The sequence below is a fragment of the Schistocerca piceifrons genome, chromosome 7, assembly GCF_021461385.2.
Source record: "Schistocerca piceifrons isolate TAMUIC-IGC-003096 chromosome 7, iqSchPice1.1, whole genome shotgun sequence".
Classification (NCBI taxonomy): Eukaryota; Metazoa; Arthropoda; class Insecta; order Orthoptera; family Acrididae; genus Schistocerca; species Schistocerca piceifrons.
This window is the reverse complement of record NC_060144.1, coordinates 510047927-510120015: the sequence shown is the minus strand read 5'-3', so window position 1 is coordinate 510120015 and position 72089 is coordinate 510047927. Positions and strand designations below refer to the sequence as shown.

Here is a 72089-nt window from a genome sequence, read left to right as displayed (position 1 = left end):
TGGGGAGATTTTTAGCCATTATTTCATATATAATGGATGAAATGAAATTCTCACATTAATTAGTTTTAAATGTCTGTCTGAGAAGTTCTCCGCAACCATTTTAAACTGACCTGTCGTAATATACCGTCTTTTATTGTAATTCCATTCATTCTCATTTGATTCAGGAGGAATTATGGGTCTTGTTTTGAGGGAGTATTGTGTAACAGTGGATCAGGTACCATCATTAATGCATCAATTTTCAATAATGACACGTTCAAATTAGACATTTTACCACTCTCAGATGACGATACTTCTAGTTTATATGCGTCAGAATACGTTATTTTCGGTTCGAAATTTTCTGGAAGTACGCAACGAAAGGAAGTGATACGGTGGTTACATATTTGTGATACGTCTGAAGGTTTTGTTTTCTTGTACAATAAAGCGCCAAAGATTCTGGTATAGGCATGTGTCTTCAAACACAGAGAGATGTAAACAGGCAGAATATGTCGCTGCGGCCGGCATCGCCTATATAAGACAAGTGTAATTTGGAAATTTGTGGTAGGATCATATGGGACCAAACTCCTGGGGTCATGAGTCCCTAAGTTTACACACTACTTAATTTAATTTAAACTAACTTACGCTAAGGACAACACACACACCCACGCTCGAGGGAGGACTCGAACCTCCGACAGAGGGAGCCGCACCGACCGTGACAAGGAGCCACAGACCACGCGCCTACAACAAGTGTGTGGCGCAGTTGTCAAATCGGTTACAGCTGCTACAATGGCAGGTTATCAAGATTTAAGTGAGTTTGAACGTGTTGTTATTGTCGGCGCACGAGCGATGGGACGCAGCAGGTAGCGATGAAGTGGAGACTTTCCCGTACGACCATTTCACGAGTGTACCGTGAATATTAGGAATCCGGTAAAACATCACATCTTCGATATCGCTGCGGCCGGAAAAAGATCCTGTAAGAACAGGACCAACGACGACTGAAGGGAATCGTTCAACGAGACACAAGTACGATCCTTCCTCAAACTGCTGCAGACTTTAGTGCTGGGCCGTAAACAGGTGTCAGCGTGCGAACTGTTCAACAAATCATCGTCGATACGTGCTTTCGATGCCGAAGGCCCAATCGTGCATCCTTGATGACTGCGCGACACAAAGCTTTACGCCCTGCCCGGACCCGTTAGTACCGACATTGGACTGCTGATGACTGGAAACATGTTGCCTGGTCGGACTAGTCTCGTTTAAAATTGTATCGAACGGATGGACGTGTACGGGTGTGGAGACAACCTCTTGAATCCATGGAGCCTATATTGTCAGCAGGGGACTGCTGAAGCTGGTGGACGCTCTGTAATGGTGTGGGGCGTGTGCAGTTGGTGTGATATGGGACCCCTGATACGTCTAAATAGACTCTGGTTAATGACGCGTACGTAGTCATCCTTTCAGATCGCCTGCATTCATTCACGTCCATTGTGCATTCCGACGGACTTGGGAAATTCCAGCAGGACAATGCTATACCACACAAGTCCATAATTGCTGCAGAGTGGCTCCAGGAATACACTTCTGAGTTTAAACACTTCTGCTGGCCGCCAAACTTCCCGGACATGAATATTATTGAGCATATCTGGGATGCCTTGCAGCGTGCTGTAAAGAAGAGATCTGCACCCCCCGAACTCTTACGGATTTATGGACAACCCTGTAGCATTCATGATGTCAGTTCCCTACAGCACTATTTCAGACGTTAGTCGAGTCCATACCACGTCCTGTTTCGGCACTTCTGCGGGGCCTTACATGGTATTAGGCAGGGGTACCAGCTTATTTGGTTCTTCAGTATAAGTACAGTTATGGATCACAAGAAAACTTATTTACCAGATAAGTAATTTCGGTCAGCTATGACCTCTTTCAGACATGGCTAGGTAAGCAATGACATCTACTCTGGCATTTATTGCACCCACTCGGCTCTGAAGATTGTCATAGTTGACCGAAATGAATCATCTAGACATAAAATTATTGGAATCCATGACTGGATTTGTAACTAAACAAGTATTTCCTGGATCGCAGTGTGACCTTATTGCGAATATGTCGCAGCTCGTCCGTCTGTAATTAATCCTAACAAAACAAGTGAAATGTAGAGCAGTATACACTGATGATCCACAAATATGATTAATTTGATTACGAAGCGATTATAAGTTGCTTATGTCATCGTCAAACAACAACAGCGTATCAACCTGGAGCGGTGGAGAGGGGAGGAAAAAGTCTAGGGGTATGCAATTTCTGTCCCCCTAAGGCCATTTGGCGATGAACATGCTTTATTGGCTGAGCCAGCGATAAAAATTATGTTGTATGTACGATTAAAATTAGTTGACAAGAATTTTTGCTTACAACTGAAATGAACTGTCACATCCTTGAAGCTTCTGTGTATCAGACAACAATAAACGTCTTGTAATTCCAGTCACGTTTTCTCCTCTCCTGTCGTGCATTTCCTCAAAGGAATGGAAGGCTTTGAAAACTGGAACAGTTTGCTTCTCATCCGTTACTAAATTTAGAAGAAAAGGGAATAGGTGTACGTCGCTGTGGCTGAATTAGGTCTGTCTCGAGTCTCTACAGTATGCAGTAGAAGACTTTCGAAAAAAAACATTTTCTTCAGATTGTTTCTGTAAGTGGTAAACCTACACAAAATTTTCAAAGTACACAAGAAGGGTCTTTTTCATCGAGAGTCTTCCGCAATTATTTAGCAACGTGAAAATGGCACACCTGTGATCGACCAGCTCACACGACATCTGCTACAGATCACAGGAAAGCTAGAACCGCTTTGCTAGTAATTACCAGTTCGCTTAGGTTCCTTGATCGAAGAACGCATTGAGAGGTCATGAAACGATCACAGGAAACAGCGTGACTCCTCGACAACAGGAAGAAAGATCCACCAGAATCGAAAATCTGGCAGAGCGCCACTACAATCGGTTGGTGTCACGAAATGTAGGAAGTTATGGTTCACGTGTGAAATTATGCAACAAAAAATATAATTCTCCATTTTATAGAATTTAATAACGAGCGTGGCTAGCCAGGAAGAGTTCACTCTATGTGTACGTCGCGTTCACTCTGGCAAGGTGGAATAAAACAACTATTTCTGCGTTCATGCTGTCCATCACACTGCAAGGCACAGACGTTGGTAACTACGTTTTAAAGATAACTTTCTAAGACTCTAACTACGAACGGAGTTTATACGCGTTCACTGTTTCGTTGGTGTAGCTTGCACATCTGGGCGAAAATGTGGTGTGAAGGAAATCCTTCTACATGACCAGCGAAAGATCTGTTACGTCCATTGCAGTGCTTATTGCTTGGATCTTGCAATACAAGAAATTTCAAGAAGGAGCGATCCACTGTGTGACGTTGTGGTCAGACGTTTCAAATATAATCCCGGAATCCACAAAAAGGAAAAGTATGTACGCAGAGGTCGTGCTACCATCTGGTGTCGGCAAGGCGAATCCAAATCTGAATGTTCAACTATAGGTGCTTATGTGCTCGATTCTGTGTGTTGAATGGTAAAATCTTTCATGGAAAACTATAATAACGCAGTATTATATCTCCCATTTCATCCTCACCTACGTCCTCTTCCATTTCCATAACATTGCCCGCAAGTACAACGCTCTTGTAGAGACCCTCTATATACTCCTTCCATCTTTCTGCTTTCCCTCCTTTTGTTAGAACTGGTTTTCCATCTGAGCTCTTTATATTCTCCAAAGGTCTCTTTAATTATCCTGTAAGCAGTTTCTATCTGAATCCTAGTGATATATGCCTCTACATCCTTACATTTGTCCTCTAGCCATCCCTGCTTAGCCATTTTGCACTTCCTGTCGATCTCATTTTTGAGACGTTTGTATTCCTTTTTGCCTGCTCCGTTTACTGCATTTCTGTATTTTCTCTTTGCATCAATTAAATTCAATATATCCTCTGTTACCCAAGGATTTCTGTTAGCCCTCATATTTTTACCTACTTGATCCTCTGCTGCCTTCACTATTTCATCTCTCAAAGCTACCCATTCTTCTTCTACTGTATTTCTTGTCTCCGTTCTTGTCAATCGTTCCCTAATGCTGTCTCTGAAACACTCTGCAACCTCTGGTTCTTTCAGTTTTTCAAGGTCCCATCTCCTTAAATTCCCACCTTTTTGTAGTTTCTTCAGTTTTAATCTACAGTTCATAACCAATAGATTGTGGTCAAAGCACACCACTGTCCCTGGAAATGTCTTACAATTTAAAACCTGATTCCTGAATCTCTGTCTTACCATTATATAATCTATCTGAGACCTTCCATATATCTTCCATGTATACAACCTTCTTTCATGATTCTTGAACCAAGTGTTAGCTATGATTAAGTTATGCTCTGTGCAAGATTCTACCAGGCGGCTTCCTCTTTCATTTCTTACTCCCATTCCATATTCACCTACTATGTTTTCTTCACCTCCTTTTCCTACCATAGAGTTCCAGTCACCCATGACTATTAAATTTTCGTCTTCCTTCACTATCTGAATAATTTCTTTTATCTCATCATACATTTCATCAACCTCTTCGTCATCTGCGGAGCTAGTTGTTATATAAACTTGTGCTATTGTGGTGGGTGTGGGCTTCGTAGCTATCTTGGCCACAGTAATGCGTTTACTATGCTGTTTGTAGTAGCTTACCCGCACTCCTATTTTTTTATTCATTATTAAACCTACTCCTGCATTACCCCTATTTGATTTTGTGCTTATAACTCTGTACTCACTTGACCAGAAGTCTTGTTCCTCCTGCCACCGAACTTCACTAATTCTCACTATATCTAACTTTAACCTATCCATTTCCCTTTTTAAATTTTCCAATCTACCTGCCCGATTAAGTGATCTGACATTCCACTCTTCGATCCGTAGAACGCCAGCTGCTTCTCCTGGTAACGACGTTCTGCTGAGTACTCCCCGCCCGGAGATCCGAATGGGGGGGACTATTTTACCTCCGGAATATGTTACCCAAGAGGACGCCATCATAATTTAACTACACAGTAAAGTTGCATGCCCTCGGGAAAAATTGCAGTTGTAGTTTCCCCTTGCTTTCAGCCGTTCCCAGTACCAGCACAGCAAGGCCGTTTTGATTAACGTTACAAGGCCAGATCAGTCAATCATCCAGACTGTTGCCCCTGCAACTAATGGAAAGGCTGCTGCCCCTCTTCAGGAACCACGCGTTTGTCTGGCCTCTCAGCATTACCCCTCCATTGTGGTTGCACCTATGGTACTGCTATGTATATTGCTGAGGCACGCAATCCTCAACACCAACGGCAAGGTCCATGGTTCATGGGGGGGATATACTTATTAGCTCTCCAAAAAAGAACTTTCTACCTCCGCGAAGGTTGGATGAATTGCTTGCGGTAAACACAGAGCACATTTTAACCTGCATGGGCTTCATACACAGCTCGAAATTCTGAGAAACATTTAGACTGGTATACAACCATGTAATGTACCTTTTATTAGAAGACAATTTAAAGCCAACTTCTGGTGAACATGGTAGGATTAAAGAACTGTTTCAGAAAATTATTTGCCTTATCATCGTAATTACTTTAGTTTCAGAGTAGTCAGCTTCCTCTGAGAAATCCTTCATCACGTTCCGTCAGCTTAAAAATTGTCTCAGATCAGCAGTGACACAGTCGAGATTCACCCCTGCGCTACTCCTTGTTCATCAGGGGTGTCAAAATCAACACCGTTTTTTGAAACATTTTCTTTTAACTATGGAAAGGAAATCAACGCAAGTAAAATTTTTAGCTTACAAGGAAACAAAACAAATGCTTCATTATCTCCCAAAGAAAATTATTATTTTCTTTTTTCAACTAATACGGAATGTTCGGTTTTCTAAAATAATAATAATGTAACGTTCGTAAGCAGTCTCAGAGAAACGTAGCACTGATGTCTTCCCGGCTATGTGATCTCCTTCTCAAAATTAAAGGAACGAAACTGTTTCCAAGAATCAGACCTATAAAACCAGGTCCACAGATATTTTATTTACTCCCACCTAATAGAGAAAAATTACCATCATTATAAAATAAGAGAAATCAAAGCTCACACAGAAAGATTCACGTATTCGTTTTTCCAACGTGCTATTCGAGAATGGAACGATCGAGAAATGATCAAAGTGGCTCTGTGAGCCCTCTGCGAAGTACTTAATTACGAACTGCAGAGATCAAGATATACATTTACAACTTCTAATGTCAATAAGTTATTTCTTGTGTACAACAACGCAGCACTGACTTAGCTAACACCTTCTCACACTATCGTTGTATGTACGTGCTTAAGGTCTTCGCTGAAAGATGTATGCCTAATACACATTAGTGGAAATCAGAGAACAGGCATTTTCTCTCGCCCCCGCCAAGCAACTAGTCCTCCAACCACCCACTCACCCACCCACGCACATGAACACACACACACACACACACACACACACACACACACACACACACACAAACTAAAAATAAACAAACAGTTGGTTGCCACTGCCAGGTGACAACAAACGTCTCAACCATATAGCAGAAATAATATCCATGTCGCCAACATCAAGTTAGGATCGTAAAGTGGCGTTTTTATAGCGCTTTTCGTCTGCATTTGCACTAAGAGTGAAGCTTTAATAATGCAGATATTTGCCATATTTTTACCCATGTAGTTATTAGTAACAGCGCTAGTGGATAACTGTTGCTCTAAAGGATGCAAATCGAAATACGTCAAACGAGGAAAGTTAACTGTCATAAGTGACATAACACAAAGGTCTAATTATAGATATCATACTACTGAGAGTCTCTTAAGTGCTGAAAAAATGCGAGATGCGGTGTAATAAAGAGTTTACTGTTGCAGGGCTAATTTTGGTGTCTGTGTGGCCACGTATTTTGGAGAGAAGTGCTTGATAAATTCGGTAGCGCGCTGCCAATCACTCTACTCAATGTCTTCATATTTCGGGCTATTTTCAAGTGGACAGAAAATTTATATGTGACAGTCATAGTCACGATTACACCCATCTCCAAGCCATTATGCTAATGTTAACCTACTGACTATAGCAGACCGTACCACGAACACCTATAATCTAGAATTACAATGTGCCTCTAATATTTTTGTTTCACTAATGATACACAGTGATTAAAAAGATACTACCAGAAAGTAAAAATAGAAGAACAATGTCCTCAAAAATACTTGAAAGTGTGGTACATCGGTAATGTGTTGTATTTCATGCTCGAAATTCGAAGTTTTTCTTAATACTTCCATTTCGACATATGTGGAAGCCATTCCACAATGGAAATGCGCAACAGACACTCGGCAAAGTGATCAAGAGCAGTATGAAATGTATGAAATGGCGGTGGCGAGCCCTCATTTCCTTAAAAAAGCGACAATTCCGCTGTGATACTTGCAAATAAGAAAAATGCACATTTGCTTTCTCTTCAAACATATAATCGCACTTTATTCCAGATAACGAATGTAAATTGTTATGACGCGTATGAATTAAGCATACAAAATCTACGACTTTTGAAAAGAATCTGACGGCACAGGGCGAAATAATGGCATTCAAAGTCTGCAGTACCGTTATTACTGAGCCTAAACCGTACCATGATCACATGACGTTGCAGATGACGTATGCCGGCGACAAAAATTCTTCGATGCACGCCTATTGAAATTACTGTAATACAACAGATAAAATGCCGTACGACTTACGCATATTACAGAAACAGAATACGCATAAAATGAATAGTTACAGAGTGTTTACAAGGAAAGTATCACTTTAAGTTTTTCAAAAATGTATACATTTAACAACTGATGTTACGTAGAGATCGGAAATCCGGAGTAACTGCTTTACACAATCGTTGCTGCTTAACTCTGAATGGAACAGTGTTATGCATGAATAAGTTACTGCTTGAAAGAAAAGATCAAAAGTCGTATTCTGTGATCAGTGAAGAGGTGTTGTAGTGTACAGAAGATCAAATCTAATATGTGTTATACCTATCAAGTATCGGCGGGTATGTCACATATTTGCGACAACATGCATCTTAGAATTATATCACTTAAAACATTTCATTTAGAAAAGGATTTTTATCGTTTTTATGATACAGTGGTAGGATTTACACGATTAAAAATACGTGTTGACATACTTCTTAAATAATTATTTCTGTCCGTGCACGATAGTCCACGTTACCAGTACGTTCCAAAAAGACTACAGCTAAAATATGACTCTTCAGGACCTATAGGAAGAACAGGCGTACTGTAGCTAAGGTTTGTAACAACAACTACTGAACATATAATAAATTTTTTCTTTGGAATTTCGATGCATTAATGTACGTAATGTTTTAATTTCATTTCTTTTTCTTTTCGTGTCATTATGTTAAAGAAAATGTAAGCAACTTTAGATGTGAATATTAATATTTATGTCAGATTTCAAGCAATGCTATAACAAAATTGAGGTGTAATCCCTGTTGAATCTGTTGTAACATGTCTGAAATTGTAATTGTGCGCCTGGTCCATACGTAGTCAATGTATTAGGATATGTGGAATGTAAAACCTTTGGTGAATACCCTATCTGCAGGGGAGCGGTAAAAGGTGGAGGCAGGCGAGCGCGGGAAAATGCACACGGGCGCGGCACGGCATAACGGGCTCAGTAATACAGTCGGAGTTGGGCATCGGTCTGAGGAACACGTTCCGGATCGAGGAGGCTATCCTGGAAAAAGTGGTTTCATTGAGCCTCGGATGTGCCGCTTCCGACGACTATACAGCATGGCTATATTCTAATGGCACTGGATTGAGAATGAGGGCGACGCTAAGAAGAAGCAAAGTGCCGATACAGCAAAAGCCATAGCTGTGATTGTATGTGTGCTGTGCGCCTCGCCATCTCGCCGCCCGCCAACCGCCGCATCGATACGAACAGGTTGAAACTTTAGTACTGTATTCGTGTGGACCAGTGTTAATTTTGTTCCTGACTGTTCAATAATAACTTAACTTTTACCAAATTTGTTCTATCAATGAATTATCCTAATCACTAACCTAGACAGGGTCCTTTCCACATGTTGTGCAATCCGAGTGTCCCGAAATGAAGATTTAACGTTTATGTTAATAAGAATTAACTGCAGACCTATTTATGCTAGAATGAATCTTAATGAGCTTTATTGTTAATGAAAATACGAGTAAAGAGCAAAGGTCTGACAGAGTACTAAGATAATTTTGGAATTGTCTCAGTAAGGAAGCTTAATTAATTTGATACAAAATTAAGGGTAGTTAAATGAGGAAGTGATTGGACAATAAGAATAATAATTCATATTCCGTAAATCTTGAGTAATTTATGTTTCCAATAGTTAATGGTTTCAACATTGTGATCATAACAGTTTCAGGGTCCCCCCCCCCCTTCTTTCACTCTTTTCTTTTCTATTCATTTAAATTCTGAAGTGACTGAACTGATTTGACCAGCAAAGTTAAAGACAATATAAAACCTAAATTTATCAGTGTTTTACCATTATTGAAATTGCCATTGTATGTGTGTGTGTCAAAAGTGCTATTTCTAGGGTGACCTATGTCCGATTTCAGTCGGATCAATAGACAAAACACAGTTCGTAGTAATCATTGTAGTGTAATGTTGTGTATTTATAGCTTGTTCAAATTAGTACAGAAAGGGAAAATCTTAGTTCAGTAGATTTTTCTGGTTCTAAAATTCACCATATAATACAGTATTACTACGTGTGGTTATGCTTGTACGTACATCCACTTGTACAAGGGAAAAACTCACTTAATGCCTAATTAGGCTGGCGACCGTATTATTAACCATTGGTAGCATCTGCGGTGTATGTTTCTTGCCCGTCCTAACGTGTAGTTGCACTTATACTTGTTTGACGTATCATTGTTGTTACTGACTGGGTATAAGTCCGGTTTTGCTTCCATTCAGGTACACGCGGTCAACATATTTACTAAAATCCTTTCCTATAAGGTGAAGCCCGTCAACTTATCATAGTACAGGCTTTAAAGAGTTAACGTACGCTAGAGCGGAGACGTTACAGGTTCAGGGTCAAAATTTAAAAATTACACACTTCCTCCAACGCAAGCAAGCTGAGAAAATCGGTTGGTTCTTTTGGGTTAGGAATTGTCTATTGTGCAACTCAGGCGGCTTATAAAAGAACAACTTGCCCATGGGCGGTTCCTGAGAAAACCCCAGAAAAACTATGATTTTTGGCTACCATTAGTACCAACTGTGGGGATGGCCGCTTCTGTAATTTCTACTCATGGCAGATTGTAGAAAGTCTTACCACATGTTCTTACCACATGTTCTGTAGACAAAAATCTCGGGGAATCTTGAAACTGATATCGATGCCATTGTCTGTTGCTAAGATCCAGGGGTTCAAAGTTCCTGTGCTTATGCACGTAATATCCGGTCTTAGGCGTAAGTGTAGTTTTAACTGACGTTTTGAACACATGGTAAAAGTTCTGGCGTCATCGCAAGGTAAGTCACTATTGATCATCATTTTTCATCAATAAAACTGTATGATGAGCTGTATCTGTATGATAGGCGCTTCACACCAAATGAGGCCGTCTTAGCATTGAAATTATTCGTTGTGGCCACGTGGTGATGTAAGTACCTCACCAGAAATTGTTTTGTTATACGAAATTATTTGTACTCGTACTTTCAAATCAACCCCCACATTTTTAGCACACTGTAGTTGTAGCCTAAAATAAGCATTTTTATGTAAAGTAGTGTAAAGTGAACTTGGATTGGATGGGAGACGATTTTATATTAATTTTATACAATGTGCACTTATCTGTTGTTTACATGTGGCAAAATATATGCTAGACCGTCAGTGAGAGAACACCGCGTGTTTCTGGTGCTATTAAGGCGAGTACACCGTTCGTTTATTACATATTTTTATAGGCTTCGAACAGGAGCGACTTCAGTAATGGAAAGGAACTGTGATCGCCGTGTATAGATGCGAGGTGAGTTGTTGACCCTTCGCCCACAGCTGCAGGCTGTGTTGCCTTCCGTCACACAGCTTGAAGGTGCTGCCGAGGGGAATCACTGTGGGGGGTTGGACTCGGCTATGCGAGGGATGTCGAGCACAATCGGTCCACTGCTGTGGCCGCCATGGGTACTGCCTGCACTGAGGTTGATCCCTCATCCGTGGTCCAGTGGGAGATCATTCCAAAGTCTGGCAGGCAGCGAAAGACTCTTTCCGAGGGGCAGATCGTAGGCCCTCCCCAGTTCGTTTTACAAACAGGTTTCGGGCGTTATCTGTGGCTGACGATGTCTTTGAGTCGGATGCAGTCGTTCCAGGCGACGTTTCTCGGCCCGCACGGTCTGGGCATTCACAGAGGGTGGGCGTACTGGTAATTGGGAGCTCCAACGTTAGGCGCGTAATGGGACCCCTTACGAACATGACTACCAAGGAGGGAAAGGGAGCCAGTATGCACTCCGTGTACATGCCGGAGGGAGTCATTCCGGATGTGGAAAGGGTGCTTCCGGATGCCATATGGTGGCCCATGTCGGTACCAGTGACGTGTATCGCTTCGGATCGGGGGAGATTCTCTCTGGTTTCGGGCGGTTAGAAGAAATAGTAAAGACTGGCAGTCTTGCTTGCGAGATTAAGGAGGAGCTCACCATCTGCAGCATCGTCGACAGCACCGACTGTAGTCTTTTGGTACAGAGCCGAGTGGAGGGTCTGTATCAGAGGCTCAGGCGGTTCAGTGACCGTGTAGGCTGCAGACTTCTTGACTTGCGCCATCGGATGGTGGGTTTCCGCTTAATAATTCACACGGGAAGCGGTTATACGGGTAGAAAGGGCTGTGTGGAAGGGAATGGGCGGTTTTTTAGGTTAGAGAGTCTCAGGAAACAACAAGGTTTCTAAACGGGGGCAGGTAAAACACAGATAGTTGTAGAAAAGATCGGTAGTGTAGGTATAAACTGTCGTAACTGTGTTGGGAAAGAACCAGAGCTCCAAGCACCAATAGAAAGCACTGAAGCTCAAATAGTTATAGGTACACAAAACTGGCTAAAACCGGAAAAAAGTTCAGCCGAAATTTTTTCAAACGTTCTAGTAGTGTTCAGAAAGGACAGATTAAATACAGTTGGCAGTGGAGTATTTATTGCCGTCAGAAGTAGTTTGCCTTGTAATGAATTTGAAGTAGATAGTTCCTGCGAAATAGTCTGGGTAGAGGTTACACCTAACAATCGGATTAAACTATTAATTGGATCATTTTACCGATCTCCCCCCACCTCCCCCCCCCCCTCGCCCCGACTCAGAAGGTATAGTTGCTGAACAGTTCAAAGAAATCTTTAGTCTCATTTCAAATAGGTACCCCACTCATACAACTATAGTTGGTGGTGACTTCAATCTACCCTCGATATGCTGGTAAATTAAACGTTTAAAGCCGGCGGCAGGCATAAAACCTCATCCGACATTGTATTGAGTACTTTCTCAGAATATTATTTTGAACAGTTAGTTCTTAAGCTTACCCAAAGCGTATATGTTTGCGAAAGTATACTTGACCACAGCAACAAACAACTCTGTAGAAATAGGGAGTATCATGACGAATACAGGGATTAACGACCACAAGGCAGTTGCTGCTAGGCTGAATACCGTTACACCTACGAGGTGCATTCAAGTTCTAAGGCCTCAGATTTTTTTTCTCCGGTCTGGAAAGAGATAGAAACATGCGCATTATTTTAAAATGAGGTCGCGTTCATTGTCAATACGTCCCAGAGATGGCGGCACCGTACAGCAGATGGAATTTTACCGCCAGCGGCGAGAATGAGAACTGTTTTAAATACTTAAAATGGCGACGTTTTCCTTACTTGAACAGCGTGCAATCATTCGTTTTCTGAATTTGCGTGGTGTGAAACAAATTGAAATTCATCGACAGTTGAAGGAGACATGTCGTGATGGAGTTATGGATGTGTCGAAAGTGCGTTCGTGGGTGCGACAGTTTAATGAAGGCAGAACATCGTGTGACAACAAACCGAAACAACCTCGGGCTTGCACAACCCGGTCTGACGACATGATCGAGAAAGTGGAGAGAATTGTTTTGGGGGATCGCCGAATGACTGTTGAACAGATCGCCTCCAGAGTTGGCATTTCTGTGGGTTCTGTGCACACAATCCTGCATGACGACCTGAAAATGCGAAAGTGTCATCCAGGTGGGTGCCACAAATGCTGACGGACGACCACATGGCTGCCCGTGTTGCATGTTGCCAAGCAATGTTGACGCGCAACGACAGCATGAATGGGACATTCTTTTCGTCGGTTGTGACAATGGATGAGACGTGGATGCCATTTTTCAATCCAGAAACAAAGCGCCAGTCAGCTCAATGGAAGCACACAGATTCACCACCACCAAAAAAATTTCGGGTAACCGCCAGTGCTGAAAAAATGATGGTGTACATGTTCTGGGACAGCGAGGGCGTAATCCTTACCCATTGCGTTCCAAAAGGCCTTACGGTAACAGGTGCATCCTACGAAAATGTTTTGAAGAACAAATTCCTTCCTGCACTGCAACAAAAACATCCGGGAAGGGCTGCGCGTGTGTTGTTTCACCGAGACAACGCACCCGCACATCGAGCTAACGTTACGCAACAGTTTCATCGTGATAACAACTGATTCCTCATGCTCCCTAAAATGGCTCTGAGCACTATTCGACTTAACTTCCGAGGTCATCAGTCGCCTAGATATTAGAACTAATTAAACCTAACTAACCTAAGGACATCACACACATCCATTCCCGAGGCAGGATTCGAACCTGCGACGTGCTCCCTACTCACCTGACCTGGCTCCTAGTGACACTCTCCGTGGCCGCACATTCACCAGCCGTGCTGCTATTGCCTCAGCGATTTTCCAGTGGTCAAAACAGACTCCTAAAGAAGCCTTCGCTGCTGACATGGCGTCAGCGTTGTGAAAAATGTGTACGTCTGCAGGGCGATTACGTCGAGAAGTAACGCCAGTTTCATCGATTTCGGGTGAGTAGTTAATTAGAAAAAAAATCGGAGGCCTTAGAACTTGAATGCACCTCGTACAACCATCAAACACAAACGCAAAGAACATCTATTTAAAAATGCTCTTAACTCCTTTTTAAGAGAGAGTCTCCACTGCTTCCGATCTGATCACGTAAGCGTAGAAACGATGTGGCAGAATCGACGGCAATTGAAAGTATATACCGCATAAATTAACAAGTGATGGTACTGACACCCCATAGTACACAAAACGGGTCAGATCGCTGTTGCAGAAGACGCGAAAAAAGCATGCCAAATTTAAAAGAACGCAAAATCACCAAGACTGGCAAAGTTTTGCAGAAGTTCGAAATATAACGCGTACTTCAATTCGAGATGCTTTTAATAATTTCCACAACGAATCTCTATCTCGGAACCTGGCAGAACACCCAAAGAGATTCCGATCATACATAAAGCACGCTAGTGGCAAAACGCAATCAATACAATCACTGCGCGACAACAACGGTGAAGTCACTGATGACAGTGCCACTAAAGCAGAAGTTTTCCGAAAGTCCTTCACCGAAGAAGACGAAGTGAATATTCCTGATTTCCAATCAAGAACAACTGCCAAGATGAAAAACATAGAAGTAGATATCCGCAGTGTAGCAAAGCAGCTTAAATCACTCAACAAAAGCAAGGTCTCCGGTTCAGATTGCATACCAGTCAGGTTCCTTTCAGAGTATGCTGATACTATAGCTCTATATTCAGCAGTTATACAAAACTGCTCTTTCACAGGAAGTTCCGTAACTAAAGACTGGAAAATTGTTCAAGTTACACCAATACCCAAAAAGGGAAATGGGAGTAATCCGCTGAATTACAGGCCCACTTCACTAACGTCGATTTGCAGTAGGGTTTTGGAACATCTACTGTGTTCGAACATTATGAATTACCTCGAAGAAAACCATTTATTGGCACATAGTCAGCACGGATTCCGAAAATATCGTTCCTGTGAAACGCAACTAGCTCTTTATACTCATGAAGTAATAAGTGCTATCAACAGGAGATGTCAAAGTGATTCCATATTTTTAGATTTTAGGAAGGCTTTCGACACCGTTCCTCACAATCGCCTTCTAACCAGACTGCGTGCCTACGGAGTATCGCCTCAGTTGTGGGACTGGATTCGTGATACTCTGTCAGAGAGGTCACAGTTCGTAGTAATAGACGGAAAGTCATCGAATAAAACAGAAGTAATATCCAGCGTTCCTCAAGGAAGTGTTATAAGGTCCTCAGTTGTTCCTGATCTATATTAACGACACAGGAGGCAATCTGAGTAGCAGTCTTAGATTGTTTGCAGATGATGCTGTCATTTACCGTCTTGTAAAGTCATCAGATGACCATATCGAATTACAAAATGATTTAGATAAGATATCTGTATGGTGCGAAAAGTGGCAATTGACCCTGAATAAAGAAAAGTGTGAAGTTATTCACATGAGTACTAAAAGAAATTTGCTAAATTCCGATTACGCAGTAAGTCACACAAATCTTAAGGCTGTAAATTCAGCTAAATACTTAGGGATTCACATTTACAAATAACCTAAATTGGAACGATCACATAGATAATGTTGTAGATAGAGCAAACCAAAGACTGCGATTCATTGGCAGAACACTTAGAAGGTGCAACAGGTATACTAAAGAGACTGCTTACACCACGCTTTTCCACCCTATTCTCGAGTATTGCTGTGCAGTGTGGGATCCACATCAGGTGGGACTGACGGATGACATCGAAAAAGTTCAAAGAAAGGTGGGTCTTTTGTACTATCGCGGTATAGGGAAGATAGTGCCACAGACATGATTTGTGAATTGGAGTGGCAATCATTTAAAAAATGCTTTTTTCGTTGCGGCGGGATCTTCTCATGAAATTTCGGACACCACTTTTCTCCTCAGATTGCGAAAACATCTTATTTTCCACCAGCCTGCATAGGAAGAACTGATCATCACGATAAAATAAGAGAAATCAGGGCTCGCACAGGAAAATTTGAGTGCTAGTTTTCCCCGCGCGCCGTTCGGGAGTGGAACAGTAGAGAGAAAGCTTGAAAGTGGTTCATTGAACCATCTGCCAGACATAGCAGAGTGATGATGTAGATGTAGATATGAATGTGCTGAATCATATGAACAAGCAATCAAACTTTTCTGACGCACAGAATTCGTTTTCTACAAGGAGTGCACCCTGCTGTAACAAGGAAAAAGGTAACAGCTGAAAAATTCTGCTGTCAGAACATAGAAAGGTAAGTATGCGCCACTTTGAAAGACTGACAAAAGGTGTGGAACCAGCTCCCATAGTCGTCAATACGCCTTCCTCACCAAAAATTCAGGCATGCAGACATATTTGCGGTGTTTTGTGCTGAAAGAAGTAGCTGTGAGGATGTTGGAAGAGAGAAGAGACAGTGCAGTGGGAGAGAAAGAGAAAGGAGACAGTGATGGTGAGAGAAAGAAAGTGGCACTGAAAGAGAAAAAGTTGCCGATGACGACCATATCAGTGGAAGCCAAAGAAAGAGGAGCTGGTGATTGTCAGTGTGAGAATCGGAAGTAAAAAGAGGTAGGAAGGGATGGAGGGAGAGGGAAATGGAAAAGAGAGATAAGAGAGGAGATGAATGGAGGTAATCAATAGGACTGGGGTGTCTAGATACCAGCCCCAGACCAGCAAACTTTAACAAGAGTAAGTTTGCCTACGCCTCCCTCCCCCCCCCCCCCCTCTCCTAAAACTATGCTTTTAAGTTTCCCGATCTAGACTTCAAAAGCCAGAACAAACCATCCCTGAGGATATGTGTGGAAAGGAGACAGTGGGAAGATAGTACAGAATAAGTGATAAAGAGAGAGACTGTAGCAACTGTAGAGAAAGAAATGGGAAGACAGTGACAGTGGGACAGAGACAGTAAAAGTGGTAGAGAAGCAGACAGCGTTGAGAAACAGAGAGAGAAACGGATGAAGACAGTGGCAGTGACAGTGGGAGGGACGGTCAGGAGAAAGCACCGATGAGAGAAAAAGAAGACAGCTGGAGAAAGACAGACAGACAGACACACACACACACACACACACACACACACACACACACACACACACACACTTACATTGGCAGAGAAAGGGTGACGCTGAGTATGATGACTTCACCACAAACAGAGACTGGGTAAAATGATTTAGAATGTTACGATTGAAGCAGCCGGCTCCCCTCTTTTCTGTTAGAGTCTTATAAAGAGAGAGATATTCGCCATTTTTGTGCTCAGACAGGAGCATTTTTCAGCCGGTATGATACAGTATGGGCTCATTCGTGAAATTCTAGGAAGTAGATGAACGTTACTACATTTGAATACTCTCTGTCTTTTACATTTGGTATTGTACATCTTTGCCCTGTACCTCGAACCTCAGGACAACGACCTACTGCATCAGTTCGTGTAGACTTATCTGGAACCAGTTATAATGGACACCAGTGCTTCTAACGTTGTAGTTCCGCCTCCGCTAGATGGAGGTCTACCACTTTTTTTTTCTCGTGTCATTTCCCTACTATCAGAGAGCCGCTGCTACTCTCGATTTGATTTCTACTATGTCATTTAGTTATTGCGGGGAATTACGAAACTGCCGCAGACCCTCTCCACAGGTGGTACACGAACTCAAAAATGTCCATTTGGATTTGGTGGAGCATAAAACCTGGGGGATTGCTAGTAAAATAAAATTGAAGCCAATTACGTCTTTATTATAATTTCGATGTCGAAATCAAAATCAAAACAGTGCTGAGGTTGGATATTCGTCTGAATTATTGGAAAGTTGTAATAACGTATCTATATGTAAACAATTAACATAATTGGCCATTGAATTACTCTGGTGCTACAAATTAACTGAAATATCTGGCTGTTCTTCATTTGATCCCATCTCGTACATGCGGCCACAACGGTACACAAACGCCTGCTAACGATATATTCGGACTAACTAGTACTTGCAACTAGTTAGAGATACGATAAAACAAACAGTTTCCATGTTTGAACTTACCTCTGCATGTAGTTGTAATTATCCGAACAACGAGGACGATTTCTCGCGTGTGTATCGTGAACAATGACGCGGGAGGAAACCACTCTAGAAGTACCATAAACACTTAGGAAATGGCAGCACGTGTCAGAGGCGTTGGTAGTTTCGTGCAGTATCTACATCTATGTTATCGGCTCTGAAGAACAGTTAAGCTTCGAATTTATCGATGGATTTCAGAGGTGGGTTGCTAGATTTGTTGCGGGTAGGTTCAGTCAACGAGCGAGTGTTAAGGAGATGGTTCGTGAAATCAGTAGGGAATTAATGGGAGGAAGACGATGTTCTTTTCGTGAAAGACTACTGCGAAAATTCAGAGAACCGGAATTTGAAGCTGACGATTCTGCTGCTACCAACGTAATTTCCGCCTAAGGACTACGAAGATGAGAGGAATTAGGATTCGTACGAAGGTGTATATGGAGTCGTTATTTCCCTCTCTCTGACTGGGTGGGACAGGAAAGGAAGCGACTAGTAATGTAATGGTTGAAGGTATCCTCACCTCCCATGGAGTAGGTATGTGGATGTCAATTTATTGGCAACGCTTTGTTGTTGTGCGAATTCTCCACACAAGACATTGGGGGATTAACTGTAGTTTGGTAGCATTTGCTTCCGTTAAACTGATCTAAGTTTTTGCCTCCTGCGACGGAATCACGAAGCCATCAGCGAATCCGAATGTATTTGATCCTCACCCCACAATTTAAAGTCCATTTCCAAACGTGTCCTTGGTTTCCTTCAGTTGACGTTCAATGTACATACTGAGTAACATCGGTAATAGGTTAAAGCCCTGTGTTGCTGTCTTCTCTCTTATTGCTTATCTTTATGTCACTCGTGTTTTATAATTGCAGTCTAGTTACTGATCAAACTGTAGGCAGCTGCTTTACTCCCTGATACTTTCCCAATTTCAGAGTATATGCCAGCAGCGAAGGGTTTCTCTAAGTGTACAAGCGCAGTAAAATTTTAGTTTGTCTTACTTCTGTATGTAGGGACAATATTACGTCGTTTATACCTGCTCTTTTCGGAATCAAACCCGATTTAGCCCACGTCGGCTTCTTCCAGTATTTTTATCCTTCTGAAGTTAATTTGACCTGCGAGAAGGAACCAACTCTCGGAAACGAATGTCTTAGTGTTTAGGCGTCGACATAAATGAAACCTTACACACACAACAAAAAAAGATTTGCATCGCCTCGGTTCCGAGAGTTCCGGAACCTGTACAGAAAATTGGAATAGAGATCAACTTAAATATCATTTCCACCCTCGTTTTTGCTCATGGAAACCACACATTGCAGGTTGTACCACCGTACAGCGGGACCTTCAGATGTGGTGGTCCAGACTGCTGTACACACCGGTACCTCTAATACCTAGTATGATGTCCTCCTGCATTGATGCATGCCTGCATTCGTCGTGGCATACTATCCACAAGTTCATCAAGGCACTGTTGGTCTAGATTATCCCACTCCTCAACGGAGATTCGGCATAAATCCCTCAGAGTGGTTGGTGGGTCACGTCATCCATAAACAGCCCTTTTCAATCTATCCCAGACATGTTCAATAGGGTTCATGTCTGGAGAACATGCTGGCTACTCTAGTCGAGCCATGTCGTCGTCCTGTAGGAAGTCATCCACAAGATGTGCACGATGGGGAGAGCGAATTGTCGTCCATGAAGACGAATGCTTCGCCAATATGCTGCCGATATCGTCGCACTATCGGTGGGAGGATGGCGTTCACGTATAGTAAAGCCGTTACCGCGCCTTCCATGACCACCAGCGGCGTACGTCGGCCGCACATATCGCCACCCCAAAACAGCAGGGAACCTCCACCTTGCTGCACTCGCTGGACAGTATGTCTAAGGCGTTCAGCCTGACCGGGTTGTCTAAGACGATTGTCTGGTTGAAGGCATATGCTACTCTCGTCGGTGAAGAGAATGAGATGCCAATCCTGAGCGGTCTATTCGACATGTTGCTGGGCACATCTGTACCGCGCAGCATGGTGTCGTGGTTCCAAAGATTGACCTCGCCATGGACGTTGGGAGTGAAATTGCGCATTATGCAGCGTACTGCGCTCAGTCGTAACACGACGTCCTGTGGCTGCACGAAAAGCTTTATTCAACATGGTGGCGTTGCTGTCAGGGTTCCTCCGAGCCATAATCCGTAGGTAGCTGTCATCCATTGCAGTAGTAGCCCTTGGGTTGCCTGAGCGAGGCCCGCCATCGACAGTCCTGTCTCTTCGTATCTCCTCCATGTCCGAACAACATCGCTTTGGTTCACTCCGAGACGCCTGGACACTTCCCTTGTTGAGAGCTCTTGCTGGCACAGAGTAACAATGCGGACGCGATCCAACCGCGGTATTGACCGTCTAGGCGTGGTTGAACTATAGACAACACGGGCCGTGTAGCTCCATCCTGGTGGAATAACTGGAACTGATCGGCTGTCGGACACCCTTCGTCTAATAGGCGCTGCTGATGCATGGTTGTTTACACCTTTGGGCCGGTTTAGTGACCTCTCTGAATAGTCAAAGGGTCTGTGTCTGTGATACAATATCCATAGTCAACGTCTGTCTTCAGGAGTTCTGGGAACTGGGGTGATGCAAAACTTTTCTTGATGTGTGTAGTAACAACTTAAGCCCAGAGCAGGTGTTTATAGTGATGTTCGCCAAACTCAGCGCATGCCTTAAGACAGAATCCGCTGACTGGATATTAGTCTCCTTTGCTTGTTCACGTTAGGGCTACAGGAATGTAATTTCTGCTGCAACATTAGTTCTCATATTGTGTTTTGCAAAGTGTGCATTTCAGTCACAATTTGATGAGTGCTTATTAATCCACTTCAGTTCAAATCTGGTAAATGTTTACTAATCAATCTTCCTCGCCACGATCCAACAGTACGCCGTCAAACTCTCGAATGCTAGCAGTTCTTTGTCGAGAACGACCCAGTTTCATTCTACGGCGATAATTACAGCATGTGCGTCATTAATTTTGCACTGCAAATGATGTCAGGTGTTGGGTTTCTAGAGGAAGAATAATATTTACGGTATTTTATTACGGTGATGATTGTGATTGTCATGGTATAAGTACGGGTGGAGTACTGAAAGATGTCGCTGACGGGAGTTTTGCACGCTGTCCGCGGGCACAAACATAGCCAACGGTAGCAACGGGAGTCTCAATCCTAGTAACATAAAACGTAAGACTTAAGTATGTGGCAGAAAAATTAACGAGTCACACAGAAGATATTGGAAGGAAAAGACTCGGAGATGCTGGTTTCGATCACACACGGAGAAAGTGGAATTTGGCCTAGCGTATGATCAGTGTGATGCTGGTGTCTGAGGAATATGCGCAGTGTCGTAGAACTGATGCTGTATTCTTTGTAAAGAATCAGTGCTGTACCTAGTGATAATCACCGATACCGCTAAATCGAACATAGTAGCAATGGATAAGCACATTAAAAGAGGCCTCAACCGAGTTCACGTTTTCTGGTTGACAATAACGTAAGAAAGTAAGGTCTCTTTGAAGTTTTTCGTGTGCATCACAACGAACGAAATGACCTATATCCACTTCATGATGGATATTGTTTTTTTCATTTCAGTTTTAAAGAGTGAATCTGTTGTCAAAGTAACGGTTTTGAAAGTGTTTCTTAAAACAAACTTCAAAATCAAGTTTAATTAATGTGTTCTAACTTTTTTGTGTTAGCCTAATAAAGTTTTATTAAAGAACTTAATGGGTGTGGGCACTATAATAATCAATAAAGAAAAGACTTGACATCCAAAAAGACTGTACAGGAACATTCTGCGAGGTGAAACATCCTTAGAAGCCACTACTAATTTGCAATTCTACCATTTTATTCCAAGAGTACGTACAGGAATTTGTTGCAAGTTTCTTAACAACCGATTTGTAAATATTTTTCGCATATCAGGCGTACCCGTTCCGTTTCTGTAAATTTGGTGTAGAATGCCAGGCGGTCTTATCCACTCGCATGCTTCAAATGACCTGTTGGGAAAATTTTCACTGTTTGTTCACCTTTCCAGACATTACGTCCTGTTGTGCGGTATGGTAGATGCAGCGCTGTTCGAAACTTAAGAAGTAACTGGAGTCTGCCCTGTCACTAGCATGTAACATAACTCAATGAAACTTGGGCCATACATAGAAAGAGACAATGCTACAGAATAGCACAGAATGTAACTGAAAGAAATACGCAACAGAAATGACACTTTCATTCAGAGACAATAATTACAGTGAAGTCACTGCGATTTGTGATGGTCCCCTGGACGTTACAAAAGGCTGGAAATGGTTATTAATTGGGTGTGTTATCGCCACGGAAGGCAGTGAGTGCTCTGCACCGTGCTCCCACGCTGGCCAGAAGTTTGTTAAGCAGTAGCTGTGACAGCGGGGTTGACCACATCTGCATGTTTGCTGGTACATGTGGACGTTTCACATTTCCCCAACGCATCTCACAGGTACTCAATAGGACTAAGTCGGGAGGACAGGCAAGCCACTCCATTCGCCGAATAGTCTTTCGCGTCAAGCGTTCCTCCACCAGCGCTCTGCACTGTGGTCGTGCATTTTCCTACATAAAAATGAAGTCAAGAGCGAATGCATCCCTGTGAAGACACATACGGGAAAGCAGTACAGTGTTACAATAACTATGACCTGTGAGTGTACCGTGGTCAAAGATTTGGAGCTCAGTACGCCCATGAAATATTATGCCTCCCCTAATCATAACATTGGCACCATCAAAACGATCATTTCAGAAATGTTACTGGGTGGACTACGTGCTCCAACCTCTCGCCATATGAGGGTATGTACAGAATCACTACTCACACTGAATCTGGTCTCATCCTATAAGGGCACGCGACCTCACTCCTCACTGGTCCTGTCCTTAGGTTCTTGATACCAACGGAAATGGTATCGCCGACTTGCTGGTGTCAGGGGACTGGTCGTTGGGCAAAAAGACCAAAACCATGCAGTATCCGTGCTTCTGTGGAGAGCGAGACTGTGTGGTTTGAAGTCCTGTTAAACTTGGTTGCAGCTGCACCCGCTGTTTAACATGGGTCTCACCTTGCTTGTTTCACAATGTAGCGGTCATCTGCTGCTATAATTGACCGTGGTCGGTCACCTCCTCTCCTTCGTGCAGCATTATTTGTGGTTCGGAACTCTCCTCATTCACGTGAACTAATGCTGCGAGTAATACCAAACCCCTACACTGGGCACACTTTGTCCTCCTCCTAGTTTCCCAATGATCCTTCCCCGTCTGCAGAGAAGACATTCGATTGTCATCTACATCAGCATGACTACTCTGCAATCCTTACGCAGATGCTGGTGGAGGGTTCATTGAACTACTTTCACGCTATTTCTCTGGCGTTCCACTCTGGAAACACGAACACTTAAATCTCCCCGTCCGAGCTCTACTTTCTCTTCGTCTGTTACGAGTATCTTCTCTTCCCTATGTAGGTGGGCGTCAACAAAAAATTTCTGATTCGGAGGAGAAAATTAGAGACTGAAATTTCCTGAAAACATCTCGTCGCATCGTAAGTCACCTTCGCTTTAACGACTCCCGCTCCAACTCGCTTTTCATATCCGTGGCACTCTCTCTCCTATTTTGCATTAGTGCGAAACGAGGTGCCCTTGTTTGAACTTTTTTGGTGCTGCGTAGTGTGGACAGTGTACGTAGTGGATCTGTTGCATCTTCTAAGTCTTCTGCCAACAAAACGCAGTCTTTCGTTCGCCTTCCCCACAACACTATCTGTGTAATTATTACAACTTGAGTTATTCGTAACTGTAATCTCTAAGAATTTAGTTCAGTTGACACTGTTTAGGTTTGTGTGATTTATCGTGAACTGAAATTTAATGTATTCTTTTTCGTAGTGACGTCCAGGACATCACACTTTTTATTGTTCACGGTCAATTGTCACTTTTCGCACAATGCAGGTATTCTGTCTACGTCATTTTGTAGTTCGTATTGATTTTCTGACGACTTTAATAGACGGCAAATGACACCAAACAATCTAAGAGGGCTGTTGAAATTGTGTCAAAAATCGGTTTGTAGATTAGATACAACAGAAAGATTGCAACACTTCCTTGTGGAACGCCAGATTTCACTTCCGTTTTGATCGACAACTTTCCGTCAATTACGACGAACTGTGACCTTTCTACCAAGAAATCACGACTCCAGTGTCACAAATGAGGCAATACCCCACAGCCACGCAATTTAACTAGAAGCCTCTTATGAAGATCTATGCCAAAAGCCTTCTGGAAATCTAGAAATTTTGAATCAGTTTGAGATCCTCTGTCGATGTCATTCACTACTTAATAAGGATAAAGAGCTATGCTATTTACAGTGTCTGTGTTTAACGGTCTACTAAGCAATGTCTTTCAGGAGTGCATGCCTGTCTGACAGACATTGCGTAGCGCAGTACACTTTTTTTTAACCTTATGGGACTTTACTGCTAAGGTCATCAGTCCCTAAGCTTACACACTACTTAACCTAAATTACCCTAAGGACAAACACACACATCCATGCCCGAGGGAGGACTCGAACCTCCGCCGGCCCAGCCGCACAGTCCACGACTGCAGCGCCCCAGACCGCTCGGCTAATCCCGCGCGGCCAGTACACCTTTAAATGCAGACACTGCAAATAGTATTTACATGCCTAGGCACACGCCGCAACAACCACAGTTAACTATCTTCCTGTTAGTGAATCACTGCGATTGCTGGAGTGCGGGACGTGGGCGCAAGGTGGCAAATGAATGTCAGAAACGTCAAATCGGATCACGCCTTGAGCTATCTATGTTTCAAATTTTATTTTACTTACGCGATTAGTTTCGGCGTTTCACAGTCTCCCTGACCGACGTGTAGGAAGAACCCAACCTCACGTGCATGGATCTCGTTGTTGAAAATGAAGTCTACGGATATCAGGTACTGAATGCTGGCCCCCGTTTGAACTGCCCATGAGGTTGGATACTTTCTACACGTCGTTAAGAGGGCCTGAACATGGCGTCGTGAAACTCCGAAACTGGTCGCATAAATAAAATGAAATACAGACGGCTGAAGGTATTTTTGATTTTACGTTTTATTCTGAACAGCCGAAGTTCCTCGGCCATCCTGTATAAAGATGGATTTATAGCCGTGTCAAAGTTAGAGCCGATCCTGGAAGCGCGCTTGCATAGCCGAAGTGGTTAAGGAGACCGCTTAGGTGAAGTCTGGGTTCGAGTCCCGGTCCGGCATTCAGTTTCGTACGTTTCCAGTAAGTTATGTAGCTGGAGTCTCATCGTATTCGCAACTGCGAATACATTCCTTGTCAGGAAGATCTACTTGTATCGCGGAATAGAGAGGATTTCTGATTCCCGGCCATATCGATAAGGATCAGCATCACAATGTACTCTAACTGCTCACTGACTGATATACGCTTGTCTTTTCCGTTTCTTCGTCTGCCTCGTGTCGCGGGGCTAGCCCCATTAAATGGTGTAGCCACACCTTCCTCCTCCTATTCCATGGACGAGATCTGTTTCAGAACTGGTAAAAAAAAAGTACCGCTAAATGTAGTTGTATGTGCAGAACTAAAAATTTAAGTTATATTAAATTAGCACTGTTCATATGTGTATATATATTTTTTAATCTGACTTGTTCCACACCATATCGATAAAATAATCGTAAAAATAATCTACGGAACATGACATAACTAAATTAAACTAAACGCTGACCTCACGCCACATGACGACCAACTTTCTGCGCACGACTGCGATACTATTGGTAACATGCTGCCCCAGTTTCATTAATTACCGGAGGGTAGCTAATATGTTATGTTACTTTAACTGTCGTTTTTGTTGTGGTCTACAGTCCTGAGACTGGTTTGATGCAGCTCTGCATGCTACTCTATCCAGTGCAAGCATCTTCATCTTCCAGTGCTTACTGCAACCTACATCCTTCTGAATCTGCTTAGTGTATTCATCTCTCGGTCTCCCTCTACGATTTTTACCCTCCACGCAGCCCTCCAATGCTAAACTTCTGATCCCTTGATGCCTCAGAACATGTTCTACCAACCGGTCGCTTCTTCTTGTCAAGCTGTGCCACAAACTCCTCTTCTCCCCAGTTGTATTTAATACCCTCTCATTAGTTATGTGATCTACCTATCTAATCTTCAGCATTCTTCTGTAGCACCACATTTCGAAAGCTTCTATTCTCTTCTTGTCCAAACTATTTGTCATCCATGTTTCACTTCCATACATAGCTACACTCCATACAAATACTTTCAGAAACGACTTCCTGACACTTAAATCTATACTCGATGTTAACAAATTTCTCTTTTTGAGAAACGCTTTCCTTGCCATTGGCAGTCTACATTTTATATCCTCTCGACTTCGACCATCATCAGTTATTTTGCTCCCCAAATAGCAAAACTCCTTTACTACTTGAAGTGTCTCATTTCCTAATCTAATTCCCTCAGCATCACCCGACTTAATTCGACTACATTCCATTATCCTCGTTTTGCTTTTGTTGATGTTCATCTTACATCCTCCTTTCAAGACACTGTCTGACTACTTTAACTAGTACGTCATTAAGTTTTGCAGAGCAATGTAAATTGTGAGAAAAGTCTAGGTCGTAGAGTCAGTTACGCTGATGCACTTTCTTTTTTCCTTTTAGTTGAATGTCGTTCTTGTAGAACAGCAGCAGGAATTCTTGCCATCAGGCGGCGTCCTTCCACGAGGTCTCAGAGCCGTGTGGAGCGAGCGATTCGTGACGCAGCCAGACGAGGCGGTGAGTGGCGGAGGGTGGCACAGTGGTGACGGCCGGCCCGGAGGCCGACACGAGCCGCTGGCGGCCCGCCTATCGCACCAGCTGGACTTCGGCGAGCGCCCATCCGTCACTGCGGGGGCGGGGGTCGGGGGTGGGGGCAGCGGATCTCAGCTGGCGTCGCCTCGGCCGCCGCGGCCCGGATTAGTCCCCACCCACGCCGTCCCGAGAGCCGCCAGGTGGGCTGTCCCGCCCACAGTGCGGCGCGACAAATGCTCCGATACACATACTGTGCCGGCCATCACAACTGCAGTACCACGAAGGCTGCACGCGACGAACTTCAGATTACCGTGAAGTGTACCGTACTCTGTTCACCATAAGAATAAACCTGATGTAAACAAACACATGCGCGATGTTCGGTCAGAAGCCGTAACACACGCACACAGGTGTTGTTATGCTCTTGGAAGTAGCGCCTACTTCTATGTTAGGTATCTTATTTCAAGCTACATTAAATGAAACTTTAAGACATACTCATTTGTTTTTTTTAATCTCGCTTTGGTTACGTAGTTTTTACTCCGAAAATCGTGTACAGTCACAGTCTCTGTACTGTTGTGCTCTGACTGTCGCACTGTTAATACGCAGTATGCAAATAGCTGATGCTGCTTCCCGCTCCGCAGTGAAATACGCGTGTGGAACTCGGTAAAGAAGTGCCGAGAAATGGGTTGTTTGTAATGTTTTTCATAAATTTACAGAAAAAATCGGCTTTGAATTTTTCGGAGGGACTGTTTTTGGTACAGCTAAGAGACAAATACACACTGGATGCATGGTGGAATCGGTAACGTATGGTGCAGTTTATGAATTGCTGGTTCAAATCGCGCCTTGGTCATCCTTTTTTTTCGTTCAATTTGAAACAGCTAAATGTAATAATTGTAAAATTTATCAGATTTTTTTTAAAAAAAATAAGGCAGTCTTCTCGTTTCTACTTACATGTTTCACCCGAAATTCCTGTTTTCATTTGAAATATATATTCTTCATTATCGATATTTTATGAAAGATTGTTTGTAAAGGCTGCTTAAATTAAGAAAATGTAACAATTTTTAGGACAAAAATTAAAAACTAAATACTCTTTGTTTAGGCTATGTCCATTGTTCTATCCCACACATGTCGTTTTACACGAACCAGAGTGGCAATCGTCTTAGAAGCACGAAAAACAATCATTTTCACAGTATGGGGCACACCATACAAATGCTGCAGTTTCGCAGTTCCCACTGTACCATTGCAATATGAACCCAACAGAACTGATCTGGAGCCATGTTATGAGATATGTCGCGAGAAATAATAAGACAGTTAAGCTGCCAGACGTACTGGAACTAACGCACGCAACATTTTCACATGTCATTGCCAAACGCTCGCTGGATACAGTACGGCATATCATAAAAGAAGGTGAGAAAATGCGGATTCCGTTGTTGATCGACTCGTTATGAACGAAGCAGATGACAGTTTCATAACTGAAATATATTTCTTGGATTCGTGTGGGGAAGGAACGCCGGCCGCCGTGGCCGAGCGGTTCTAGGCGCTTCAGTCCGCAGCAACGCTGCTGCTGCGGTCGCAGGTTCGAATCCTGCCTCGGGTATGGATGCATGTGATGTCCTTAGGTTAGTTAGGTTTAAGTAGTTCTAAGTCTAGAGGACTGATGACCTCAGATGTTAAGTCCCATAGTGCTCAGAGCCATTTGAACCAATTTGAGGGAAGGAACTATGGGATTACGAGACGACTGACTGTAATTAATACCTTCAGTGGCGTCAGTTTTCAACAATACGGTGAAATCGCTAAAGTATGGTTTTGCATCACACACAGCTCGCTCAGAAAAATTACCCAGTGCTTAAGTTAGGAATTTTCATCACTCTTGTTTGTAATTAGAATACTATGTTCGGTGAAAACGAGGGCATTTTATGCTTTCCGTCTGGTCACCTAAGAAGCGTGCGGAAGTGCTGGAGTTTTGCCGAATGTTGTTTCATTCTCTTCAAAAATTCAATGTCATCCGAAGCTACTTTATTTCTCTGATCGTCTCTTTTTACGTCTGAAATGCAACTGCTCACACCATTGCAGGTCAGCTGGACGAGCTGGCTGTCTAGTGCTGTCCATGCTAAATGCATTGGTAACATCGTTGTCCCGCATTATCTCTCAGTATAAGCGCGCGTAACACAGCATACAACGTATCATCATGGTCGTACTTGACTGTACTGGACACAGCTTGGCTTCCGCTCCACGTGAAACGAAACACAATGAAGTTCCAGCAAACGCGGAAGAATACGAGGTGCGGCTAGAAAAAACCGGACTGATGCTGGAAAAAACATTTATTTACAATTATTTACAATTTCATCTTATCTCCTTCAATGTACTCTCCTCCTTGGTCTCTACACCGCTCCATACGAATTTTCCACTGTTCATAGCAATGCTGCAGATCATTTTCGGTAAGTCCATACATTACTTCCGTCGCTTTTTCTTTTACTGCTTCAACAGTCTCAAATCTAGTTCCTTTCAAAGCTGACTTGACTTTAGGGAAAAGAAAAAAGTCACAGGGGGCCAAATCAGGTGAGTAGGGTGGATGATCTAAGATGGAAATGTTGTATTTTACCAAAAACGTCTTCACTGACAACGCACTGTGAGCTGGGGCATTGTCTTGGTGAAGGATCCATGACTTTTTTCTCCACAAATCGTTCCGTTTTCTCCGTACTCGCTCACGTAGGGTAGCCAGGACGCTAATGTAGTAATGCTGATTCACTGTTTGTCCCTCTGGTACCCAATCAATGTGCACAATCCCTTTGATGTCAAAAAAAAAAACGATCAACATTGCCTTGAATTTCGATTTTCACATTCGTGCTTTTTTTTGTCGTGGAGAACCAGGAATTTTCCAATGCATCGATTGGCGTTTAGTTTCGGGATCGTAAGTAAAAAACCACGATTCATCGCAAGTAATAACATTTTGTAAGAAGGTGGGATCACTTTCAATGTTTTCCAGGATGTCAGAACAAATCATTCTTCGGCGTTCCTTCTGTTCAATTGTGAGACACTTTGGAACCATTTTTGAACACACTTTGTTCATGTTGAAACTTTCATGAAGAATCTGCCTAACACTTTCCTTGTCAACTCCTGTTAACTCAGACACTGCCCTGATTGTTAAACGGCGATCTTGTCGAACAAGTTTACCGATTTTTTCAATGTTTGCATCAGTTTTTGCTGACAATGGTCTGCCAGTGCGAGTGTCATCACTGGTGTCTTCGCAGCCATCTTTAAATCGATTAAACCACTCAAACACTTGTGTTCGCGATAAACAATCATCGCCGTACACTTGTTGTAACATTACAAACGTTTCACTTGCAGATTTTCCTAGTTTGAAACAAAATTTGATGTTAACACGCTGTTCTTTCTGTACATTCAACATTTTGCGAGGCACAGACAAAACGTCAACTACTTAAAACAGACGCCACGGGCAGACTGAGTGCAGGAGGCAGATGAAACTCGAGCAGTAGGCGGAGCGAGAGTCACGTGACAGGCCACGCGACTTTCAGCCTTATTGCATTCGTTTTATTGTTTCACCAGTACTAGTCCGGTTTTTTTCTAGCCACACCTCGTACATAGTGTAATGCTTACATCAGGTTCATTCTTATGATGAAGCCAGTACACATGCTTGGACATTCATATGATGGAAATGTGTTGCCGCTAGAGTCGGACGCCAACATTTGCAACTTGATACGATTGACAGAACTCCGGGTGATAGTTGAAGCAGTACGGATAATTTATCTACATCTACATACATCTTTCAAAAGCCACTGCATGGTGCATAACGAAGGCTACCTTCTACCCGTACTAATCGATTCTTTTCCTGTACCACTCCTAAATAGAGCGAGGGAAAAACGACGCATTAGTACGAGGCCTAGTTCTCTGTCTTATTTTCGTGGTCCTTTACGGTGGCGGCAGTGGAATTGTTCTGCAGCTAGCTTCAAATTCAAACACCGGTTGTCTAAAAAAAAAAAGTCTCTCCTCCAGAAACTCGTTTGCGTTCACGAAACATCTCCCTAGTAGTTGCCTGATGCTCTAATCTACCGTTAACAAATCTAGCAGCACGTCGCTGAACTACTACTTCCATGTCTTCGTTTAAACCGAGCTGATGCGGATCCCTAACATCCGAGCAGTACTCAAGACTGAGACACAGTAGCGTCCAATATATGACCTCCTTTACAGATGGACCACAATTTAAAATACTCGCAATAAACCCAAGCTGACCATTCCCTTTCCCTACTACAACAGTTTCACGCTCGTTCGATTTCACATCACTTTACAATGTTACGCCTGCATATTTGAAAGTCATGATTTTGTCAGGGACGCACACTTACTAATGCTGTATTCAAACATTGCGGGATTGGTTTTCCCTCTCATATCCATTAACTTACTATTCTCTACATTTAGAACTAGCTGCAATTCATAACGCAAACTATAAATTTTGTCTAAGTCATCTTGTCTACTCCTACAGTCACTCAAAGGCGTCATCTCCCCGTATACCATAGAGTCATCACTGAACAACCGAAGATTGCTGCTGACCCTGCCTGCCAAATCATTTATATATAAAGAGAATAACGACACCCTAATGGCTGCTATTACTTACTAAGTCTTCGAGCCACTGACGTATCTGGGAACCTATTCCGTATCCTCGGACCTTCGTTAACAGTTTTTAATGAACCACTGTGTTAAACGCTTTCCGTAAATCTAGGAATCTTGTATCTCCCTGTTGCCCTTCGTCCATAGTTCGCTTGGTATCATATCAGAGAAGAGCAAGCTGAGTTTCTCACGAACTTTGGTTTCTACACCCGCGTGAGGAATTGTGGACAGAAACTTTCTGTCTCAAGCAAATACATTAAATTCGTACTAGGGGTATGTTCAAGAATTTAAGATGTAAGCGATATTTAAGGATACTGGTCTGTGATTTTAGGGTTTCTTTCTCTTACCCTCCTTATGTACACTCCTGGAAATGGAAAAAAGAACACATTGACACCGGTGTGTCAGACCCACCATACTTGCTCCTGATACTGCGAGAGGGCTGTACAAGCAATGATCACACGCACGGCACAGCGGACACACCAGGAACCGCGGTGTTGGCCGTCGAATGGCGCTAGCTGCGCAGCATTTGTGCACCGCCGCCGTCAGTGTCAGCCAGTTTGCCTTGGCATACGGAGCTCCATCGCAGTCTTTAACACTGGTAGCATGCCGCGACAGCGTGGACGTGAGCCATATGTGCAGTTGACGGACTTTGAGCGAGGGCGTATAGTGGGCATGCGGGAGGCCGGGTGGACGTACCGCCGAATTGCTCAACACGTGGGGCGTGAGGTCTCCACAGTACATCGATGTTGTCGCCAGTGGTCGGCGGAAGGTGCACGTGCCCGTCGACCTGGGACCGGACCGCAGCGACGCACGGATGCACGCCAAGACCGTAGGATCCTACGCAGTGCCATAGGGGACCGCACCGCCACTTCCCAGCAAATTAGGGACACTGTTGCTCCTGGGGTATCGGCGAGGACCATTCGCAACCGTCTCCATGAAGCTGGGCTACGGTCCCGCACACCGTTAGGCCGTCTTCCGCTCACGCCCCAACATCGTGCAGCCCGCCTCCAGTGGTGTCGCGACAGGCGTGAATGGAGGGACGAATGGAGACGTGTCGTCTTCAGCGATGAGAGTCGCTTCTGCCATGGTGCCAATGATGGTCGTATGCGTGTTTGGCGCCGTGCAGGTGAGCGCCACAATCAGGACTGCATACGACCGAGGCACACAGGGCCAACACCCGGCATCATGGTGTGGGGAGCGATCTCCTACACTGGCCGTACACCACTGGTGATCGTCGAGGGGACACTGAATAGTGCACGGTACATCCAAACCGTCATCGAACCCATCGTTCTACCATTCCTAGACCGGCAAGGGAACTTGCTGTTCCAACAGGACAATGCACGTCCGCATGTATCCCGTGCCACCCAACGTGCTCTAGAAGGTGTAAGTCAACTACCCTGGCCAGCAAGATCTCCGGATCTGTCCCCCATTGAGCATGTTTGGGACTGGATGAAGCGTCGTCTCACGCGGTCTGCACGTCCAGCACGAACGCTGGTCCAACTGAGGCGCCAGGTGGAAATGGCATGGCAAGCCGTTCCACAGGACTACATCCAGCATCTCTACGATCGTCTCCATGGGAGAATAGCAGCCTGCATTGCTGCGAAAGGTGGATATACACTGTACTAGTGCCGACATTGTGCATGCTCTGTTGCCTGTGTCTATGTGCCTGTGGTTCTGTCAGTGTGATCATGTGATGTATCTGACCCCAGGAATGTGTCAATAAAGTTTCCCCTTCCTGGGACAATGAATTCACGGTGTTCTTATTTCAATTTCCAGGAGTGTACATGAGGAGCTTGGGAGATCACTGTTTAACGTCCCGTCGATAACGAGGTCATTAGAGACGGCGCACAAGCTCGGATTAGGGAAGGTTGGGAAAGGAAATCGGCCGTGCCCTTGCAAAGGACCATCTCGGCAATTGAAACAAGCGATTTAAGAAAAATGACGGAAAACTGAAGCACGATGGCCGGACGCGGGTTTGAACCAGGGTCTTCTCGAATGCGAGCCATGTGAGCTAACCACTGCTGCACCTCGTTCGTTTTATGTGCAGGAATGACACGTCATCTATCATCTAAGTACTGTTCTGCTCGGTTTTGAGCACACATTTTGAAGCTCTGTGTAGTGAATTTCGCACCACGTGCAACCACAAATCACCTACAAATTTACTCATGTCTTCTTCTGCTGCACTGTACTTGTATGAGGGTTGAATGAAAAGCAATGCCTCCACCTTCGTTAATTGGGACTGGAAGGAGATATTTTAATAAATCAATCGCATAAGTAATTCTTAGAATGTAATCTTTATTTACCAATGTCCACTTTTCGACATAATCACTAGCCAATTGGATACATTTCTGCCAACGATGACCACGTTTTCTGAAGCTGTCACGGAAGAGGTCGACACTCCGTTTCCGCAACAGTCTCTCAGTTCTCTCAATGTCTTCATCAGAAGCAAAATGATATCCCTGCAAATAGTCTTTCATTACCGGGAACAGGTGGACGTCAGTTGGTGCTAAATCTGGACTGCATTGTGGATGCCGTACGGTGGTGAGATTCAGTCTCTGAAGTTCTGCTGTGGTGGCACATGAAGAGTGTGGCCAAGCAAAGCAATAATGTGACGCACACGTTCTCGTGAAAAGCCGACTGTGCTTGCAGTTTCTCTCTGAGAGATACCACGATCGCCCTGAATCAGTCTGTCAACATTTGGCTTGTGAAACTCGATGGTTGCTGGACATCCAGAACTGTTTGTCACGCAGGTCAGATGTTCCCGACTCAACATCTTTAAACTTACTCGTCCAACGGCGCACAGTACTCATATCAACACAATCACCATAAACTGCTTTCATTCCCTGATGAATCTCCTTTGGGATGACACCTTCTGCTGTCAAGAATTCAATGATTGCACGTTGCTTAAATCGCAGGGTTCCATACTGTACACTGTAAAAACACAACCGTTTAATGCTAAGGCTAGCAGCCAACTGGTGCCGTACAGAAGAGGCTACGGCACAAGCCAGTACCTCGCGCATTCCAATGCTGCCAACTGTTGAAGAGTTACGAACGTGGAGGCATTACTTTTCAGGTAACCCGCGTACAACAAGTACACTTTCTGTATTTGTTATCTTTCCTGATACTGCAGCTTTAACTACAAACAATGGCTGTTGTTCCAGAAGACATTATTCAAACAACTAACCTGTTTCGAAAGATAAGTAATAGCTATTCCAACCCACAAAATATACAGCACTAAAATACAAAATAAAAGATGACCGAAACTATTAACAATTACTTATTTTCAGATACTGTGCACTCGACCATTCGTTGGTTGCTCCACTGTGCAGTAGAGTGAGTAAATTATGCGGGTTAAGCGTAGGAAATTAGTTCAGTTTTTCTGTGCCGACCTCTATTTTCACGAATATGCTGAGGCCAATTTTAAAATCCTTGCTAGTGTTTTCTTAACTAGGAAATACACACTGAAACGGCTTCTGCGATATGCTAGAACAGACAAGGTTAAAATAAATTTTCTGTCCTCAATTTTTGTGCTCCCGTACAACTACTTCTGCCTAGAAAGTAGTGCCAGGCGTTTACCCGTGTATAATTATTGTGAAAAATGAGTCGTCCGTGCTGACGTGCGCGAGCTGACACGAGCGGCCGACGTGTTGGAACGGCTGCTGTTTCCCAGTGTACAACATTTATCTTCGTCGGCTCGTCAATCTGTCACTCGCAGTGCACTTCCGCCGCCGCTGGGCGAACATCCACGGCCTCCGCTTATTTGGGTCGGTCTGTATGAAATTAGAACCGCGGCATCGGCTGGCTCGGTAAAGCAGTCAGCCGTGAGGTATCGCTCTCTTTAAGTGACACCACCATCTGCGGAGACCGCTTCTGCGCAGTGAGTTACGTTTGCGTAGGACGCAAGTACCGAGCACTTCCTGCGAAGTAATTTCAGCTGTATCTGCGCGATGCCTTTGGATGGTGTGAACCATGGCCGCACCAGTTGACAGAATGTTCGAGATTTGCAACCTCCGTGATAGCAGATACTTCAAGTGTGTGTCAAACAGTAAGTGTGGCACCCATGAAATCGTTACAGTCGCGTGACGACCTAGTCTTGAAGCCGAACGAGTGGGAACGGTGACGAGGCAATGCACTGTCGCTAGGGAGTAAAGCTTCAGCGTCTTCCGTCACGTTTGAAACTTTCACTACTGAAACAATTTCGGGTATTATTAACTCGCAGATTCAGTGGAAAGTTACTTTATATTCTGAGTTGTCGATTCATGCAAGTACACCTGTGCTCGTAGGCCGTCTCTGAGTTCCAGCGCGGTGAGCCAGTCAGGTAGGCATGGGACAAAACGACGGGTTAAAACAAATTTTTCGGTATTTTTTGGTCCCGTTTATAACAAACATTTATTTTTTATTAATAACCGAGTAGAAAAACGAAATATCAATTATCCACAGCAGCAGTGCAAAAATTTTTCGTTTCTGAATAAATCTTTTTTGAAAAAGGAGTAATTTTCATACGTATAATTTTTATTAGTTTCAAATATTGCTTTATTATAAAATATGGGAAAGCTGATCAGTGCTGGTTTAATAACGATGCCTACAGAAACGAGCAACAAATACATGACATCAGAATGGGTTCAGCATTGCTCAGACAATGATGTTCCTTCAGCTTTTGTAGTCCTGTCTCCCTCAGTTGCGTGTAATATCACGGTATATTGATAATTTTTACTTACGGACCATCTGACAGCAACTGAATCAAACACAATTTTAGTGCCATACGCGTTTCGCCTTTATTTTCTGCAAGGCATCATTAGTGGCAGGTTGCGTGGGCAATTTCTTACATATTACGCTCCTGTTGCATTTTTGGTGTTGTTCTTCTTCTTATGAATGCCAATTTGCGGTTTTTTCCCACATTCCACAGCACTATGAACTGAACGCTTGTTTCAATGCAATGTGTTCAAACATGGCACTAAAATTGTGTTCGATTCAGTTGCTGTCAGACGGTCCATAAGTAAAAATTATCAATATACCGTAATAACATTCCTGTTATTTTGTGTCGTGCCTGTAAGTGCAGTGTGTAAGAATTGCTCCCACCTGGTGTACGAGTATACACTAGTTTTTCTATGTCGTCGCCGGATATCCATTCTATTGGAGAATGGCACCAATCCTAGCCTGGAAGTATTTGTACGAAGTGACGTAGCAGTGAAGTACAACGCTTCTTTTTCTTTGAAAGATTAAAGATTTTTCTGTCATTTCTATGAAATAATAGAAGAGGAAGGAAATTGTGGTGACAGTATTAAATAAAAATGTAACAACAGTTCATTCATAGTATACAACAAAAATGGAAAGTAGTTGATTTGCTGTCCGTGTCTACATAATATGCCATTATCTGCTCGAAACTCTTCAAAACGGACAAATTATCACGAAAAATAGTTTAACCTTAGTTTCCAGCTTTTAGCACTCACTATTGATAACCTTCAGATAGTGGTATGATCCTGATAAGAAGATTTTTCAGGAAAGTCTCAAAAAGTTAGAATCAGCAGAATAACAACTTTTCATAGTATTAAACCACTTACCACTTTTCGGGAAAAACAAGGAATGGTGGGTGGACAAGTAATATTTTGATTCGAAGTATCTTGAAAATGAGAGTGTCTGTTTTCTTAAATCTTTTTTCGATTTCGGCTTTTATTACAGGAAATGACAAGAATAAAAAACCGAAAAGCGGTTATTTCCAGAACCGTTTATTTTGAGCACTTTTAATAGTCTGGTTAAACTAGCGTGGAAAAAATCGATAAAACCGAAAACCGGTTAGTCAGCGACAACCGCCATCCCTACAGTCGTGTCCCAGTCCACCATGCGGTGAACTGTGGAACGGTGTGTTCTAAACACAGAATAGCGTGTCGAGGAGAGTCTTGCCCTGTATGTTGCCGCTCGTCAGTGTATGGGGCACTGCTACATGGTAACATGCACTGTGGCTATGTACAGCAAGAGCATATCTGCAATGTGAGTTTCTTAATTATTCGCAGAGATCGTCCAGTTTACGCGTACTTATATTCTTCGTGTGTATCACAAGGCTTGAAGCAAGCAGTTTTCTGAAAAAGAGAGTGTTTTACGTTATGAGATGTTGCTTTCGTGGCTTTGTGAAGGAGGTAGTTCTCGATGCTCTGTGCGGAACTAGTTTACTATTAATAAATCCGAGTCGTTCGGCATCTAAACTGATCACATTCTTTCCCAACAAATTTTACTCAGTAGTTTCCCGACATGTACTCTTTGTTTCCCTTTGTTTGAAGTGTTGATGGATTGTAACTTCTTGTACCACGTGTACTGAGCATTAACGTTGTGAGTGCCGCTGTGGTTTACATACATTTTGGAATTTTATATGCCAGTCTTCTCAAATATCAATTCAGTTTTCTTGCCTTGCCATAACTTTCTCGTTCAGACGAATTTACGCAAAGCTGCACGTTGAAGTTATCACAGTTAACACACGACACAGAGTGGACTTTGTCTTCTGTGAAGATAATTTCTTCTCTCTTAAAATGTTTCTACGGGCACTACTAAGCTGTTAACTTATCACATGCTAATCTCAGCAACTGCTGTAGGGATTTTGAAATAGTTCCAGCACAATAGCATAGTGACAAAAACACATGCGAATTCAAAATCTATGATTTTCAATTGCTGTAGTTCGTTTATATGGAAGTTTTGAAGCAGCGCATTAGATGACTCAAGTTTCAGCTTTCTGCTTTCCTTGAGTCAAACATAGAGAACAACACGATTCTCTGTGTAGTGGGGCGATAGGTATTATTTGTTTGTCTGGAGACTCTGATATTATATAGAAGACTGGTAAGCGAATCTCCACTGGCTAAAAAGAGATTGGGACCCTATAAGGATATAAAGACATGGGCACGATCGTCTTGAATCGGATTCAGATTCGCTTTACAAGAAATGCGCTGCAACACGACATAAGCATGTATATTATGCGTGTTTTTTCTTACTTTTCTTTTGTTTGTGCCACCTCATCCAGCTTCCGATACATACAGAATCACATACACACATACACGCATGGTTTGCATACAATATTTACATTGATTATAAACAATTTCCTACATCACGATGTGCACCCAGCATTGCAATGAGAGGCCGGCCGCTGTGGCCGAGCGGGTCTAGGCGCTTCAGTCCGGAACCGCGCTAATGCTACGGTCGCAGGTTCGAATCCTGCCTCGGGCATGGATGTGCGTAATGTCCTTAGGTTAGTTAGGTTTAAGTAGTTCTAAGTTCTAGGGGACTTATGACCACAGCAGTTGAGTCCCATAGTGCTCAGAGCCATTTGAACCATGTTTTTGAAAGTTGTTCTCTGAATTTTATTCGTGGGCTCAAATCATATCCGGTTCGCCAATCAAGTCGTCTGGTCCTAGATAACTTAATGCTACCCGTGCACAAGACGGGAAGTTATTTTCGTATACTGTGTAATCAGTTTATGTCTTGGATTTGTCAGTTCTGCTAACAATGCGGGTATACCATGCCCGTTGCACCCAGCTATTTACACATTTTTCACGTAAATTCAATGATTCAAATGGCTCTGAGGACTATGGGACTTAACTTCTGAGGTCATCACTCCCCTAGAACTTAGAACTACTTAAACCTAACTAACCTAAGGACATCACACACCTCCATGCCCGAGGCAGGATTCGAACCTGCGACCGCAGCGGTCTCGCGGTTCCAGACTGTAGCGCCTAGAACCGCTCGGCCACTCCAGCCGGCATCTGTCACGTGATTACTATGTGGCAGGCAGTAGTGTTCTTAATGTTTTATCACAGTTCACACGTATTATTCTTTTTAGATTTTTGGTTGCTATTCATCTGTTTCTAGTCACATGCGCACTCAGAGCGCGTTTCCTCGCCCTCTGCTGGTACAGTCAGTCCCCTCTCGTAAGCGTATCGCAAAACTATAACTGCAAAACACTCAGTGCACATTCCATGCCTATGACGCGCGACCTTGTAACAAGCCCGATGGGTACGATTATTTTCATATTTACGCAGATTTCAATTCAAGTTTAACAAGCGTTGTTTAATAATTGCCTTTTTGTAATCCTGATAATGACTCCAAAACGAAATGTTCACTCTGCAGCGGAATGTGCGCTGGTATGAAACTTCGTGGCAGATTGTAACTGTGTGCTTGACCGAGACTCGAACTCTGGACCTTTTCCTTTCACGGGCAAGTGCTCCACTATCTGAGCTACCCAAGCACGACTCACGACCCACTCTCACAGCTTTACCTGCACAAGTACCTCGTCTTCCTACCCTCCAAACTTCACAGACGATAGGGTACGAGATACTGGCGGAAGTAAAGCTATGAGAACGGGCTGTGAGTCGTGCTTGGGTAGCTCAGATAGCAGAGCAATTGCCCGCGAAAGGAGAAGGTCCCGAGTTCGAGTCTCGGTACGGCACACAGTTTTAATCTGATAAGAAGTGTGATGATGATTGCTTATCACTCAAAACCGGTACACCTCATCATCATTATATTCCAGTGATAAAGACGATTTCAGTAACGTCACATCTCAGTACGGTATCCAGATATGTAATGGGGAAAGGGAACTCCTTTGTTACATCCATCTCTTTGTTCTAAACCACCAAGACCTTCCATCTCCTAGTTGTACGGTGTTTTCATATGTATAATTAAGCACTTGAATTTGTGAAATCGGAAAACATTGCCATATTTTATACCTCGACTCACTGCCACAGGCCTTCTTGAAATGTAAGATCACTAATATCAGGTCTTTTCTCTCAATATTTTTTGAGTAATTAGTACCAAACTGACAATATGACACAAACCGGTCATCGAAATTAGGTACTGCACTAGCAGTGTGACACATCTCTTGATTTGTTTCTCGTATGGAGTGAGATCTCTGTGTATCTAGAATCAGAACTTAATTTCGTTGGTGGGGGTGGACTTTATGTTTCATAATATTCAGCTGGCTAAGATAACGTCGTTAAAACAAGTGCAACGAAATGGACATGGGATCTGAAGCGTAAGTCGAGTAAAGTAAAAAGCTATAAAACATTGACAGAAAAACATGCGTTTTCTTGCGCTGCAAATAAAAGTACTTTGTTTGTTATTTCAGTTATCTTCGTTTTACGACAATATTTAGCGAATAATTTGGACGAGTCTTATGCCCGTTGTATTTATACGCAAGACACATGCCCATTTATGAATTACTTGTGACATTCTTACAGAGAAAGTACGAAAGGTAATGGAATTTTATGACAGAATGACTAAGTAAAAACATGTCCATTATAATTATCCGGGCTGTTATGCCGTGGTCGGTTGATGAATTCTGTGGTGATTCCCAACGTTTCGTCTCCGACTGCGGGAGACATCTTCAAGGGGGTCCGTAGCTCGATGGAAGGTCCAACACACACACTGGCTCGCTACTGACAGTCAGTAGCGAGCCAGTGGGTGTGTTGGACCTTCCATGCCCGTTGTATTTATACGCAAGACACATGCCCATTTATGAATTACTTGTGACATTCTTACAGAGAAAGTACGAAAGGTAATGGAATTTTATGACAGAATGACTAAGTAAAAACATGTCCATTATAATTATCCGGGCTGTTATGCCGTGGTCGGTTGATGAATTCTGTGGTGATTCCCAACGTTTCGTCTCCGACTGCGGGAGACGTCTTCAAGGGGGTCCGTAGCTCGATGGAAGGTCCAACACACACACTGGCTCGCTACTGACAGTCAGTAGCGAGCCAGTGGGTGTGTTGGACCTTCCATCGAGCTACGGACCCCCTTGAAGATGTCTCCCACAGTCGGAGACGAAACGTTGGGAATCACCACAGAATTCATCAACCGACCACGGCATAACAGCCCGGATAATTATAATGGACATGATATTTCCGGCCGCGAAAGTTTACATTTTAGTATATGTAAAAACAATGACTCACTACAACGTTGCATGTTCTAAAACGGATGATGTAACGATTATTGATGAAATGTAGCTACACTCAGTTTAGTTTCTTTCTGCAGTTCTGGAATATTGGGAGGGTGAGATTTGTAAGGAACAGGTACAACCGCTGCGAAGTCACTTAGCAATGCAAGAAAGTCATGGCGTTGTCTGTCTGTACGAGCCGTAGCATTTTTCACTGAAACAAAATGGACTGCAGCACGGTAGTGGAGTTGTTAGCTGCATCCTTACTATACTATCATATGAAGGCATTACTAGTTTTGGCACATCTAATGAACTATTTATCCTTCCATTACACTGAGAACGTAGACGAATAATTAATATCATTCCACAAGTTTTCGTCACTTCTTGAACACTCTCAAGTATCTAACCAGAGGTGGAGTGATATCATTGAACAGCCTACCTGTTCATAAAGTCATAGCATTACACCTTGCTACCTTGGTAAGGACTCATCGGTCCACCTTCTGAAGGATAAAACCTAAACGTATTAGGTCAGGGGCGGGCAAACGTTGCACGCGGCTCATGAGCACACGGCGCTGCACGTGTGCTGCTCGCGAGCAGCCGTCGAATGGGGCAGTGGCGACAGCCGGCAGGTTGCGGCAGTGTAGTGCCAGGCTAAGCTGCGGACGTTGAAGCGAAGCGACCACTACGTAGTGAACGTTGTATTTCAAGAACCGGAAAATGCAGAATGAATCAACGGAGAAGTGGAGATTTGATATCTTTTAAAAAGGAGTGGGAGAATCATTTTTTCTTTGTGCAAAAACGTGAAAATTCGAAACGTATAATATGTGATAGTATTCTCGCTTGTCAGCGGAAGTTTAATATTGAACGCAATTATAAGAAATTTCAATATGTTCCCGTACTTTCTCAAGCGATTTGGGGATATATCACACTTATCCCAAGGTTTTGAATAGTTCTCGAGACAATTTGCTGTTTCTGTAGAAGATATTCATCCCAGTTTGCAAATGGAATTAATAGATCTGCACTGTAGATTCTACAGCACAATTCTCGTCTGAGAGACAAGTTCCTTTTGGCAAGACGTGTAGTAGATTTTTATCACGACTTTCCACAGCAAGAGTTTCCTCGTCTCCATCGTGTAGCCGCGAAGATAATGTCAATGTTTGGCTCGACATACGTTTGTGAGAGACTTCTTCTGTTATGAAAATTAATAAGTCTCGGTTAGGAGCAAACTTCAGTAACGAAAATTTACGTAACTGTTTGCGTTTGTCTGTATGTAGAAATTTTGTTCCAGACATTAAATGTATTGTAAACTCCACCTGTGATAATTAAATAAAACGTATCGTAGGTAATCGGTACTCTTTCAAACCACGATTTCTTTCAAGCACTCCTACTAACCTTATTCCTTCATTCAATAAAACAGGCCAGGAAACAAAACGCATTACATAGGAAGAAGCGGAGAGACGGTATGGTGGGGAGTGGAGAGAAGCGGGTGGCCAGCTTGCCCCTGTGTGCACGCAGAACAACTGTTAACTGCACACGTGCAAGTGAATCGCACACGTGCAGGATTCCTGCCCGCCCCTGTATTAGGTGGATACCTATCTCGGCAGTAATATGGGCAATAAAGCTGAGAGTGGTTGTTTACTTTAGCACGCTGAGTCTTAAGGGCAGCTCATGAATGGGTTTCGCAATGGCATCGATTTACGACGGTCTCCGTAGCCAGCAAATTTCCTGCCGGGACACTGCTTCCCCAAGCGCCTCAGAATATATCGTTTCTAAAGAATACGGCTCTTTTATTCCAGGCAGAATACATTGCCCGGCGGCTTCCAGATAGCACCGACGTTAAGAGATTGCAAAATGCTTTTCAGTGTGTGCCTCGATCGAACCGTTCTCGTCTGAGAAATTCTGTGGCCGTAGATCGCAATGCTCTACCAGACTAGGGAAAAATACGAATAAGAAGCAAAGAAAGCAGCACGTCATAATGAGGCAAGTGATAAGCCTGTTTCGATGACTCAATAAAACCACCGAAACAGGAAACTGTTTTCACTTCAAGTAAAAGATAAATCGAAGCAACGCTCTTATAAAAGATCACACGTTTATTGCCTCGCAGGTGGCAAACTCATACTCATACACAACATAACGCGCTTTTGCAGGCGTAATGTGGGCCTTTCTCTAAATCGTTTATTGGAAATGCCAGGGACATGGTGGTGACACATTTCCATCCTTGTCCAAACGTAACTTGCGACGGGATTTTAAACCGTAACCCTCAAACATCCTCTTCCAGTTAGCATACCCATCTATACCACTGTTATTACACTTTTTATTGTACCAGCCACTAGTACCCCTGAAGCAGTACATTATCTGTGCAGCAAGCCATTTCATACATGTACTGTGCGTTGATAGGTCTGGTTAATTTCTACGAGATGGCGGAAAATTTTGATAAGCAGTATGTTCGTTACCAACCACAGTTTGTATACAGACTGCGATGAAATATTCAAATATATGGAACGCGGTAATTGTTCATTGGCATAAATCTTACATCATCTATGCCATAAGATTCACAAAAATTTTTAAAGACACGTTTCGTCTAATAATAAAGACTTTTTTTTCTTTCAAGGACTTATTACAGTGTTTTCAATCAATCATCGATGAAACAAAATACAAAGAGTGCCCACAACAGCAAGTAATAAATGAATGTTCAAATGGCTCAGAGCACTATGGGACTTAACATCTGAGGTCATCAGTCCCCTATAACTTAGAACGACTTAAACCTAACTAATCTAAGGTCATCATACACATCCATGCCCGAGGCAGGATTCGAACCTGCAACCGCAGCGGTCGCGCGGTTCCAGACTGAAGCGCCTTGAACCGCTCGGCCACCTGGGCCGGCCAGCAAGTAATATTTTCAGTAAATAGCGTCCATCGAAAAATACAGAAATAACACGCAACATCATACACTATGTGATCAAAAGTATCCGGACACCCCCAAAAAAGTACGGTTTTCATATTAGGTGAGTTGTGGTGCCATCTACTGCCAGGTATCACATATCAGCGAGCCTCAGTAGACATCATGAGAGAGCAGAACGGGGGGCTCCGCGGAACTCACGGACTTCGAACGTGATTAGGTGATTGGGTGTCACTTGTGTCATATGCCTGTACAAGAGATTTTCACACTCCTAAACATCCATAGGTGCACTGTTTCCGATGTGATAATGAAGAGGAAACGTAAAGAGACACGTACAGCACAAAAGCGTATAGGCCGACCTCATCTGTTGACTGGCAGCGACCGCCGACAGTCGAAGATGGTTATTATGTGTAATAGGCAGACATCTACCCAGACCATCACACAGGAATTCCAAACTGCATCTGGATCCACTGCAAGTACTACGACAGTTAGGCTGGAGGTAAGAATATTTGGATTTCATGGTCGAGCGTCTGCTCGTAAGCCACACATCACGCCAGTAAATGCCAAACGAGGCTTCGCTTGTTGTAAGGAGCGTAAACATTGGACGATTGAACAGTGGAAAAACGTTGTGTGGAGTGACGAATCACGATACACCATGCGGCGATCCGATGGCAGGGTGTGGGTATGGTGAATGCCCGGTAAACGTCATCTGCCTGCATGTGTAGTGCCAACAGTAAAATTCGGAGGCGGTGGTGTTACGGCGTGGTCGTGTTTTTCATGGAGGGGGCTTCCACCGCTTGTTGTTTTGCGTGGCACTATCGCAGCACAGGCCTACACTGATGTTTTAAGCACCTTCTTGCTTCCCACTGTTGAAGAGCAATTGGGGTATGGCGACTGCATCTTTCAACACGATGGAGCACCTGTTCATAATGCACGGCATGTGGCGGAGAGGTTACACAACAATAACATCCCTCTAATGGACTGGCCTGTACAGAGTCCTGGCCTGAATCCTATAGAAAACCTTTGGGATGTTTTGGAACGCCTCACCGACCGACGTCGAAACCTCTCCTCAGTGCAGCACTCCGTGAAGAACAGACTGCCATTCCCCAAGAAAACTTCCAGCACCAGATTGAACGTATACCTGCGAGAGTGGAAGCTGTCATCAAGGCTAAGGGTGGGCCAATACCATATTGAATTCCAGCATTACCGATGGAGGGCGTCACGAATTTGTAAGTCATTTTCAGCCACGAAAATGGTTCAAAAGGCTCTGAGCACTATGGGACTTAACTTCTAAGGTCATCAGTACCCTAGAACTTGGAACTACTTAAACCTAACTAACCTAAAGACATCACACACATCCATGCCCGAGGCAGCGGTCGAGTGGTTCCAGACTGTAGCGCCTAGAACCGTTCGGCCACCCCGGCCGGCTTTCAGCCACGTGTCCGGATACTTTTGATTACGTAGTGTAGTAGTGAAAGCTAAATGCCTCAACGCAAGTGATTGCCTGGTGATACCCATAAATTAAATAAAGTATGAGCAGTGGAGAAAAGTGTTATGAAGAAAATTTGAGATGAAGTAAGAAGCACAGGAGATTAAAAATTAAAATTCAATTACTGACATGCACCAGAATTGGGCAAAACAATAGAAACAGCAAGGTGAGGGGTACCATTATTTTCAGGACATTTATACAATGGCTTACACTGAATTACTTTTTCCGAATGTGGTAAGTTTGGTAATGGGCAACCAAGGAGATAAATAGCTAATATGTTGGCTTGACATTAATGCAGATCGAGGTAGCAGAATTATGACTCCACATTTGCTTATCATGAACTTTTTATCAGCTCGCCACTATTTTGAGCGATATCTCACACAAAATGGAAGATCATTTGTGGCTTGCGTCCACTGGCTGTGTCTTCTATCAGGACTAGAAGACTAACCTACGTATTTTGTTTTTCTCCTTCCGTCAGCGAGAAATGAAAATTGGTCAGCAGCAGAGATGTTTTTGCTGAAGTGGGGGCTTAATAGATATCAAAATAGAAATGAAGAGAAAAGTAATAAAGGTAAAGCTATGCTGAACCCACGTCACTGAACAAACCGTGTGATGATATCGTTGGAGAAGGTGTGAGATAATACAGCCCAGGCTTGTTCGCAGATACGCAGGCGTTTCAAAACTTTTTTTGGGCGGTTTATATCGTGACAGGTGACGGTCCATCCACGCTTCCTACAGTGGACGCTGACTGAGAAACTGTGGTAGCCGCATTTTCTTAGCAATTCGCACAGCGCTACCAGCGAAGCTTCCCAGACGCGCCTGGCTCAGCGCTTGAGAACTCTCATCCAGAATTGAGTGCGGAGTGATTCACGCGACTGTCAGACGTTGAAATTTAATTTACTCGAAACTGAAAGCAATTTTAGTAATTAATTTCCAAGAAGTAATTTAATGAAACGGAGAGTCGGCACAGAAATAAAACTTGCCTCTGAGCAAAATGTAATAACGTTGACTTGGCACGCGTCTATAAGACGCTCTCATTTGGCAGCGGTTTGTGGAAATTTGGAAAGAAAAACCGAGACTCGGGTTCGCTGCATCTATGTTCAGTTGGGAACTCGATGTCACATGACGTTATATGCTTGCCTCATGCTTCAGATGTGGAAGTCTCGCATAGCAAGGTACACTGATGAGCCAAAACATTGAGACCAAATGCAGTTTGTTGGTAGATTTTCGGAGGTATGTGGCATTAGATGTCTACGCACAGGTCACGTAATTCGCGTAAATAACGGGCCGCTGATTTTGCGTACGCGGTGATGGCACCCGATAGCGGTCCATGTGGGTTCCACAGGATTTACATCAGAAGAATTTTGCCGCCGAGACGTCACTATGAGTTCACTATAATGCTCCTCAAACCACCACAGCACAGTTCTGGCTCCAAGACAGGGATCATCACACTGCTGAAAGATGGGCATCGTCGGGGGAGACATTAAGCATGAAGAATGCCAGTGGTTCGCAGTTGTTTGCGTGTCATCGATTACTACCACATGTCCAATGTAAGCTTAGGAGAATCTCTCGCGTAGGATAATGCTGCTCCCACCAGCCTGCGTCCGTGACGCACTGCACGTTTCGAGCCGCCGTTCACTTCGGTGTCGGCGGTTGTGGAGACGACCAGCGACCTAGTGTAGCAAAACTGTGATTCACCGGAAACGCCATCACGTTTCCATTGATCGATGGTCGAATACCAATGGTCCCGTGCCAACTGCGATCGTTATTGACGATGTCGTTAGGTCCGCATCTGAACAAGTAGGGTGGTCTGCTGCGGAGCTCTATGTTGAACAATGTACGATGAACGGTGTGCTCCGAAACACTTGTGCGTGCAGCAGCGCTGTGGTCTTTCGGCAGAGATGCACGAGATCACCAACTATCCAACTTTACTGAGTAGACAAGCCTCCAGACCCCGCGTTCTGTGACGAGGCGTCGACGTCCGAGAAGTGGTAGTTTCACTGTCGTACCTCTTTCCATAGATGCTCACGACAGTAGCTCGCGAACATTCGACCATCTTCGCCGTTTTCGAGACATTCGTTCACAAGCTCTGCGCAATAATAGTCTGTCCACTGTCAAAGTGGATTATCTCAATGGATTTCCCAATTTGCAGCCATTATCTGCGCTAGGGTGATCCCCCGTCCGTGTCTGTTCCGCTTTCAGTTTCGTTACCACTTCACTTGCCCACAACGCCACCAGGCCGCATCCAACGTCGTGCTGGGTAGTGGTCACAATGTTTTGCCTTAAGAGTGTTATCAGTGTAAATACATATATACTAGAAATATCACCAAACTATAACACATGGACCGTCTTGTCAATGAAATTATTTTATGCTCTTTCTCAGTATCGGATCACACAAATAATATCATGATCGTTGTTGGAAGAGGAAGGTTTGCACAGATATTTGTATTTCGCTTTACCGTTTCCACAAATTAAATTGCCGTCTTCAGAAGCCTGCGAAATTAGGGATATTATAAATTGTTAGACCTTGACTATATGTTTACATAAAGTGTGAGAACTGTATTACAGAAACTTACTTAGCATTGGTTCAGCAGATATCTGTGGCCGAGCGGTTCTAGGCGCTTCAGTCCGGAACCCCGATGCTGCTACGGTCGCAGGTTTGAATGCTGCCTCGGGAATGGATGTGTGTGATGTCCTTAGGTTACTTAGGTTTAAGTAGTTCTAAGTTCTAGGGGACTGATGACCTCAGATGTTAAGTCCCATAGTACTTAGAGCCATTTGAACCATTTTCAGCAGATATCAGTACCTTTTTCACAGAAGCATGATGTTGGACTGCTGTTAGCAGTTTGGAACTCACCCCTGATTCGCTCTGTTGATTACATGCGATGTTGTTATAACCATTCTCCGCAATGCTATGCAGTCCCTATCCGTCAGTATATGACATCGACATCTACATTTTCATCTGCAGTTACATACAGACTCCGCGAACGTGGTGGAGGGTACCAAGTAAAAACACTAGGCACTTCCTTTCCTCTTTCAGTCGTAAACAGACTGAGGGAAAATAACTGCCCATAAGCCTCCGTATCAGGTCCAATACTCGTACCTTCGTGATCCGTACGTGAAATGCATGTTGGTGGCAGTAGAATCTTTACGCGGCCAGCTTCAAATGGCGACTCTCTACATTTTCTGAGTAGTGTTCCTCGAAAGGAAAGGCACCTCTCCTCCAGGGATTCCCATTTGAGTTCCTGAAACATCTGCGTAGCACTTGCGCGTTCTTCAAACCTACCGGTAAAAAATCTAGCAGCCCCCTCCGAACTGCTTGGATGTCTTCATTTAATCCGCCGCGGCATGGATCCCAAACACTCTAGCAGTACTCAAGAGTAGGTCGCACCAGCGTCCTGTATGCGGCCTCTTTTACGGATGAACCACACTTACCTAAAATTCTCCCAATTAACTGAAGTCAACCATTCTCCTTCCCTGACACAGTTCTCACATGCACGTTCCATTTCATACCGCTTTGTAATGTTACTCCCAGGCATTTAAACGACGTGTCTGAGTGAAGCGGGAAGGTACTAATGGTGAAACCGAACATTGCGGGTTTTTATTTTTCCTGTTCATCAGCATTAACTTAAATTTTTCAACTTTCAGAACTAGCCGCCACTCATCATACCAACTACAAATTTTGTCTAAGTTATCTTGTATCCTCTTACAGTCACTTGGCTTCGACACCTTATCGTTCACCACGGCGTCAGTCCACCCCAGCAGCTGAGGGGTCAGCGAGCCTGATGCCATGCAGCGGGCACGGGTTCGATCCCTAACCTGGTCGGAGATTTTCTCAGCTCGGGGTCTGGGCGTTGTGTTATCCTAACATAATTTCATCATCATCATCATCATCATCGACACGCCAGTCGTCCAATGTGGCGTCAAGTGACAAGAGTTCGAACACGGCGGCTGAACTTCCCCGGATGGGAGCCCCCGCCCATCAGTGCCATTCAGTCACTTCATTTTTACCACAGCATCATCAGTAAACAACCGCAGACTGCTGTGGACCCAGTCCGACAGATCACTTACATGTATAGAAAATAATAGCATTCCTGTCAATCTTCCCGTGGACACTCCTGTCTGTGATGGACACTCTCCGTCGAGAAAAACACACTGAGTTCTGTTACTTAAGGAGCCACTCTCATATCTATGTATATCTGGCTACATGTTCCATACGCTCTTACCTTCGTCAATAGTCTGCATTGGGCACCGTGTCAAACGCTTCTCGGGAAACTACAAATGTCGAATCTGCCTCTTGCCCTTCTTGGTTGGGCTGAGGTTTTCCATTCGCTTTTCCAGTTCAGTGTAGAAATGGACAGCTTTAGAAGGAAACTTCCTGGCAGAATAAAACTGTGTGCCGGGCCGCGACTCGAACTCGGGACCTTTGCCATTCGCGGGCAAGTGCTTGCCCGCAAAAGGCAAAGATCCCGAGTTCGAGTCTCGGTCCGATACACAGTTTTAATCGGCCAGGAAGTTTCATATCAGAGCACACTCCGCTGCAGAGTGAAAATCTCATTCTGGAAACATCCCCCAGGCTGTGGCTAAGCCATGTCTCCCCAATGTCCTTTCTTTCAGGAGTGCTAGTTCTGCTAGGTTCGCAGGAGAGCTTCTGTAAAGTTGGGAAGGTAGGAGACGAGGTACTGGCAGAAGTAAAGCTGTGAGGACGGTGCGTGAGTCGTGCGTGGGTAGCTAAAGGCAAAGGTCCCGAGTCCGAGTCTCGGTCCGGCACACAGTTTTAATCTGCCAGGAAGTTTCGTATCAGCTGCAGAGTGAAAATCTCATTCTGGAAGCTTTAGAAGGGTTTCGATGTCCCTGACGGATCTGTTACTCCAGTAACGTGCAATGACTAGTCCTCGTTTGAAGTCACTGGGCATCCTTTAGCGCCCTATTGTGCTGTTATTGTTTCTCTACTGACTACATAAATGGTATAAATATTTATTGTGTTCTGCTTCCTTCATTTTAACTTAGCCTCAGGCAGTGGCGTGAGTAGTTACGTAAGCTTCTCCGCGGTACTTGGGGCCGGTTCCCATGCGATATTACTCTGAGCTAGGGACGCCAAAACGGTATTGACGAGTGAGAGATGCCAATTTTCTGCCCCAGAACCGCCAATGGGAGAGCCGGGTACCGTCACGTGGAAAACGCAAGAGAGTCAGCGAGTTAGCGGCCGCAATAGTGCGTCGCTCTCTTGCCTGCCAGCTTCCTTATCTTCTGGATGTGTCGACTAATCCTTCCTATTCAGAAAATGGTTCAACTGGCTCTGAGCACCATGGGACTTAACATCTGAGGTCATCAGTCCCCTAGAACTTAGAACTAATTAAACCTAACTAACCTAAGGACATCACACACATCCATGCCCGAGGCAGGATTCGAACCTGCGACCGTAGCAGTCGCGCGGTTCCGGACTGCGCGCCTAGAACCGCGAGACCACCGCGGCCGGCCATGGACGTGTGTGATGTCCTTAGGTTAGTTAGGTTTAAGTAGTTCTAAGTTCTGGGGGACTGATGACCACAGATGTTAAGTCCCATAGTGCTCAGAGCCATTTGACTACGTGGCCGTATCTAGTTTTGGTGAATCTTGTAATCCTTAGTGGTAGTTCTTGGGAAATGAACCCATTTTTGTCTGAAGCCTAGCATTTCTCATTTTATGTATATGAAAAACACTCAGGATACCCACCTGGGCTGCTGCTACCATTCTGAACATGTAAACACAGATTTGTCAGTCTCTCGCGGTGTACAGTGGTCAGCCCGACATCACAAGCAGGTGCCCGGATAGCTCTGAACAGACGGCGTAGACGTAGATGCGGGCTCCCGGCGGCTAGTCGCGCTGCGGCGGCGTGCGTTGCGTTGCCAGGCAACGGCGGCCAGAGCTGCCGGCGCGATCGATGCGGTCCTGAGCGGAGCCGCCGCCCAGCCGCCCCCGCCGCCCCCGCCATTGTTCGCGGCTCCTAATGAGCAGGTAAACACCTGCCGAGGGGGACTACAAATAAAGTGGTGGCGCCTTTCCAAACGCTCTGGCGCACAAACACACAGCCAGCCAGCGAGCCGTCATCTGGCGGAACTTCATGGTGCGACGCGACGCTGTCGCTTCGCTACAAACGCCTCCTGGCGCCGGTGAGTGCGCTCGTGCCGACTCAAAAGCCCCTCCCGCTTAATTACGCTCTTAAAACGCGCTCCGCCTTTTGTACTACTCGACCGGCACACTCACACACGAAACACAAACAGAAACACGGTCGAGCACATGGCTGCAGCGTACATTACGACGTTTTGGTGTAGGAGATCGGTCACAATTCATAGAAAATTACTGTTATTGTTTTGATATAAGGTGTTAATTATCGGGTTGTTTTGAAAATACGCCATATACAAATACTATTTACTTCTGTTTTTCACCTAGACGTGTTTCGACACCTATGTGTCATCTTGTGCGGGTCTAATTTTATTCCCTTTATAATCACTTATCTACTGTAAGCGTAAAAAATATGTTTGCTTTTCGTTTTGTTTGTTTGGACTGCTGACTACTTTGCTGCTGAAATTCATTATTATAGATGGTTCACTGCGCCCCTTTCTTGTCGTTTCCACCATGCCACCAGCAAAGTCGTCATGAAGAAAATTCTTTGTGTATTTCTGAAGTACGTTTTCGCGGGTACTGGTTACGAATGTTACTGTACTTACATTTTCTGTCCTATTGCGTATCTCTGGAGGATATGTCTTTCTACCGCTACTGAGTACATTGTTTCCACACTTATTTATAAGATTTCGCCCACAATTTTACTTCAGACGTGTTTTCCACAAAACGTGACCAAACGTGACTTCAGTTGCTATGTTGTTATCGCTGCTGAGTTGTTCATCGTTTTCCTTACCTTTAATGTGGTGTTAATTTTGGATGTTAAATGAGAACTCTTGTGGTGTGTCTGCTGAGATATGCAACAGGGCGGAAAATATAAGTGCTGTAACATACATAACCACTACCGACGAAATAGTACTTCAGAAATGCATGAAGATTTCCTTCATGACTACTTTGCAGATGATGTACTGTCAAAAACGACAATAAAGGGCACAAATCTCATCTATAACAATTCAGTTTCGCTAGCAATGTAGTTTTCAGGTGAACAATCGAAAAAAAGGAAACAAAATCCCCATATGCTATAATTTTTAGGCCTAGAATAGATAAACAATAAAGGCTTTACATAAAATTTGACCAACAGAAGACGACAGCTGTTGAAAGAAGTCTGGACGAATAAAAGGAAATAAATAGCGTTTGCACAAGGCGGATTTACAAAACTACTAAAATTTTATGTCGCGAACACAGAAAAAAAAACATTGAGAGCAGTATTTGTTTTGGTGTAAATGATGATAACGAGGTTTCTGACCAGACTGATACAAAGAAAGATAAAATTTTCTAAGACTTATCATTCGAGATGTTCAGAAAATTTCTAGTACTATCGGAGACACAACAAAATTCAGGTTTTTAAATATAAAAAAAGGCTATTGAAGTTCACAAACAAATTAATGTGAAAAGCGCAGTTAATTTTAAAAGAACAGGTGGTTAAGAAAGTTTCAACTTGCAGTCGATTGAACCTGACATATTGCATTAAATTTGTGGACAGTGTTTTTCTGTAAGACAATTTTGGGTACTTCATAAAGATTTCATAATGTGTGTCGATCAATAAGGCCAAAAAACGACAACCAATCGCATCGTTGGCCGAGATTTGCTTAAAGTGTACGAGCCAAAAATCGGAATCAACGAAGCGGTTCGCACTGGCAGCGGTAGCATCAAAGTGTTGGCGGTAGGTTGGGGTTGGAACCACCCCTCTGCTAGGGCGGAAGCTGGATCGAATGTTGGTTGGTTCAGTAGCGATTTGCTGTGACTGTTGAACGAGTGTGTATTTTTTGTGTTTCGAAGTATTGAAATAGTGACTGGAATATGAAGACGACATTACAACAACTGATAGAGCTTTATCGTGAACGGGAATGTTTATCGGGCCCTACGAACTGCAGTTTAAAAAAAAAAAAACAAGTTGAAATGATTAGACACTTGGAGGGAAATAAGCGAGCAGTTGGAAAATAATATGCAGTATATGAAAAGGAAAATTAAATATTTATTAACATCTTTTCGCTGCAGGCACAGGTCTCTAAAAGAAAATGTCGTCTTTGGAAATTTGATATCTGTAGGTTTCAATCGGATAAAATATGACGTAGCCCATACTCCAATACTGCTTTAAGGTCAGTCACTAGTTTTGTCCCACCACACCGCTACCTACGTTTAAAAAGAGAGACCGCCGTTCAGCGCTATTTCTTCTTCTTTTGTCTGACGATCAGCTTCTTGCAGTAAAATCTGCACATGCGGATACTGCCACGAGTCTTCTTCCTTCATAATAATGGCCGGTGAAACTGTAATTAAAAGGCTTCTTTATAGCAATAACAAAATAGGAAATATCTCAACAAGTTATCAGAAACAATTGCGATTCTACATGGCCGAATCCGTTGGCCTCGACCCCTTTGTTTGGTAAACGTGGGATGCCGGACGCCAGTGGGTTGGCAACCAACATTCTGTCCAATCCAACGGCTGTCGTTCGATGGCCTTCACTGACCTAGTGACTATAAATATCTTCATAGGCAGCTTCATATTATTTGCGTTATTGTAAACTAACTTTTGAAACTCAGACTTAGGAAAAGGAAGGAAGGAAAGAAGACAGGGTTTAACGACCCGTCGACATCGGTGTAATTACAGACGAGCACAATCTTGGATTGTTTCAAGGGCGGGGAAGGAAATAGGCCGTGCCGTCTCAAAGAAACCACGTCATCTCTCGATGGCCGAACGTCGATTTGAACCGTCGTCCCCGAATGCGTGTCTAGCGCGCTAACTATTGTGCCGCCTCGCTCAGTCAAACTTATTATTTCTTTACTTTTTTTATGAGTCGTGAGTCTTCTGACTGGTTTTAAGCGGCCCGCCACGAATTCCTCGCTAGTGCCAACCTCTTCATCTCAGAGTAGCACTTGCAACCTACGTTTTCAATTATTTGCTGGATGTATTCCAATCTTTGCCTCCCTCTACAGTTTTTACTCTCCACACCTCCTTATAGCACCATGGAATTTATTCCCTGATGTCCGAACAGATGTCCTATTATTCAGTCCCTTCTTCTTGCCAGTGTTTTCCGTGTATTCTTTTCCTCTCCGATTCTGCCCTGAACCACCTCATTAACATTATCAGTCCACCTAATTTTCAACATTCGTCTGCAGGACACGACTGAAACGCTTCGATTCTCTTCTGTTCTGGTTTTCCCACAGTCCATGTTTCGCTACCATACAGTGCTGTGCTCCCAACCTACCAGCTCACATTAAGGCCTACGTTTGATATTAGTAGAATTCTTTTGCTCAGGAATTGCCTTTTTTGCCAGTGATAGTCTGCTTTTGATGTCCTCCTTGCTTCGTCAGTCATGAGTTATTTTGCTGCCTAATTAGCAGAAATACTTAACTCCATCTACTCCGTAGTCCGCAATCCTGATAAGTCTCAGGTTGTTCTCATTTCTGATACTTCTCATTACTTTCGTTTTTCTTCGATTTACTCTCAATACACATTCTGTACTCTGCAGATTGTTCATTCCATTCAGCAGACACTGCAATTCTTTTCCACTTACATATCGGCTTTAACTTGGAATCTAAATCTCTCATTTCTACTACGAGCATTTCTTCGTAATTTTCTTAAAATATTAGTCTAAAAAGGCACGTCTGAGGAGTCACAGATCTCTGCGCATTTTCTACAATGATTTTCATCTCCTAGGCAGTGTAGTTCTAGAATCATTAAAACCATCTGCAGCAGCCCCTTCGGTCATTTCGCCTTCCAAAACACTCGAAACCACTTGTGTCTTTACAGTGTTGGACCACTCCCCTCAACTCCTCCTGTTCTTCTTCTTCTTCAACCTCAGCATCGTGCCGTAAAACAAAATTACTTTCATGGCCCATACCATAGGACTTTCTTATGACCCATACTACACGACTGGCATTGCATATTAAACCATGGTGGAAACAGAAACCGGATTGAATGAGCTGAATTTCATTATTACGATCCTAGTATGACAAGACTACTTCTTATCTTTAAACGTATAAACCGTAACTTAAAATTATACTCTCCACCAGCTTCGATGCTCAAAATCAAAATTTACTTGTGACACAAACTCAACAACTACAACATTCGACTTATAACAAACGGCGGAGTGATGCCTACGCTTTAGTTCGAGCGCTACATGTATCCGCTGTTTTGCAGCGAACCCGACGAACACCAAGTGGCACAAACTACTCGTCTGGCAATACTAACAGCCGTTTCATTATTTTTACGTTTTTCGGTGATGGGTGGTACTTAATGCCTGAAATAACTGTACTACCAAGAGTGCAAGCTTATATATTAGTTGCTAATTACCGTAAAAAAAGACAAGAGATTTATCCCACAGCATCACCAGGTCTATAAGACCTCTCTCTGCGGGAAAGTACCGTCGTATGATCATAAGGGAAAGCAAAAGGACTTTCACAAAATTTGGTGTACTGAATGACACCTCTTTCTAAATGTGGATAAATGCAAGACTGCCTCAAATAAGGCTCTTTGGAAGAAATACCAATGATTCAGTCACCGTAATATACACAAACAGTCGGCTTCGGTAGCTGAGTGGTCAGTGTACATCATTGCCATCGGAGGTCCCGGGTTCAGTTCTCGACATTGCTCGGGAGATTTCCTGGACGAGAGGCCTGGAACTGCTTCGCTCAGTCTCGTGAGACGAAATGAGGAGTTGCTTCAGTGGAAAGTAGCGGCTCCAAGGTCAATAAACCTGAGAACGGCTGGGAGAGCGGTGCCCTGATTCCTCCATACCGCGTTCGAAAAGCGCCGTTGGAACAGTCTGACATGGCGGCAGTTAGGCGCCACGTGGTCTTCTGTGCCTCATGGAGGCGGTACTTTTTTAAGTATAGAGGTCAGTGGTACTGCTTTCATTAGTCTTCATAAGCATGGTGGGAAATCCATAACGGAAAGGCTAATGAGGAATATGGGGTTCAAGACGAGAAATTTTTTACCCATCCTGATAGGATGTTTAGAGGGTTGAAAGTAAAGTATGTGAATTAACTGCCGTAGATATACTAATGGATGACAATAATAGAGAAATTATGAAAATAAGCATGAAAATCGGTAACAATAAGCCTAAACTAACACATAATCAAAATACTGGAAAGGAAATATACAAATTGGCAGTCACATCAAAGAACCAGTTGATGAGTTTTTACATTTACGACAGCTGAACAATACAACAGCTGGATTTATAGCAAAACAAATAAACAGAAAAGAAAATAGTAATGTTAAAGACAGACAGCAATAAGCACAGATGTCACATTAAAGAAAATCAACATCAACGCACACAGTAAATCATGCCACACCAAATCACCCACAAAACCACAAAGTAGTAGATCTCCAACAAGTGATACATACACTACAGTCAAAATTAGGAACACCAATAGAAAGATCATAAAAATACCAACAGCCGGTACATAATACTTAGAATATAAAGATTGCAAATCAGTGTGTCTGGGGATGACGGACAGAAATTTCTAAACTGAGTACAAAGAAGACATAAGAAGCTGGAAACATGAAAGTAGCCATCCTACCTTTGCGGAACACCTAATAACGCATGGAGATGAACAATCTAACATGAAAGAGGTTTTGAAAATTAGTGGAATGAAAAACGGCAACAGAAAAAAAATGGTTCTGAGCACTATGGGACTTAACTTCTGAGGTCATCAGTCCCCTAGAACTTAGAACTATTTAAACCTAACTAACGTACGAACATCACACACATCCATGCCCGAGACAGGATTCGAACCTGCGACCGTAACAGTCGCGCGGTCCCAGACTGTAGCTCCTAGAACCGCTCGGCCACTCCGGCCGGCAACAACAGAAAACTCCTAACGCAACAGGAAAATATTCACACACAAATACCCCTTGCAAGGAACAACAAAGTAATAAATGACCATCTCAATATAAGTTATAACGCACTAAACATGTCATTACTAAAAAAGTAACAGAAATGTAGAACAAAACCATACTACATAAAAACTTTATCTTCCACCACAGATATTTTAACAAGCGTAAAAGAAACTCCTTCCACTCTAAAGTACCCTTTTTCCTAGAGCAGGCTACTCTACGCGCTATTATACGTGCATAAACATGACAATGTTCATACATATCAAAAATAAAAATAAAATCCCAAAGAGAAAATGGTAGCGACAGTTGCCCACAGTACACACAGTAAACACACACAACCAACACAGAGTGCAGTGAATGAATACAGGTGAACAGCTCAGTTGAAATATGTTCGACAATGCCGATATAGAAAATCCTCATGCACGCAGGAAAGAAAACATTTGTAGTAAAACGACATGTTTAACGTCAAATAACTTCATTAATTTGACAGCTGAATGGTAAGTCCACGGACCGCATTCCAACAGAAGGTGTGCATGCAACTCTGTCGTTACGCATCCGCCTGCGTACCACATACAGTGCAATATTCGAAGACGGCACTCAGTTTGACAGGGACGCTGAAGCAGCGGTAGCCTACGCACATGAGCCTCTGTGTCTAATTTCAGTATTAACTTAGCAACGATCAACAACAGTCACCAGTGTGAAACAATCGCCTGAAGATGGCTGAATGGTGGTCAGCTGAAATATTGTGGTCAGATATCATCATCCGGCTGCAGTTCCGAAACTTGATGAAATACACGCTACGTAGGCAACCTGGAGTCAGGTTACAGTGGTGTCTAAAACGTTCTACAAGAGTGGGGTTATGTATCACGGAGAGAGTTAAACTTACAGAGCTTATTGAAAGATTAAAAAACCATTAGACTGTGTATTATGCCTGTTGCATTTCCTCCGTCCATTTTAAAACTTTCTTTTATTCTCTACCCTTACCTGCCAATATATCCGTTAGTGGTGCTTCTACCTGTGCAAGTGTGTTTTCTACAAAACTTATTGTGCTGAGGAAACTGTGTAATTCCTGGAAATTTGTTGAATGTGATATTTTAAGGATAATTTCTATCCTCTCTGCAGCTGGTCTCATTCCCTCACTACTAACGGAGTGGGCTGAAATGTTACCTGCCCCTTACGCATACATTTTTCTTTGATTTGTGGAATGCCGTGTGAATCTAGTGTACAGAAAATAGTATTTAGAAAAAAATCAGAATGGGCTGCCAAGACTTCGGCTCGCGGGCTATGCAAGGGCAAGAGCGCCAAAGCGCTCAGCCTCACTGCACGTTTCCCTCAATGCGACGCCACACTGTCAGAGTGCGAGGAGAGCGGAAAACTTGGAGCTTGCCGGACATAAATGTCAGTGCAGCCACACTGAATAAGATTTGGTTTACATATAACACAGAGGACAAACAAAACAAATTTTCAGTGTTATTTATCATTGGAGCGTTGAAGACATAATACGAGGAGTATCAAAAAGAATCATCCAATTAAAAAAAAAGAAACTATTACGTTATTTGAGATGTGCGTGAACAACATACTGTTGGAAAGAGCAAACTCTCAAGTTCGACATGGTTCACGCTAGGTAGCAGCAGTCTGCGCCCACTTCTGTTCTAGTAAAAATGGTGTCGGGACAACAGAAAGCGTCTTGTGTTATACGTTTTGCGCTGTGCTGGTCAGTAGTAACTGTTCAGCGTGACATTCGTACTAGGTATGGTGTGGAACCTCGTACAGCACAGAGCATTAGACGACGGCATGAAGAATTCCGAGAAGCAGGCTGTTTGTTGAATGGCAAGTCGCAGGCCGTCCCCGAGTGTCTGACACATTTGTCGAACGTATCCGCCATAGTTTCACATAGACTGCAGATATCCGTTCGCCGTGCAGCTTCACAGCTGAACATGCCCCCGAAGTCCGTCTTCATTTATCCGTCACATTGCCATCTGGAAATGCGGGAATTTTTAAATCGAAGGATTACGAAACTATGGATCGGTCGCACTGGACCAGATGATTCAGTCTTACATTACTGGCCTCAAAGGTCATTGGCCCTAACAGTGATTACTTTTTGTGGGGATTTAAAAAAGACTGTTTATGTGCCTCCGTTACCAACAACAATGAATGAACTGAGACATCGCATAACAGCAGAGTTGGAAGCTGAAACTCAGGACATGTTCGCTACTGCGTGGGAACAATATGAATACCGCTTTGGCAGATGCCGCGCATCTCAAGGGGGGAATGTTAAACATCTATGAAAAGGTATGAAAAAGAACTTTGAGTTTCCTGTTGGTAAAAAAAACAAAATTCATTATATATGATTATTATTTTCAGAAATATACTCATGCCAAATCGGATGATTCTTTTGACACACCCTCTATTTTTCTGTTCACATTTGGGCTTTTATGCCGTTATCATGTACAATGCTGAAGATAGACTGACGGTTATTAAGTCATATTTATTAATGCAGTCTCAAGCAGGTAAACTAGGCCAACACATATATTTAAGATGTAACTGTAAAAATCCAGCCTTGTTTACCTGCTTCGTACTGCCTGAACAAATATGACTTAAGAATAGTCTAAGAACCTTTAACACTTTACTTGACAACTGAATATCAGGCTGAATCTGGACAGGTAAATATAATAATACAGTACACAGGCAAATGGCGGTTTACTCTTTTTAAAAACTATTGCGTGACTGAGGCTCAACACAATCGAAAACATTTTTCCCAGAGTTACGTTCCGGGAAGAGTCGGGGAACCTGTTCCTGTATACCACAAATGACTTTCGAAGTGACAATCGCCAAAAAATCCGATATTGGAGCTTCCTAGGGACCACTTGTGAACTGAACAGGAAAGGAGAGTATCTGAGGCACCTTTAGACAAACACTGAAATGTAGCTCAAAAATGGTTCAAGTGGCTCTACGCACTATGAGACTTAACATCTGAGGTCATCAGTCCCCTAGTCTTAGAGCTGCTTAAACCTAACTAACCTAAGGGCATCACATACATCCATGTCCGAGGCAGGATACGAATCTGCGACCATAGCAGCATTGCGGTTCCGGACTGAAGCGCCTGGAACCGCTCATCCACAGCAGTCGGCCAGTATACAGATACACACTGTCCAGTCACAGTAATGTAACCACGTGTCAAAAGCCTGAATAGCCTCCTTTTGCAACGCGGACAGCTGCGAGACGTGCAGGAAGAGTCAGTGAGGTTCTGGAAGGTACCAACAGCGACGTGGAGTCACGACGACTTTAGTGTCATTGCCAGCTGCGCAAGGTTTCTCGGCTGAGCCCGATCCAGGTAGTCCCACAGATTGCCGATTGGGTTTAAATTCGGGCAGTTTGGTAGCTAGGGGAGTACGGCAAACTCGTCTTGGCGCACATACAGTCTGAGCTGTGTGATATATTGCATTGCACTGCTGATACATGCCATCACGCTGAGGAAAAACACAGGGGAGAGCGTTACAGAAATGCTGAAAGTTTTGAATTAGCAGACTCTTAAAGATGGACGACATAAAGGCCGCTAAATTCTACTTCCAATGTTTCAACAACCAGTGTTACGTGAAGAATTGGGGAACAGATTACAGCTATGTAGGGACGGTGAACACATGATAAAGCTAACTGCACAGCACGCACAGAGGCTAACCAGTAATTGTCATCGCACTCCATATATTCTGACTGGAATCAGAAGAAACCGTGGCATGTGCAGAATGTTAAGACCCCCCGCTAAGCACTTTCAGACTGATTTGCGGAGTAGGTTGGTAGATGTAGATGCTTTATGTGTGCTGTGGCACGCAGTGTAGTGCCAGCGAAACAAAACACTACGAAACAGGGGCGTGCACTCAACGTTTCTTCCGTTACCGATCAAAGCTCGGAAACTAACACCCTCTAAATGCGATAAGATGAAGAGGAAAGGGAACAGAGAGCCGGGATATTCCCCGCTGTCTGTCTCTGTTAGGTGGAGACAGACAGCTGAGAGGGGGGGGGGGGGGTCACAGACGGGCAGGCCTGCCACCTTGACGCGATCGCTCTTTGCTGTTCCACGCTGACCAGATCCGCGGAAGTCTGAAGTCTGCCCATCGCTCAATACGCCTGCGGCGGCAGCGGTGGCGGCGGCGGCGGCTACTCCCGCGCTCCAGCTCGCCGCGAGCTTGCTCTCTTTTCTTCCTTTCTTCTTCTCTTCTGCCTTCTGCCTCCGCGCTCCTGCCCTCCCTTGCAGATCTCGGCGCCCCCCCCCCCCCCTCCTCACGTTTCGCGTATCTGTTTGCCAATACGGCGTGTTTTCGGCGGCGGCAGAAAGAGGATCTCTGCTTTCCGCGCGGTCGCACACGACACGCCAGGGCTGCCAACCAATGCCGCCCGCACTGCTGGCCGGGCACGGCGGCGCGCCTTCCTTTTGGTGCAACAGCCCCTCGGGAGGCATCTCGCAGCTTGCCCTCGCAACAACGGCAAACGTATTCGGGTTTTATCCGCACGACCGAGATCCAGTGCACTGTCTAAGCCAAAGGCGGACCCGTGTACGAGGTGGAAACGTCTGCCGACCGCCTCGACGCCGCTTGTTCTCTGATTTCGGTACGAGAAAGACGTGACTGTCTTCGAAGGCAGCTACTCCAACTTAGGAAAAAAAATGATCCTGAGAATTCCAGATCTAGGGAGGACTATGATGTCATAAGAAGCTCCTGACAAATTGCTGATGTGGTGGTTTTGGGCGTCTCACTATAACGACTTTTCTTTCCTTTCAGCTGTAGTTTAACCACGTTTTTTAACATCGATGATTTATATGCACTAATATTCAAGTACATAACACACTTTTACATAATAAGTAATTTAAAATATATGATTTATAAAGCTCACTAAAATTAAATCATAATATTAGCTTCCCTGAGATTTTATAAAATTCCTGAAATTACCCGATTTTTTCTAGGTAAAATGTAGTTCCCTGAAAATTCCATATTTTCCTGAAGAGTCGCCATCCTGTCTTGTTTCACATACCGGTAGATTCTAAATTCGTGAAGAAATTTCCATGTGGGAGAGAGAAAAACTCTGATAAATGTAACGAAAGATTTTCGTAAATGATGAACACTACGTTGGTACTTTCTACATGATTAATTTATTTAGTTAACCAATATTCGGTTTATACGGCCATCGTAGGATTTTAACTGGGTGTCGTCGCCAAGTAAGTTACAATATTTGTAAACAATACTCTTGTTACTCATCTAGACAGAGGCATGAACACACAGAAAATGTCATCTACGACAGTCTAGTTGCAACGCAATTAGAAAGATAAGTTGGACAGGAAGTAAATACGAAGGAAGCAAATCAGGAAAACATTAACAATAAAATCGAAAGAACAATTAAATTATAGTAACAAAGTTAGTACTCGACAAGAGTGTCAAACAACAGCTTGAAGAGGTATTACATATGGAAAGTGATAGAGAAACAGAATAAAACACAGAACTAACAACTGTAAGAACAGAATATGTGGAGCGCATAGGCAATCATAATCAAATAACTACAGGAATAATGGAGGAATAAAATGCAAGAGACTCTGTGGGAAGCATTGGATACACTGTGAGGATTAACTGATATTTAGAACATGGGAAACATGGAGTTCCGTTTCGTCATTCAGTATTGAATGAGGACTGCGTGCTTGAGGTTTGCTTATTTCCAGAGTTTCCAACATGTCGAGATTTTTACCTTTGAGTGGTAAGTGGAGGACATTGGCCAGCCGCTGCCTACGGTTAACTAAATAAATTAGTTCTGTAGATCATAAAAAACAGTATGCTTTCCATTTCGAATTTTGTAGTTCGACCAAGAAGCGATGGATGAGTCAGTCAACATGAAATAGTTTCTGTAGCTAGTGATCCTCAGTCTGCATATATTTGCGGAAAATCTTGTTTTACCACCGTCAACCTTTATCAAAATCTTTATTATTGTTACAGTTTCGATTGTACTTCATCATCGTAAGATAAAAGAAATTTTCCAATATACGAATCAGTGTAGCTAGTTCATACATCAAGTTCCATCCGACACTACATAGCGTCAAAATTAGGATTTGGGTAACAGAATTCCGTACATAGAATTTAACAAATGGTCATGATATCCGATGAACAACATAAAGAACACTACATTGCTGGCACGGTTAGGTACAGTGCTATGCCTTCGAGACAGTGTACCTAGGAACACACGATGTTTCCTGATCGACTTTTCGGTAGTGTGAGCGGTTTTAGAATCACATGAATGAATGCTCACTATAGACCACCATAATCAGTTGCCGGCATTTTGTTGTTTTAAGACATGAGGCTGTTTATTGTGTATCGTTTGTGTGATTTCTTGAAGAGGTCCCACTATCGAGGTCTTCCTAAACTACTCTATATAAAATACATTTTCCAGTTAACTGTTCTGGTTTGTCTCTGCTTTTGTACACGATTCTGGTACCTTTTATTTGAGGTGGAGCCCCTCCACGCTCACACCGGGATGATGGTTAACTCTAAAAACGTCTTCTACCATTCTGCACAAGGGTTAGCTTTCACTAAAATGAAGTGTCGCAGGATGTGGGTATTGCGATGTTTGCGTAAGTCTGATTAAGCCCGTGCGGTTGGTCCCCGGCACGAATCCGCCCGGCGGATTTGTGTCAAGGTCCGGTGAACCGGCCAGTCTGTGGATGGTTTTTAGGCGGTTTTCCATCTGCCTCGGTGAATGCGGGCTGGTTCTCCTTATTCCGCCTCAGTTACACTATGTCGGCGATTGCTGCGCAAACAAGTTCTCCACGTACGCGTACACCACCACTACTCTACCACGCAAACATAGAGGTTAAACACGTCTGGTGTGAGAGGTTCCCTATGGAGTTCACCGGGGGCCGAACCGCACAGTAACCCTGGGTTCGGTGTGGGGCGGCGGAGGGGTGAAGTGGACTGCGGTAGTCGTCGTGGGGTTGTGGACCACTGCGGCTGCGGCGGGGACGGAACCTCTCCGTCGTTTCTAGGTCCCCGGTTAACATACAAAACATACATACATACATACAGGTCTGGTTAAGGTTAACCATTAATGCACGCTCATTTGAAGATAAGCCGGCCGGTGTGGCCGAGCGGTTCTAGGCGCTTCAGTCCCGAACCACGCTGCTGCTACGGTCCTGCCTCGGGAATGGGTGTGTGTGATGTCCATAGGTTAGTTAGGTTTAAGTAGTTGTAGGTCTAGGGGACTGATGACCTCATAGTCATTTGAACCATTTTTCATCTGGAGATAGATTGTGTCGAAAGTCGAACGAAGGGTAGTGGTTTGAAGTGCAGAGGAAAAAAAGTGTCAAGGCAAGCGCCAAGAGAAAAAAACCTCTGCGATAGTTAGGTCGGGCAGTAAGAGCAGTAGCGGATGTCTTGGTGACTGTGACAGTTCATGCAAGGGTAGGTTACGTTAATAGCGGGCATCGTGCAAGAAGATACCGTGTCAGTGGCATGGTCGTTATAATAAAAGGTGTGGTGTCACCGCCAGACACCACACTTGCTAGGTGGTAGCCTTTAAATCGGCCGCGGTCCGTTAGTATACGTCGGACCCGCGTGTCGCCACTATCAGTGATTGCAGACCGAGCGCCGCCACACGGCAGGTCTAGTCTAGAGAGACTCCCTAGCACTCGCCCCAGTTGTACAGCCGACTTTGCTAGCGATGGTTCACTGTATACAGACGCTCTCAACTGCAGAGACGACAGTTTAGCATAGCCTTCAGCTACGACGTCATGTGCTACGACCTAGCAAGGCGCCATATTCAGTTACTATAATGTATTCTGAACAGATAATACTGTGAATCATGTACCGTCAAGAGCGACGTTCATCATTAATGGATTAAAGTTAAATATCAAACTAATTACGTCCGCTTTCTAAATTCTAATTCCTTGTCATGTTCCAGACCTCACGTCAGTATAGTTCAACCCTCCTCACGCCAGCCGGCGTGAGCTAAAACGCGTGCCTTTCGGCCTCTACTAGTAACACGGTGTTGGCTCTTCTGTCAACACAACAAAAGGAGTCCTGTGCGGCAACGCAGTGCGTTCCCTTACGTCCTCTGCTGTGCCGTGTCGTCAGTGACTTGGCACAGCTTCATGAGCCTGATGCCGAACGGCGGCAGCTCGCTGCTGGTCGGCGTCCCGTGCTACTGCGTGGCGCACTTCTGCCGCAGCTGCTCCACAAGCAGCTCTGCTTGCTCGGCGTACTGCGTCGCAGTGTAATCGGAGAGCTGCAGGCCGTTCTCTCGCGCATGCGCGACGTAGGCAGCCCTTTTTGACTTCTCGGTCCCTTGCGGGGGCTGCCCCCCAAGGCGGTCGGCGTCGCCGCCGATACCGTTGGGGCTACTCCTTTGCACCCTTCGCCTGCGGTGCCGCTGGGGCGTCCGGCGGGGCAGGCATCCGAACGCCCTTCTGCGAATTTGCAGAAGCGTTCGTAGGGATTCGAACCCTTTCTGCTGCTAGGCGACCTTTGGCAAGGACTGCACACAGCTGCCTTAAGCTCTCTTCCTTCTCTGCAGCCACGGCGATTGCTAAGGCAGCCCTCTCTGCCTCCATGACGGCTTTGAGGGCTGCTGTGGCCTCCTCCACGGCGGTGCTGATGTCGACGCCGCTGCTCTTCTCAGGGGCGCGGACTGCATGCTGAACGTCCGCCTCCCAACGGTCGTCCCCGCTGTTGGCGGGGTGAGCTGCCTCTGCGCTGTCCCTCAGCTTGACCGGGCTAGTCTGCGCCCGTCGTCTCTTCCGCTGCGTCGGTGCGGCCGCGGCGCACTGTGGCTTGAAAAAGCCGGGCAGCGGCGCCAGCTGGCGACGTGCGGGACGCCACTGCGGGCGCAAGTCGGCGTAGCTTCTCTGCCGCGATCGCAGGCACGGCTGTCGTGCTCGCCGGAGCACATGACGTACAGCGCCGACATGGCCCTCGCCCTGGCACTTGAAGCACTGGGGCTGGGGCTCCATGGCGGTCGGGAGAGCCTCTGTCTTAACCGAGAAGCCCAGCAGCTTCCGCAAGCCAAATATGTCGCTCTTGCCGTGAGTCGTCTGGTTGTGTCGCAGCAGTCATTCCCGAACCGCTGCTTCACCACAGCATCAAGGCAACCCCCTTAGGGGTGCCTTGGTCGTGTTCTTCCTTCCATCGAATGGCGCCTTCTCACTCGACGGCGGGACGTCGACGATGTGGGCGGACACAGCACTTCTGATAGCCCTGTGGTCGACCAGGTTTGCTGCCAGAACGCAGATCAGCGAGTCTGCGTCGACAGACTCTTAGACCACCTCGTTCTTGGCGCAATTCGTCAAGTCAAACAGCTCTCTCCACCCGCCTTTGTACTTGACGTACAAAGGGGAAACAGGTTGCGACTCGTCTTCGGATCTTCCTTGCTTAGTCGGCAGACTCAGTGAGTCGCACAACAGAACCCCCCCCCCCCTCCGCCCCCGTGGCAGCAGGTTTCTTCTGCGCGTTCTTATTTCCCGTGCTGTGGGGCGCAGAACACGACACGACAATTTCCTGGCGTTGTGAAAACAACACACGACAGTTTGCTTTTTCGCGGCACCCACATCACAGAACTGCTTCTGGAGCTCTCCTTGGCCGAGAAAGCGTAGCTCACAGCGGCAGCGATGCGCACACCTCGCTGGCTCAGGCCGAAGTCTGGTACGTGAACAGTTTGTTGATTTTAAAAGGGGCAGCGTAACACGTGGAGCAATAATCACTGCACACAACCCTTCTCTCAACAGAATGAGAAACTTGTTAAACCGCGTTCAACCGACAGAGATGCGAAAATAAATTAAAAAGGGTAATGGTCCTTGTTGCACCGACCGCCTCGTTTAATCGGAATTACATCAAAATGCAAAATTTATTCATGGCTTCCGAGCAGCGCCGCTCTCATTCGAGATCTATTACTTGCGTAAATATTTACTTTTGGAATGGGTGTACCATTTCTAGAGTGCAATTATTCCTGCTGTTCACGAATTCGTCGTGTATGTCTGTTATGTTCAACAGGAGATGCAGGATCATATGACAGTAGTTTAGTATGAAGGTCAATGTAGATGTATCAAACTTCATAGTCAGCAATTCTGAACAATTCCAAGACTGCCGATTGCCATTTCAGCAGCTTAGGGGCAGAGGGTCACCTAGTGGTGGCTAGTTGGATGCCAAACTGAAACGTATAGAACATTATGATCTGCCTTAGAATCACAAGATAGTAGAGTCACATGTACAGCAATATAATAATAATTTAAAAAAATAGTTCTTGCAAGACATGCGATCCTCGCTTCAACAGTTGCCTCTCCTCCTTGAGACTCCATGTGTATCGATACCGTGAAAACAATGAAGGCGAACACCTGCTTTTGTGTTCTATGAACTGTTATAAAAATCGTGGCTGAGGACGTTATTCATTCATGGTGTATGGAGAACTACTGCCATTCCATTCGTGACTTCTACCTGCTCAATTAATTAGCCTACTACATTTTATGTAATATGCTTAAAATTGCGTACTTATTTAATAACATGAAAGTGATGTTTGTATGCATTCTAGAATGAAATTAATTATAGCTGTGAGGACGGGACGAGAGTCGTGCTTGGGTAGCTCAGTCGGTAGAGCACTTGCCCGCGAAAGGCAAAGGTCCCGAGTTCGAGTCTCGGTCCAGCACACAGTTTAAATCTGTCAGGAAGTTTGTATGCATTGCGCTTGCGGTTCTTAATAACACTCTGGTGGGCAGAACTTGAGAACGAAAGCAACTTTCATACGAAGTGTCACTGGCTAGTTACGTACCTCGATGAAACTGTGCACGGTTATAGCTGCTACCTTACAGTAGAGTAGGTAACTGAAAGAAATAATCAATGAGACTAACGGAAAAAGACGCTGTTATTCAAAAACAATAATTACAGTGAAGTCACCGCGATTTATGGTTGTCTGCTGGACATTAAGAAAAGGGAGACGTAGTTCTGAATAGTGTGCGATGACCACGAGCTGCAGCGCATGCTCTACAGCGTGCTCCCTCGCTGGCCACGAAGTTCATAGAGAGTTGTTCTGGTGGGGCGGTCTATCCCTCCACTAGCGCCTTACATCCACTGGATGGTGGTCTGCGCATGTGAACGGGCTGTGAAACGTCTCCCTAACGCATTTCACACATGCTCGATGGAAGTTAAATCTGAGGAACGGACAGGACAACCCATTCGCCTGATATCCTCTCGTTCCAATAGCTCCTGCAGATGCGCAGTTAGAAGCCGTCGCACACCGACATCCCTAAAACTAAAGTCAGGGCAGAATGCACCCATTAGAAGACGTATATGTGGTAGGAGCTCACAACGGCGTTGACCAGTGAGTGACCCGTGTCCAAAGATTTGGAGACCAGTACGCCCATCCAAAATCATCCCTCGCTAAACCACAACACCTGGACCATCGAAACGATTATATTCGTCTATAATGCTGGGTGCATTATGTACTCCCACCTCTCGCTATGTAAGGGTACGTCAAAAATTATCGACTATGATCGTTTTGGTGGTTCACATGTTACCGTGTAGGCAGCCATATTGTTGCATTGGCCCACTGTCCTTCAAATCTCTGAACACTGTACACCCACCAGTCATAGCTATTGTGACAATGTAGTCCTTCCACATGTGCGTCTTTCCAGGGCTGTATCCGGTTGGTTGGTTGATTTAGGGGATGGGACCAAAAAGCAAGGTCGTCGACCCCATCGAATTAGGGAAGGATGGGGAAGGAAGTCGGCCGTGCCCTTTCAATGGAACCATCCCGGAATTTGCCTGAAGCGATGCAGAGAAATGACGGAAAACCTGAATCAGGATGGCCCGACGCAGGGCTGAACCGTCGTCCTCGCTGATGCGAGTCCGGTGTGCTAACCACTTCGCCTCGTACCCAGGTATGTATTTATTCCAATTTATTTTTAGCCCATCTCCCCTCCCTCTCCCTCTGTCCACCACCTCTACACCCCCCACTCAATTCATCTGGTCCTCTCCTCTCCCTCTCTCCATCTGCTACTGCCCCTCACTCTCTAATTCCATTTCCTCTTCTCCCACCCGTCTATCCATTTACCCTTGCATCTTTGTCAATTCCTCCACTCCCATCAGTGCCTATCTCCTCTCTACCCCTTTTGGTCTGTCCTCTTCCTCTCCTCCTCCTCCTCCTCCTCCTCTTACCCTTCTTTCTCCACGTTATCACCTTCACCCCAATAGGAGACTGGTGGTTCTTAGCTAACAATATTCCTTTCCTGATTGTAAAAACACAAACAAAAAAAGTTTTGCATCACCCCCATTCCCAGAACTCCTGAAGACAGACGTTGACTGTGGATATTGTATCACAAAGTCCGTCTGACTGTTCAGAGATGGGACTAAACCGGCCCAAAGATGTAAACAACCACTCATGAGCAGCGCCTGTTAGACGTAGTATGTCCGACAGCCGGTCAGTTCCAGTCATTCCACCTGGACGGAGGTACATGGCTCGTGTTGTCTGTAGTTCACCCATGACTAGACGGTCAATACCGCGATTCGATCGTGTCCGCATTGTTACTTTGTGCCAGGAAGTGCTCTCAACAAGGGAAGTGTCCAGGCTTCTCGGAGTGAACCAAAGCGATGTTGTGCGGACATGGAGGAGATACAGAGAGACAGGAACTGTCGATGATATGCCTCGCTCAGGTCGTCCAAGGGCTACTACTGCTGTGGATGACCGCTACCTACGGATTATGGCTCGGAGAAACCCTGACAGCAACGCCACCATGTTGAATAATGCTTTTCGTGCAACCACAGGACGTCGTGTTACGACTCAAACTGACCGCAATAGGCTGCATGATGCGCAACTTCACTCCCGACGTCCATGGTGAGGTCCATCTTTGCAACCACGACACCATGAACGCGGAAAAGATGGGCCCAACAACATGCCGAATGGACCGCTCAGGACTGGCATCACGTTCTCTTCACCGATGAGTGTCGCATATGCCTTCAACCAGACAATCGTCGGAGACGTGTTTGGAGGCAACCCGGTCAGGCTGAACGCCTTAGACCCACTGTCTAGCGAGTGCAGCAAGGTAGAGGTTCCCTGCTGTTTTGGGGTGGCAGTATGTGGGGGCCGATGTACGCCGCTGGTGGTCATGGAAGGCGCTGTAACGGCTGTACGATACGTGAATGCCATACTTCGACCGATAGTGCAACCATATACGCAGGATATTGGCGAGGCTTCGTCTTCATGGACGACAATTCGGGACCCCATCGTGCAAATCTTGTAAGTGGCTTCCTTCAGGATAACATCACACGACTAGAGTGGCCAGCATTTTCTCATTATCGAACATGCCTGGGATGGACTGAAAAGGGCTGATTATGGACGACGTGACCCACCAACCACTCTGGGGGATCTACGCACGAATCGCCGTTGAGGAGTGGGACAATCTGGGCCAACAGTGCCTTGATGAACTTATGGATAGTATGCCACCACGAATACAGGCATGCATCAATGCAAGAGGACGTGCTGCTGTGTATCAGAGGTATCGGTGTGTACAGAAATCTGGACCACCACCTCTGAAAGCTCTGAAAGTCTTGCTGTACGGTGGTACAACACGCAATGTGTGGTTTCCATGAGCAATAAAAAAGGGTGTAAATGATGTTTAAGTTTATTTCTATTCCAATTTTCTTTACAGCTTCGGGAACTCTCGGAATCGAGGTGATGCAATTGTGTGTGTGTGTGTGTGTGTGTGTGTGTGTGTGTGTGTGTGTGTGTGTGTGTAGTATGTGTACCGAATTTGGTTGAAATCATTCCAGGGGCTTAGAATGAGCATCGTACTTGTGGCTTTGTCGGTATATGCATACGTCAACTATATTTCACACATACTGAAGATATTTGACACATAATTTTTTTTTACTCATGTTCCACCAGTATCTCTTGCGAATTACGCCCCGCAGTTTTATTTTCTCGCAGCTCAATGTTTATGACTTCGCATTCCTGAATTATTAATACACAATGATATATTTTTGTAGGGACTTTCAGCGGCATATGTGGATACTGTCTGTGAAATGTGTTGCGAATACAGTTTGGAATAAAGAATGAATAAATTAAAACGGCACGCTTCATGCGACAGTTCACTACATGAGCAGTGAAAACATAGTAAGTGACGAACTTTTTTCCAGTTGATCATTTTCAGGGTGTTGTCAGGGAGGTAACTTCAATGCTTTGCGAAATTTTAAGTGTAAAGTTAGTTAGTAGTTCTCTCATTCTCAAATAGTGGATGAATACCGTCTGGGTACTAGCATGTAGTGGACTACACTTCTTCAACCCCATCCCCACCTCTTTCATAGATAAATAGTTGTTACCATCGCAGTTATTCTTTACAGACAGGAAGTGACATATGTTCAAATGGCTCTTAGCGCTATGGGACTTAACATCTGA

The 72089-nt window shown here is 44.3% G+C and overlaps 1 non-coding gene across 1 annotated transcript; it reads right to left on the bottom strand.

Moving 5' to 3' along the window:
• Nucleotides 1-44088: 44088 nt before the first annotated feature.
• On the bottom strand, nt 44089-44172 carry Trnas-gga. Its single transcript is given in 2 exon segments — nt 44089-44123; nt 44133-44172. It is a non-coding gene; the product is annotated as a tRNA-Ser (tRNA).
• Between the last annotated feature and the right edge of the window lie 27917 nt (nt 44173-72089).